Raw genomic sequence first — 72,089 nt, forward strand, 5'->3', positions numbered from 1 at the left:
AAATTGTGAATGCAGTTGTTTTCTTAGTTTCCCTTTCTGATAGTTCATTATTGGTGTATAAAAATGCAACTGATTTCTGGATATTTATTTTGTATCTTGCTCTTTTACTGAATTCGTGTATTAGTTCTAGTAGTTTTTTGGTGGAATCTTTAGAGGGTTCTCTGAATTTTTTAAATTGACAAATTATCAAATTATTTTTAAATGCTATAGACATCACAAAGTATTTTAAAATAGCATATTTTTTATTAATTCTTGAAATACTTTTATAATAATTTTTCCTACATTATCGGCTTCATACTCTTTGATTTTTTTTTATATAACTATGAGTCTGTAATAAAATCCTCTAAAGAGAGAATAGAAAGCTAATTTAGTCTTTCTTCCAGAATAGTGGATCAAATATGACTTTTGCTATTGATGATTTTTAAAAAGTATATTTCAGTGTCATGACTCATTATTAGTAATTTAATGTAAAATTTTAGGATTGTTTTGAAATTTGGGAAAATCTGTATCAAGTTTTTTTGACACATAAATCTTCAAATTTTGAACATTTTATATTTTTTTGTGCAGCAACTAATCTCAAATTTACTTTGATTGTTAACATTCATAAACCATATTACTTGGGCCAATCCCAAGTCCTCAAAAGAGACCTGTGAAAGGAGGGAGTTTCTACCCCTCCTCCCCACCAAGCTTGAGTTTTTTTATCTTCAGGGTAAAGCTGACTCTACAGATTATTTGATTATCTTCTCTTTTCCTTGCCCTGGAGTCAGATCTTTATTTCTCACCAGGCCTTATACTCATTTTGGAAGCAAACTGCATTCTAACCCCAGTCACAGAGCATACATTCCCCTGACTCTGCCCCTTCCCCCAAAATGTTGAAAGCCCCTACCCTTCCCTTCAGTGACTGACTTAAGCTTCAAGAGCTTTCTGACCCCTTGAGCATCTCTAAATAGTAGTGCACATTGTAAACTTACAGGCTTTAAAACACTGGCTCCCCTGCCCACAGAAGAAGACAAAGCCCTAAAGATGAGGACCTTCCACAAACATATATGGCTTTGCTGGAGCTAGGATCCATTCATTTCCCTCACAGTTTTTCTTTGTATAAATACAACATTTCAGATGTTGAATTAAAATAAGTACCCTTAATTTCAAGCCTGAGTCTGTCGTGTGCTATAATTATTCACTGGGCTGTTTGGGATGTTTCTCACAATTACTTTTCCTTACTTCCCCAGTGAAATTGCTGGTAATTTTTAGTTTCTCTTTATTTAACAGGACAAAGCAAAGCATTCTGGGTCTGCCTGAGGCAAGATTAATGGGGCTTTCTTAATAATGGCTACCTCCTGGTGAGGGCTATATCTAAGAGAAGAGGAGGGGTAAAAATCTAGAATTTATCATTTTTAAGTGAGGAATTTGGCGCTATTTAACTGTTTCTTTTTCCTTATAAGGGTAGGTAGACTCAAATATGTGTGACATTATATTACATGAACTGCTAGTGTTGGTGATAGGTTGGGGATATAACTTTCAGATCTTGTTTCTCTCAGTCCTTAAAAATGGCTTTGTTCAGGTCATTGCTCCCTATCCAGTAGAGTCCGACTGTCTCAGTCTGAGATTCAGGCTCCTTCAGTGTTGTCGGAGGTGTATTTCATACAGGTGCTTCACAAACTACAGAACAGGCCAGAAAAAGGCAGAGCAAAGATCTGAGGTACACATTGGCATTAATTGGCACCAGTACCTTATTAAAAAATATTAAAGGTAATTTCTCATTGACATTAGGAATTTTGCCTATTTTATTCACTAATCAGCTGGAGAGCTTGTCTGTGACTTTTAATCCTGAATTGTCTCTGAAACACAGTGAATTAGTTGCCCTAATTAGTTGGTGGATTGTAGGAGACCGTTCTGCATGGCATGGGCCCAGCTCCCACTGGTAGTCCATGTGAATGTCTCTCTCTCATCCACAATGTCTCGGACCCCACGAGCCAGGGTCCGCATTAGTGGATATCTTTTTTACCAATTTGATTTCTAATGTGAAAGTTGTTGATCTTCACATAATTTGTGGCTATCGTGTTCCATCATTTTCGATGGACTCTCAGCAAGCTTCAGATAAGTTATAAGATGTTCAATTGTTTATTTATTTATTTATTTTTTGGTCTCTCTCAGGCAGTTTCAGAGTGCTTTGCTCTGGGCTGTTAAATAAAAGAGAAACCAAAAATTACCAGTAGTTTCACTGGAGAAGTCAGGAAAATTGTGAGAAATATCCTGGGAATAATATTTATTACTGGAGTACCTAGTTGCTGTGAGCATCCTGCTAAATGTTACAGAAACAGATTAATAAAATACAGATACTAACTTCAAGAAGCTCATACTCTAGATGTCAAGACAGACAAGTAAACATTTGATAATTCTATTAGTTGATATAAGCCACAACAAACAACCCACAAACCTCAGTAGCTTACCACCCAAGTTTACTTCTCATTTAGATATAATGTACAGGGATTAGTAGAGAAACTCAGCTGCAAGTGTCAGTTGGGGACCCAGATCTCTGCATCTAACTGGCAGATGAGGGAAGAGAGAGACTGGAAGATTGGGTTTGGAAGACGTGAACCATCTCTTTCACACACATTCTTGTTGCTAGACTCAGTCTTTAGTCCTACCCAACTGTAGGGAAAGCAGAGAAAGGTAGTCTGTGTGCCTGGGAGAAAAAGAAATTGGAGTTGAATGAGCACATAGTATTACTTTTGCCACAGTGATAGTATAGGGACATTTGTACTGTGACAAAAATTGACACAAGCATTGTGAGAAGAAGAATAGGGATTCTTAACAGCCTATGGTATGGGGATGAGAGCAGGTGTCAGAAATGGCTTCCCAGAAGACGTGACACCAACTGGCTTTTTGAGGATATTTAAGAGTTAGCTAAGTATGGGGTTTAAAGTAGAAGGGGAGGACATGAGCAGAAGCAAGAAGGCACATAATAGCAAGGTATGTGCTTAGAGAAGTTATGACTTAAAATACGTCTAGATCTTATGTTTTGATGAGAGAGACATAAGACTTTTGATCATCTCCAGTTCTGAGGTTGGTAACACTTCTGGATCACACTGATAAATAATAATCCAGCTGTTCAGATCAAAAGTGCATTGCCCAATTTTCAAAATCAGAGAAGTTTATTATTAATTAATTAATTAATTTTTGTTGTTCAAGTACAGTTGTCTCCATTTTCCCCCATTACTACCCCAGACCCCAAACATCCCCACCTCCCACACTTGATCCTACCCTACTTTGGCTTTGTCCATGTCTCCTCTATACATGTTCCTTGACAACCCTTTCCCCTTTTCCCCCTATTATCTCCTCCCACCTCCTCTCTGTGAAATAAGCCAGGCAGTGAAAGACAAATACGATATGATCTCACTTATAAGTGGAACCTAATCAACAAAACAAGCAAGCAAAGTATAATCAGAGAAGTATTTTTTTGAAACTAGTTGAAAGTCAAGCAGCCAGCATGACCTAGTTAAGAACTTTACTTTAAAAAAGAAAAACAAAAATAACTTGGAAATGAATTTCCCTGAAAATCATGTCTATCTACTATTTGTTAAGACACAGAAACTACATACTTTAAGGATGTTTGGAGAAGCACAATTTGGTGTGTTTTTCTCCTCCAGTGAAACTGACAGCAAAATTTTCTGTTGAAATACGCAGAGATGTTTTGCTGCCCGCCCACTGAAGAACAGTTTATATAAAAGACAATTTGATTAAAGTGTAATCTTTGTCCTCCTGTCTATATTGTTGAAATTGGGGTAGCAAAGTTTAAGGCTCTGGTGTGCCCTAGAACTCTTGGATTTTATAAATGTCTCTTTGTTGCTTAGGACTAAAATCTATCTGCATAAGAATTTCTCTTAGGAGGAAATAAAGTTCTTGGCTCAGATATGGATTTCAAAACAGGAGTTACTGCACTGAAAGACACATTTCTTGGACCATTTTTAAATATAAGAAAAATGAATAGTACATCTAAATATGGAATCCATATCGATAGAGCTGGAGGTGGGTTGGGCGTCAAAAGTGCTTAGGGGAAAGGCAGGAGGGAAGTAATTTAAAATAGGACCAATAGTGTTTATCTTGCAAATTGGCAGCCAAATCTAGAGTTTCATGGTTGGATGATAACAGAGAAAAGTCAAGGAATGAGAGAGTATTATAAGTTTCTAGACAAGTACACAAACAGTAAAACAATACAGATAAAATTAAATGTGCTGGAACATATGAAGCATTTACCGTATTTTGCTGTGTATGATGCACTCACATGTATAATGCATACCCACGTTTTGTGTGCAATATCCACAGGATTATTATACCCATTATTATACCCAGGTATGTAATCATTATAGCCATGTATAATGTGCATCCTTATTTTTCCTTCAAAAATGTGGGCAAAAAAGTGTACATTATACATGGCACAATACAGTATCACCATGTCTGGCACTTAATGTTTAATAAATATTGGCTATTACTATTATTATTTTGCCTTATTGGAAAAAATTCAAAATACTCTTTTTTTTGCTTAAGCTATTTCTTCTTTTTTTTCTCTTGCAAATTTTATTTATTCTTGATAACAAACATGGAAAACAGTTAAATTGATGCAATACACTTCTCAGAGCTGGCTCTCCTAAGCCCACTCCCCCAAACCCTTCCAGATGAGCCTTATCTTATTTTATTACACATAGCAATACTTTAGGCTTTCCCCTTTTAGCATTTGTTACTTAATACTTGACTGGGAGCTGCTTGAGAACAGCAACGGAATTTTTTTCACCCCTGTTATCCTAGAAACACTACTGTGTGTTGAGTACAGAATAGACACTTAAGTATTTGAATGAATGACCAATAACTTACTATTTACTTAGCCTTTTCACATCTGTTTTATCCTCAGGTGAGCTCAGTCATATAGATGCTATTACAAGCAAGAACACTAAAGCTTAGAAAGGTCTAAGACTTTTGTCCAAGGTGAGAAATGGTATAGCCAGTATTCTAGCCACACTGTCCAGCTCTAGACTTCCTATACTTTTCACCAACACATACCACATTTTCTTTGAATTTATGATGGTGAGACACAATAACAGCTTGACCACCTCAAGAGACTTGGATTCTAACATTGTTGTGCCCCTCTTTTAGGGTATTGATAATTATAAGATTTCTTGTCTTCTTCACCATAAGCTTTTTTGAGGACAAGAACAGCTGTTTTATATATCTACTTATCTCCAATACATAGCAAAGGGTGTGGCACAGAGTAGGTTCCCATTATCCAACTATATGACTCATTGAATGAAAAAGTGAAAAAATGCAATTATTCTTGATAATGACAATAGCAAAATACTTGCATTCTTTATAAATACAAAGCACTGTAGCATCTATTATCTTCTCTTATCCTAAACCCACTATTTTATTATTTTAAATTATGTTTTATTGATTATGCTGTTACAGTTGTCCTGATTTTTCCTTTTCCTTTACTCCCCTCCACCCAGCACTCCTCATTCTCTCAGGCAATCATTGTTCATGTCCATGAGTCATGCATATAAGTTCTTTGGCTACTCCATTTCCTATACTGTACTTTACATCCCATGGCTATTGTGGAACTACCTATTTGTGCTTCTTAATCCCCTCACCTCTTCACCCATTCCCCCTATACCTCCCTCCCAACTGGCAACCATTAAAACACCCTCTGTATCCGTGATTCTGTCTTTGTTCTTTTTGTTGGCTTAGTTTGTTTTTTTAGATTCAATTGTTGATAGAGGTATATGTATTACCATTTTGTTGTTCATAGTTTCAATATTCTTTTTCTTAAATACATCCCTTTAACATTTCATATAGTAATGGTTTGGTGATGATGAACTCCTTTAGTTTTGTTTTGTTTTGTTTTTAATCTGTGAAGCTCTTTATCTGCCCTTTGGTTGTAAATGATATCTTTGCTGCATAGAGCAGTCTGGGCTGTAGGTCCCTGTTTTTCATGATTTTGAATATTTCTTGCCAATCCCTTCTAGCTGCAAAGTTTCTTTTGAGAAATCAGCAGTCTTATGGGACTCCCCTGTAGGTAACTAACTGCTTTTCTCTTGCTGCTTTTAAAATTCTCTCTTTATGTTTAACCTTTTTCATTTTAATTATGATGTGTATTGGAGTGGGCCTCTTTACATCCATCTTGTTTGGGATTCTATGTACTTTCAGGACTTGCATGTCTATTTCCTTCACCAAATGAGGGAAGTTTTCTTTCATTGTTTTTTTCAAATAGATTTCCAGTTTCTTGCACTTTCTCTTCTCCTTCTGGCACCCCTATGATGTAAATGATGGACCTCAAGAAGTTGTCCAGAGACTGCTTATACCATGCTCATTTTCTTTTACTCTTTTTTCTTCTTGTTTTTCTCACAGGTTATTTTGCGCTTCCTTATGTTCCAAATGATTGGTTTGATTCTTGGCTTCATCCACTCTACTGTTGTTTCCCTGTAAATTGTTCTTTATTTCAATTAGTGTATCCTTCATTTCTAACTGGATCTTTTTTGTGCTGCTGAGGTACTCATTAAGTTCTATGAACATCCTTATAACCAATGTTTTGAACTCTGCATCTGATAATTTGCTTGTCTCCATTTTGTGTAGTTCTTTTTTCTGGAGTTTTGATCTATCACTTGGGTCATACTTTTTGTCTCCTCATTTTGGCAGCCTCCCTGTGTTTGTTTCGGTATATTAGGTAGAGCTGCTTTGGTAGTGTCTTGGTATTGTGGCCTAAAGTAGTGGGTGTCTTTTAGGGTCCAGTGGCACAGTCTCTCTATCATCCAAGCTGGGTACCCTTTTGTGAACTGAGTACACACTCCTCTTGTAGTTGAGCCTTGGTTGCTCTTGTTAGATCAATGGGAAGGATTTATCCAGGTCTATCAGCTGCAAAGACTGTCTGTGACCACTTAGTACCAACCTCTGCCCTCTGTGGAGGATCAGCTGTGCAGGAGCAGGGTATTGGTGCTCCATCATGGTCCACTGGGTGTACTGACCCTGGGATTTTCCCAGGTGATGCAGACCAAGGTCAGCCCTCACCTGTGTTTTTCCCAGGGCCACCCTGCCTGAGTTATAAAGCAATCTGAGATGGCTGCTACTTGTGCTGGGCTTGGAGATTCCTAGGTGAAACCAAGCTGTGAATCTAGACTGGCTGCTGCTAGTGCTGGACCTGGAGTTCACTGAGGCCAGCTGTTGCTTGTTGGATATGATTTAGGAGGTTGTAAAGCATGATCCAAGACCAGCCATTCATATGAAAAAGCAGCTTGGGCTTGTAAGTTGGGTGGGGCAGAGTTTCTGGTGATCTCCAAGGCAAGTCAAACAGGGTTAGTCAGGTTGATGAAGTCTCAGATATGGCTCCAGCTTGTCAGCTCTGTTGAGGAGGGTTTAGAACAGGGACAATGGCCTCTACTTGCCTTGATGCCAGACACTTCAGTTTCTCTTTGTATGCCGCTGGTGCCTTTCAAGCTGCTGCCCCTGTGCTGGAGCTCAGAGGGAGTGAGTCTGAATAGGTGAGTCCATGTGTGGGTTCTCTAAGAGGAACTGCTGTGGACTTCCAAAATTTCTTCCACTGACTCCATCCCTGGTGGTTTTTGCAGCCAGTTGTGTGGACTTATCTTCTTGGCACTGGAACTGTGGGTTGGGGGACCCGATGTGGGGTTGGGACTCCTTGCTCCTGAGATGTAACCTCCCGAATTTTTATCCACACATTTGGGTGAGGGACCAGCCCATTCCATGTCTGTGCCCCTCCTACCAGTGTGGATGGATGTGATTTCTTTAATTCTGTAGTTGCCAGATTTCCATTCAACTTGATTTCTGACACTTCTGAATGATGGTTGTTTTATATTTTAGTTGTAATATGGATGTGGTTGTATGAAGAGGCAAGCCATGTCTATGTATGCTGCCATTTTGACCACAAGTCCTAAACCCAATATTTTAGAATTGACAGTCCTGATTTGTTATTATTTTGGAGTGAAGCAAACTTAGTCTCAGAGGTCCCATTAATACACCAAATTCATTTCCTTGATTTAGAGCTGGGATGCCAATCCAGAAATGTCTTGCTCTATATACCATGTCTTTGGCTATGATCAAACTGTTCCAAAGCTGGACAGATTTTTTTTTTAAACAGCCTAAGTGCCCATCAGTAAATGAGTGGATCAAAACACTGTGGTACACTCACACAAAGGAATACTATGCAGCAGAAAGAGAAAAGGAACTCCCATCTTTTGCAATAGCATGGAGAGAACTGGAGAATATTATGCTAAGTGAAATAAGCCAGTCAGTGAAAGACAAATACAACATGATATCATGTATAAGAGGAATCTAATGGAAAAAAATAAACTAATGAACAAAGCCAGAGAAGTTTTTAAGGAAGACTTAAAGAAGAGCAAAGCTCTGATAAATAGAAAAAATACTACTGATAGAATTTCAGGTCATTTGGGCTATCAGAAGTGGAGATCCCTTCGGACATACTTTAATATCTGTACTTATTAAAATTTCATTTATATACAAGTCAGTGGGGATCTTGTAAAATGCAGGTTCTAATTTTCTATGTGTGCCACAGGGCCTGAGAGTCTCCATTTCTAGCAAGTTTTCACGTGATGCTGATGCTGCCAGTCCAAGAGCCACACTTTGAATAGCAAGACGTTAGGTAGTAAGGCTGCATATATCCTATACATAGGCACTATCTCCTTTTAAGCTTGGGTCCTGACCTGTGGTCTAACTCAGTCTTGATATTTTCCACTCCACTCCTTTTATCTTATATCCAATGATAAGATTTATACCAACATTTTTCTGAGGAACCTTTTTTAGTTCACAGGGAATTACTACTTAAACTTATGGTCACATGGACAGGAATTTGAACACTGAGGGAAAAGATTTAATCTATTTATTTTGTTTGCTGAGATAGACTGTACAACATGTTGCTGACCTACAACTGAAACGTATAAGCTCTCAAAGGAACCTTTGGAAATTTACCTTGTTACATAGATATCTTTGGGAAGCATTGGTGAGTCCCAGAAGGGATCAGCTGAGATCCAGGGAGTATCCTTTTCCATTCTAAGAACAAACGAAGTACTAGTGAAGTAAGGAACCAAGAATGAGGGTTGGAATCTCTGCCATTACCTAGCTGAGCCAACTTTGACAAGCACTATAGGTTTTAGCATTTACAGCTGTAAAATAGGAAGTACATTACCTATCTCAGAGAATTGTTGTCAGAATTACAGGTCATACTATATCTCCTCTTTAAGGTCATGGACTTCTTAAAGGTAGAACCTGTGTTACATCTGACTGCTGCCAACCAGAGCTCTGAATACAATGATTTCTGTAGAGTACATCACTTGTTACAGATGGCCCAATAAAGAAAGTATCTGGGAAGACACTGTAATAACATGTAAAAAACATTATGATACTAATATTTTTGTATATTGCTTTAGTATTCAAAGGACTACTTTTCTGATCAATATCAAAGCTGTGCTGGTTTTACCTTCTATTACATCTCAAATTCACAAAGCCATATCATCTCTCACCTGAGCTAGTCTAATAGCTTTCTGTATCTTCCCTTAACCACTATTAATCTGAAATCAATTATCTATGATAAAGTCACAATGATGTATTTATTTGTTTATTTAAATTAAATTTATTGGGGTGACATTGGTTAATAGGATCATTTAGATTTCAAGTGTACACTTCTATGACACAAGATCTGTATATTGCACTCTGTGCCCACCACCTGAAGTCAAACTGTCTTCCCTCACCATATATTAGGCCCCCTCCACCCTCACCCCTTTCCTTCTGGCAACCAAGACATTGCTATCTGTGTCCACAAGTTTCAGTTTTATATCCCACATAGGAGGGAAATCATATGGTTCTTAGCTTTTTCTGACTGACCTATTTCACTTAACATAATATTCTCAAGATCATCCCTGTTGTCACAAATGACAGTAGTTTGTCTTTTCTTATGGCTGAGTAGTAGTCCACTGTGTGTATGTATGGCATCTTCTTTATCCAATCCTCTATCGAAGGACACTGGTTGTCTCCATGTCTTGGCCACTGTGAATAATGCTCCAGTGAACATAGGGATGTGTATATCTTTGTGAATACATGTTTTCAAGTTTTTCAGGTAGACTCAGTAATCCTTCTCCACAATAATGTTTTTAAAATTAAAAAAATCTGATTGCTGTCACTCTGCTGCTTAAAAGACTCAGTGCTTTCTCATGGTATTTACTTTGGACAAAGGTGAAATTCCCTTACAAAGCCTATAACGCCATTAATTACATGTGTCTTTAGACTTAGCTCTTACTTCTCTTTTCTGTGATCTTTGCTCTCCGGTCAGTAACATTTCAGTTCCTTGACTGGGGCATGTACCTTTCAGGCACAGGAAGAATGCAGGTTGTTCTCTTTGCCTGAAATGTACAACCTATTCTGTACTTTAAAATCCTTCCTATTTTTGCTCAACCATCAACTACCCCGAAGGAAATCATCCATGACCCTACTTTATGCCTGAGGGTTTTTTTCTGTTATTTTTTTTCATACTAGCTGGTGCATTTAAGCATATATCGCATTTGTAATTAAATATTCCTTTAAAATTATTCACTCAGTATTCTTACCAAGTAGAACATGAGTTAAATGAGGGTAATGTTCTTTATCTTACTCATAAAATAACCACAGCTCTTGACACAAAGCTTTTGATATAGAAATATTTATCAAATATTTGCAGAATTGATAAAATATTGGATTAATTCATATTATTGCATTATTAGAAGTTCTTTTGTATGATATTAATCTAAATATTTGATAAATTAATTTATATTTATGACATTATTAATTCTTTTGGTATCTTAGAGTCAAATATAGAGTACATTACATTTTTATTAGCACTTTTCTATAAATTCTCTTTCTTAAATATTTTATCAATCCAACTTGTAAAATACTAGTTATTTTTAACTTTTTAAAGAAGAAACTGAGGATGACTGAGGTAAAGTGACAATCAAGTCTGCACAGCGGAGCTGCAGCAGAACGTAGATTAATTGCTAAGTCCAGTGCTTTTCCTACTCCCCAGCTGCCTAACCTCACATGGATGTGAGACTGACATCTGAGGTTATGGCCAAGCATGTTTGGCTTGTCACCAAGCATAATTGTGTGCGCTTTTTGTGGTACTCTGATATTGGGTCACTGTCCTATATTCTAATTTAAAATGTGTATCTTATCATTTAGATTTTAAAATGCAGGAGGAGGAAGGGCATATAGAGAAATATTTAATGTATTTATTTATTCAAAATATGTATTATATAATAAAAATTTATTTTCCATTCTTAGATACTCTTAGTGTTAAATAAGGATTAACCATGAAAGGCTGATGCAAAGGTCTGGGAAGTTTCTGAGAAGAAGGTGTAAATGGCACAGAGTTTTCCAAATTCGCGTGAGCATGAGAATCATCTGGGGCACTTGTTAAACATACAAATTCCTAGGCCCATCCTTGGTAGGTCTGGGGTAAGGCCCAGAAATCTGCATGTTTAGCCAATACCCCAGATCAGAAGGCTTGGTAACAATGAAGTGTGTTTAAGTGTACACACGCTAACGCCCTGATCTGGGAACAGGACTGTGAACTCTGTGACAAAATAGTTTAAACTCTAGAGGAAGTACTGACAGCTCTCTGGAGGTGTGTGCTGAGCCTGACTTAGGCTGAAGAGGATCCTGTTTTAGAGTACCCAGGATTGACTTACAGCACTGTTTCTGCTTTCCTTGGTAAGCAGAGGTAGGAGATTAGTTGCTGAAATTCAAATGAGAGGTTTAATTGGGTGGTTAAGGATTGAAATCCAAGGTTTCTGAAATCTCCAAGGTGGGGACCTGCAGTCATTATTAGAGGATTTGTGACATGTCTTGCTGGAAAATCTAAAGGTGTGGTGTAACATCAGGAATGGGAGCCTGGCTCAGGCATAATTCAGCAAATGTTTTGTAATATCTTCAAGTCCTAAACTGAGTATTGGGATTTGAGGAATCTAAAAGGATACATTAACAAATGTATTCATGCCCCTAATACAGTCAGTCGGTGACGAGGTCACAAACCAATCAGTTTTGCCCTTCCTTATTCCATCTATATCTTTGTTGAACTCTAGGACTTGGAACACGACTTAAATACCACTTTCCTAGAGGGTGAGTAAAAGTTGATAAAGGGGAGCTGGAATTAGGGCATACAAGTTAGAAGAAACACAAGAACAAAGACATTGCCTTAGGAGAATTCTCTCTTTCCTGAGAGAAGTACCAGCATTTCAGTGAATTTTGAATTTTGAGGATAGTGTTTAAGGGCTGGTGGCAAGACATGAGGATAGAGTCTAGATCATGAAAGGTCTTGAATACCATGATAGGGAGCCCAGACCTTTTTTTTCCTTTTTTCTAAAGATGATGCCAGTGGATCATTTTAACCATAAAAGGAACATAGCCACAATGACAGTTTTTGTTTTGTTTTCTTTGTTCATTTTTCATCCAGAGTGTAGCATTGTGGGTGGGGAACATAGTTAGCAGAAAGGTGTTCTCAAGAGAAGGCAATAGACTGTCAGAGGAGCTGCACACTGATAAATGGGAAGGAGGCCAAATCAGAGATCAGACAGAAAGAACTTAGTCAAACTAGATGAGGAATCAGACAGGACAGGAAGTAACCTGGAAAGAAAGAAAGGATTGTGGTAGCTTCAGCTAAAATTTTGCTATACAGTGAGCAGTGTTAAGACTGTCTCTGTGGGTATCCTTGAAGGCACCAGTAGCTCAGACTGTTTCAGATCAATTAGCAGTAGTCTGATGGGTGGCTAAGCCATACACAGGTGTTTGAGCTAGAGTTCTGAGAGTCCAGGGCCAGAGTCCAGCTCCTTGTGAAGGAGACAAAGGAGAGAAATACAAAACCATTATCCTTGTGGTAAAGGAGAACTTTAGGTGAATTCCTGGGATAAAATGTAGAATTGGATTTAGAAAGCCAATTATGAGCATTAGGACATTTATTAGGAGAGAGCTAAGCTTTAACGGTGCACTTTAGGAACTTAGGGATAGTAGTAAGAGCATATTACCAATATCAAGGGGATAGACAGCAAGAATGACTGAGACTTCTGGCATGTTAACTTTTCTGAACTTCAATGACTCTATCTTTAAGATGGGAATTATAATATCTATTTCACAGAGTTGTTGAAAGTATTAACTATGATAATCAATGTGAAAGCTCCTACCACTGTGAGGAGACACAGTAGGTACTCATTAAATGTTGGTTTCCTTTTTGAAGGAAATTGAAGCTTTCTGCTTCAGTTCAGAATTTGTCAAACAGCTGGGGTTAGCTCAGTTCCTTATGTGGAAGGATTTGACTTGGATAAGAAAGGGAAAGAAGGAGGCAATTTTTTAGAAATGTAACTATGGCACTATCCAAAGGGTAGGAGGCTAGAATCTTGCTCAACTAGACTAGGAAGAAGCTAACCCAAGGGAAGTCTTGGAATGGACTTCCTGTGTTGCATTAAATATATACATATGAACATAGGTGGAACACACTAAAGTAGAAAAGTTTACTTTCTAGTGTGGGCCATGTCGTCCAGAGGGTACATTTAGAAAATGAAATGCATAATTCAAAAGTTCAGTTAGAGCTCCTCTTTTAAACTTGGCTTTAAACTCCTGGCTATACTGAATTGCTTTCCCTGTCATGATGGCTTTTGTAGTCCATTACATGTCAAATCAAAAGCTCAACTATGTGAGGACTCATAAAAAGCAATTAATTTTAACCTAAGGTCCATCATTCCAAAGAATTGCAAAGTTACAAGGGGAAGAATGGAACACAAGGTAAGATTTCAAAACCCAATTTGCTTTCTTGTTTCCATTTTTAGGAAGTTCTTAGAAGAGGTCCTACTTCAGTATGTTTTATTTTGTATTTTGTTTTAACTACACTGATATGTTTTAGACTGTGCCATTTTGTGTCTCTATTTTCTTTAAACTGGACTAGTTAACCATCCTCCCTAATCCTCTTTTAATTTCTTGCAGTCTTTGCCAATGAACTCTAGTTGTTCCAGAGTCTCCTTCTCCTTCATATGGACTCACTTTTTGCCTCAGTTGAGTTCTTTTGTTTGTTTTATTTTTATATTTCTTTTTAAGAATACCCTTCTGGCACAGCAAAAAGAGACTTCACAGCAGGCAGGCTCTGTTTATAGAACCAGTTTTTGATTGAGCCTCTGCTCTTCCATACCTTCCTTTCTTCCTCTGATCACTGTTTTTCTGTCTCTTTGGTTTAATGAACTATTTGATTAACCTGTTTAGCTTTAGAAACCACCCTGCTTGTTTTTGTTACAGAATTTCAAGGGCCTTCTTCAGGGAACAGTGTCTCCTTGGATGGTTTCTCTGGTCATAGTTTGTATCACTTGTTTCTCCTTAAGCCTGAAGGGATATAGACCTGAAACTTTGATTTATTTTCATTTATCCACATGTCTGCATCATTCGTGTTCCATGGACTCAGAACACAGAACACAGTGGGTGAAAATAGTAGGTTAGATCACTCAGTCATGGAGCAGTAAGCATCATATCTCTGACCTTTCTAGTTTTTTCAGTTCATCATTGCAACAACTGCACTCACTCTAGTCTATTCATATTTTTCTTGTATTTTTTTGCAACTAAGTGTGAATCAACTAACTTTGATGCCTATATGATAAAAATTATAGTAACTAGCATGCAGAGAGATTATTCTATGCCAGGCCATAAATATATATGTATTGACTAATTTATGTACTATATATGTGTCAATTAATTCAATCCTTTCAATAACTGTATCAGATAAAAAATATTATTAACCTCATTTTTTAAATATAAAAAGATTACCACTCAGAGAGTCTAAATGAGCCCAAGGTCCCAGTTAATAACTAGCAGAACTAGGACTAAGTCCTACTCCAGAGCTGTAGTTTTCCTTTTTTTTGAAATCCTCACCTGAGGATATGTTTATTGATTTTAGAGAGAGAGGGAGGGAGAAAGAGAGAGAGACAGACAGACACTGATGTGAGAGAGAAATATTGATTGGTTGCCTCCTATAGGCACCCTAAACAGGGGATCAAACCTGCAACCTACATATGTGCCCTGACAATGAATCAAACCCACAACCTTTTGATGTCAGGGATGACACTCCAACCAACTGAACCACCCAACCAGGGCCAGAGCTTGCATTCTGAAACATTGTTGTTACATTTCTCTAAAGCTGTTTATGAAGCATGCTCACATATGTTAACAGCAATCCTGTAATTATTCCCACTTTAATGATTATTCCTCATTAAAAAATGAGGAAATAGAGGCTCCAGAATAGGAAAAATATGCTGCAAATCACATAGCTGATAAGAAGTGGAACTGGGATATGAACCAAGGTTGCTGATTTTAAATTTAGAAATTTTCCACCAAACATTTGATGTTCTAAATTCAAGCATCTGGGAATAAATCTGTATCTGATTTAACTTACAGGTATGCACAGACCTGTATGCATATGTGTGTATTCACACATATATATGGATATGTATCTTTTTAATTAACATGGATAAATAACTTATGATTGGATAAATTTTCAACTTTTGATTTGGCTATTATAAAGGAAAACAAATATTTTTCTTTTTAAAAGTTAGTAAATTATTTGTTATGCCTTTAACAAAGACTCTATACATGTGATCAAAATTTACCTTTTTGGAAAGTTTATATTTTTGATATTGCCCCTGGAGTTTAAATTTAAGGATAATGCATTTTAACCAGATGGTATACACCCCAAAGGCAAGGTTGTATAGAATATTGCTCCATGAAACTCCTTGATTTTTACATGTTCTCCAAGTCCTTTATCTGATGAGTGGTGTTTGGATATGATAGATAGATACAGTTTTTAGCATCCTATGATCTGAATTTTAATCTTGATTCTACTTCTGACTTTCAGCAATTACTTTCACTTCTTTCTCTAATTATCACTATTTTAATCTGATAAAAGAAGTAACTTTTCTGACCTTTAGGCTTTCTCTCTCTAATTTTCTCTTTACATAGCTGTCATAGTGATACTTCTAAAACATTGTCCAGATCATGCCATTAACCTCCTTAAAATATATCTCTCACTCTCCCTTGTTTTAAGAATAAAGCTTACATTCTTTAGCCTGAGTCTCAAAGCTCTTTATAACTTGTATGTCTAGTTTTATTCCTCTCAAACTTCCCCCATTCTCCCTACATTTGAGTGGCACTTTAGCACAAGTTCATTTAGTTAGTAAGAGGTACAAGGTTAGAACCTAGAGTCTATAACGTTAAGTACAACACATTTTTTTATTCTGACGTCATCTCTAATTAACTGTCCTCTAGAAGTAACTTATTATTGAAGCTGATTCCAGTTACTAACTCCAGAACATGCCTGTTATCTGATCTCATGTTGAATAACAAAAAGTCAACCAATTCATACTTATTTTTGTACCACTCTGCTATGTGCTGTGAAATTTTACGTAAGATACAGCCTTGTTAAGGAGCTCACAATGTAGCAGGAGTGATGAAGACCAAAAAATGGATTCTAATGAAGATAGCATCTGTCCATCTCCTCTGACATAATTTAATATATCAGAGGAGAACGATAGAGACATGGTCGTTGGACTAGTGCATAAGGAAGGAGCCCAGCATTGGAAATCAGGAGGCCTGGATTCTGATCCCAGTCCTGCTATAAACTTTCCATGTGACCTCACATAAGTCATTATCCTCTCTATGCTCCGGTCTCCCCATCTGAAAAATTATGGGTTTGGAATAGCATTAGATGATGCCTAAGACTTAAGTGAACTTTAATATTATCATCACCATTATAGCTAACATTGATTACTCCTCCAAAATAAAAATAACTACTAAAATTAGCTGAGTGCTTCCTGTGTGCCAGCCACTGTTTAAATAATTTACATATACCTATTCCTCACAGGAACCCTACAAAGTATGTATTATTATTATATTCTCATTATATATATATAATATATTATATATATATATATATATTAGGAAACTGAGATAGGGTCAGATTAAGTGACTGTTGTGTCTGTGATTTGAACCTAGGCTTTTGTGTATGCAAAACTGGTACTTTTCCCCACAGTTCTTTGTAGCTTTGTAAAGATGCTTGGTTTTTAAAGATACAGCAGTGGTACTCAAGTCTTCACCTCCATGAAAGTGAGGTGAAAAATTAAAGAATTTTTCTATAGATTACTTGGACATGTTTCTTTGTCATGAAAGTTTTAACAGTGTAGACATATCTTCAGTGCGTACTCACTGGCAGATATGGTGATTCTTTCCTGGAATCAATGCTCATCATCCTTCACTCCAAATAATGCCACTTCAAAGAGTGTCTAAAAAGCCAGTGTGCATGTTTGCAGATGATGTTTTAATTTTACAATAAGAACATGGCCCCCTTGCTAGCATTTGACAAGCATGATTAACAGTACAGCACAATAGACCTTAAGAAAATAAATAAGGTGAATACTGCAATTTAAATATTTTCATGCATTTCTCATCTATTCACCAACCCATAAAATTGATCATTGAAATGATCTCCTTCCTGCTAATGTGGGTTTAATAATGTGCTACCCTCTGTAGGTTTATATATATGAATGTGTGTCTGCATACTCAATGCTTAAATATATGTATATATACACACATATTTAAATTGATGATTTTAGAAGAGAAAGTATAGAAACTTATGGATTATTTGTTCACCTTTTATCACTCACTCTGCTTTTCAAGGTGCTTCACATACATTATAATTGGATCAGAAGACCTTTTGATTCTTCCAAATAAAGAGATTTTGATTCTGATTTTATTTTTGTTTGAGGAGCTAGAAGTCCTAAACAGTGCTGTGAACTAGGCTGGGTATTAATTATTCTTCTCATTTAGAAATCAAGAATTGACTTGTTTTAGTCCACACATCTAGAAGGGGAATAATGAAGATTTGAAATCAGTTTTCTCGGATTCCAAAGTCAGCATTCCTTTTACTACAACCATAGTGCTTCACCTGTATTGCCATATGACTTTATTCACTCCTTGGAGACATAGGCAAACTAGAATCCTGTGGCTACAGGCAGACCCATAGATCAGCAGGGTTACTAAATCTCAGCTGCATTTGGCAAGATCCAATGAAATACTAGGCAGATTCCCTTGCAGGCCTGGAAGACTTGCACAGGCCCAGGTCAGGACCATGGAGAGCTCTCAGCGAGCTTTTTATTTTATGTTTGATTGTTTATATTATTACAGTTGTCTCAATTTTTCCCTCACGACGCCCCTCCACCCAGTCCATCCCCCTTAGTCAATCCCTACACCATTATCCATGTCCATGGGTCCTTCATATATGTTCTTTGACTAATTCCTTTCAATGAGTCCCAGTGATTATCATCATTGTCTTTGTTGTCATATTCTTCATCATTGTCATTGTCATCATCATACATCATCATCACCATCATCACCATCTGATGTGAGGAAACCTAGCCTTTTAAAAGTGTCAGGGATTTCACAGATTACTTAGTTCAGTTCACATTTTATATATTCTCAAATAGATCAAGGAAGAGGAGGTTTGTTCAGACATATAAAGCTTGTGAGAAAAATTGTAAATCAAGGGAGCTAGACCCTAGCTAAACTGACTTTGCCCACTGTTCCAATAGACTCCTTATAATTTTGAAATTATTTTACCTTCTAAAAAACTGATGGCAGCAATTGACGTAAACAATTGGCCAGCATTAGCTGGGCCAACTCCAGACTCTTGAATTTACTTGATAATATTATTTAACTCATAGAGCTGTTACAAGGAACAAAGTCTGTAATACTTAGCACAAACCTTGGCAGAAAGAAAGTGCTCCCTTCTTACTTCATATTTGATCTGTGTCCCCTCATATATTTAGACTAGAGGGATTCCGGGACTTTATAATTATGCTGGTCAAAGCAGTGGTTGCTTTTTAAAACTTGCAGTAAGGAATATCATGGGAAGAAAGTTAAGAGCATATTGTCTTCAGTAGCAGAAACTCAAAATAGATGGCTACATACGTGTTTCTAGTTGTGCATGGGAATGCAGCCAACTGAATACAACACGGCCCTTTCTGAGACTCTGCCATCTTTGCCCTCCCTACATGTGGGACAGGTACATCTGTGCCCATGGTCCATATTGTGCATCCATAAGAGATTCAAGCAGGTTTGTATTCAATAAGAGCTATAGAGAAGCCTGCATAGGGGTCTAGACACCCCTGAACCAATTTCTTGAATTTTACTACTCAGGAATTCAAACCTCTGTCTGTGGAGAATTTCACGGAGCTGTTTACCTAGTTTCAGGAAGAATGTGCGTATCTTCTTCCTGTCCCTGCCTCTGTCTCTCAGACCCGACCTTTCCCATTTGAGCTTGAATATATTAGACTGGAAGGATCTTCACTTGGAGAATTTGGAATATTTCTGTCCTCCTGTGTAGAAAAGCTGAAATTGTATTAAAGAAAACTAGAGCTGTCATTTATCAAGAGGAACTGAAGTAGCATTCATTGATTTTCTAGCTTGTTTCCTTGCTTAATTTTTATTAACCCTCTGAAAAGAGAGAGAGAAAGGAATGTTTTTAGGATGAAAATTTGGTTTAGGCTCCTGGAATATATAACTAGGGCTGGGATTAAGGTTGTGTTTAGCTTCTGTGAGCCTTAGTTTGTTCTCCTGACTATAAGGAGCCTCATCATTGCCTTATCTTTCTCCCAAGGTTAGTATAAGATCAATGAAGACATGGACATAAAAGTCTTTTACAGATTTTAACATGCTTTGCTATTGCAGATTTTGCTAATAACATTTATTCAGCTTTTTAAAAATAACAGTGCTTACACATGCATTATTTTTTTCTCACTTGCTTGTTTCTCAATATTTTGGACCATGAATTGTTATTCTATTGCCAGAATTTTCTTTACTTGTGTGAGGATCCTTAAGTCACTGGAGTCTAGGGCAGGGGTTGGAGGAAGCAATCTTTGGCTGCTGTGACCCTGAAATCAGGGAAAGGATCACAACCACAAAACTTGGAGAATAAAGTGTAGAGCCAGAGCCTCATAAGCCAAAAATCAGCAGTGTCTAAGCAGAGCATCTGAACTGGAAATATGACCTCAGATATATGAAAGTCTGTAATGAGAGCATAGGATGAGCCAAGTATAGGATGGGGCAGTTTCCGGGTATAGGCTTGGCTATTTGCAACTAGCTATAATTCAGTCACATTTAAATAAGGACCTAGGATATTATGGACACATATTATATGGATGTTTTGATTTTGATGTGTTCCATCTGACTATCAAACTGCTCTTCCAGATGGGTCTCATAAATCACTTTCCAGGTAGTAGGGGCCTGTTGGGCTCTTGGAGCTGAATTCACACAGTGACCAAAGCTATTTGAGCATTCATATTTTTCAAAGTTGTCATCTTTTCTGGTTGCATTGAAAAGCATTACTTTTTGTAAAAAAAGTTATAGAATAATTAACCTTATTTGTTTCCTTTGTGAGGGAGTTGTATTTTACCTTGGAGATAGATCATCTCAGAAGTAATGTTCTCTTTCTAACCACATATGAACATGCGTTTGTGTATTAGTCAGGGTTATCTAGAGGAACAGAACCAATAGAATGTGTAAATATATAGAAAGATTTAATATGAGGAGTTGGCTCATGTGATTACGGAGGTGTTGGCAAGTCCAAAATCTATAGCTTTGGGCTGACAGGCTGGAGACCCAGAAAAGCTAATGTTGCAGATAAAATCTGAAAACTGTCTGCTGGGGAATTCTCCCTTGCTTTGAGAGGCTAGTCTTTTTGTTCTATTAAGGATTTTGATTAGATAGGGCTCACCCACATTATGGAGGGCAATTTGGTTACTCAAAGTTTCCTGAGTAACATTTAAAATATTAATATCATCCAAAAGTAACCTCCAAGTTAACACATAAAATTAACTATTACAGTAATAAAAGATTATGTAATAAGGTCCTAGTATACATATTTTATAGTCGCATTACATTGATTTCGTTTGTGCGTGTAGTTTTATTTGTTTAATTTTGTATATAGAGAGATTTTATTTGTTTTGAAGAAACTTGAAATTGACCAAAATATATTACAGGCATATAAAATTTTGCAATACTAAACCAGTGCACAATGGAACTGATTCATTATTTTTTCTAGTTTTATTGAGACATAATTGACATACAACATTTTGTTAGATTAAGATATACAATGTGTTGATTTGCTACATTTACATATTACAAAATGATTACCACCATAGCATTAGTTAATACCTTTATAATGTCACATAATTATCATTTCTTTGTTAGTGGTGAGAACAGTTAAGACTCTCTTAACTTTCAAGTACATAATGCATTATTGTTAATTGTACTAATTCATTATTTTTAATCAGTTAATTAAAACAAAAATGGGGTAGACTTTGGAAATTTAGATGTAATCAATATATACAGGCTCACTACTATTATGGTTCTTACAGTCTAATGGTGCTTATGCAGAAGGTTATTAACACCTTAGGACAAATGCTAGACAAAGTATAGGGATATAAGAGGTTTGTCCAGAAAAAGTCCAGCCATTGTTAATGTAACAGGAACGGTTTGTGTGACATCAATGCAACCTGGCAGCCAAGGAGAGTGGACTGGAATGCACATGTGTGGACAATGATGACTTCACTGTACTAGTCAGTGGGGGCAGTAGATGCTGTTGAGTGAGCATGTGTACTGTGTGGCCATCACATTCAAAATGATTGAGTGAACAGAGCAATGAATGTTCATTAAATTTTGTGTTAAGTTTGAACATTACTCCTCACAAGCTATTCAGATGATTCAGAAGGCCACAGCAATGGCCAACTGGTGACTGGCTGCTTGATTGCAACAACATGCCTACTCATGCATCACATCTTATGAAGAATTTTTTTGAGAAACATTAAATCATCTAGGTGGCTCAGCCCCCTTACAACCCAGATTTGGTGCCCTGCAACTTCTGGCTTTTCCCAAAACTAAATCACCTTTGAAAGAGAAGAGATTTAGACTATCAATGAGATTCAGGAAAATATGATGGTGCAGCTGATGGTAATTAGGTCCCAAGGTACCCACTTTGAAGGGGACTGAGGTGTCATTGTTTTATGTGCAATGTTTCTTGTATCTTCTTCAGTAAATGTCTCTATTTTTTCATATTACGTGTCTGGATATCTTCTGGACAGACCATGTTGTACCTGTATTCTTGTGCCGCTATAACAAAATGCCACAGACTGGATGGCTTAAACAATATAAATTTTTTTTTTTGTATAACTCTGGAGGCTAGAAATTCTTGAATAAGGTGCCAGAAAATTTAGGGTCTGGTGAGAGCTGTCTTCTGGCTTGCAGACGGCTACTTCCTTGCTATGTCCTCATGTGGCCTTTCTTTAGTGCACACATATAGAGAAAGTGAGCTCTGTCTCTCTGACACTAGTCTTGTTGGATCATGGCCTCAACTTTATGACCTCATTTAACCTTAATTATTTCCATAGAGGCCCATCTCTTAATAGAGCCACACTGGGAGTTAAGACTTTATTATATGAATGGGGGGGCAGGGAGTGGACAAACATTTAGTCCATAACAAGGGGGCTATCAGAGCCCCAACTTACACACAGGGGTGTAAGGCAAGAAATTACTCTTAGGTTTAGACTTGAAGAATGGAAAGAAGTTAGTGAGATAAATGGGAGGAGATGGGAATACCAGGATCTGTGCGGGCAGAGAGAGAGAGAAAGACTGACACTTTGGAAAGAATAAAGTTAGTTTCCTGTAGTTATTACTTAGAGTTGGGGTGGGAGATAGGACATGAGAAGTGGGCAATAAGGGGAAATAGAAAGGTAAAATGGTTAAATCAAGCAGGGCCATAAAGCCTATGTTAAAGAGCCTGGGTTTTCTATATATATATATAAATATATATATATATATAAATAAATAAATATATAAATTAAAAAAATAAATAAATATATATATATATATTTAAGGTTTTATTTATTTATTTCTAGAGAGAGAGAAAGGGAGGGATAAAGAGAGGGAGAGAAACACTGATGTGGCGAGAGACACATTATTCAGTTGCCTTTCATACACACCCCCAATCAGGGACCTGGCTTGCACCCAGCATGTGCTCTGACCAGAAATCAAACCTGCAACCTTTCAATTTGTGGCACTTTGCCCAAACCACTGAGCCACACCAGTCAGGGCCTGGGTTATATTTTCATGGTAATGAGAAGGCATTGAAGAATTTTACTTAAAAGGGTGTCAAGGTTTTTATCAGGTTTTTGTTTGTAGAATAGAACTCTATGTGCAGTGTGGAGAATGGATTAGATGAGAAGTCTGAGGCTAGGAGAACTTTTAGGAGGCTCTTAAAAGTAACCATGGCTATTTAAAAAATGGTGACCTAAAGCAGCGGAGATGGACAGAAATAGACAAATGTATTTCTAGATAGAATATTTCATAATTAGACATGGGTATAATAGAGAGGAAGGTGCCAAAGAGTCTTCAAGATTTCTGGATTTAATTAATGAACAGAGAGTTGTAATGTTCTTGAGAGAAGAGACAAAAGAGGAAGAGAGGCTTTGTATTTGGGAGCATTTTAGATGTGTTTTATTGAAAGTATCCAAGGTAAACATGGGTTGGTGTCCACAATGCAATTGAATATACTTCAGAGGAGGTATCTGCTTTGGAGATTTATATTTATAACTTTGTAGTCTGCTTGTGGCCATTGAAACAGAGGTGTTTATGCCACTGCCCAGTAAGAGAAGAGAGTCAAGGACTAAATTATAAGAAACTGCAGCATTTAAGGAGCATGCAGAATAAAAGGAATCCATAATAGAGACCCAAAATGAGCAGCTATAGGAAGAGGAAGAAAGCCAAGGGAAGAGGAGATAAACATCACTGTTATGTGCTACTGTGAGTTCAAGTAAGACAGCACTTAGAAAAATCCCATGCATTTGCAAAAGGTCCTGAATAATCTTAAGAAAAGCAGTTTAAGAAGAGTGGTTGTTTGGGACTGAATCATAATGTATGAATTGAGGAAACAGTGGGAAGTAAGGATAGAGAACACACTAAGTTGCCTTATACTTTATTTAGAAATAATCTGGAAGTTATTACTGATACTTTTTTTTATAACCTCATTTTATCCATCATTAAGTCCATCTTCAAAACATACTCCATTTCATCTATTTTTCTTTCTTTCTTCAGTATTTCAACCTAATCAAAACCACTGACATTGTTTACCTGGACTATGGCAATATCTTGCATCTCATTCCCCTGCTTCCAGAGTAATGTTTTGAAAATTGAAATCAGATCCTGAGGCTCCCTCCCCATTTAACATCCTTTAATTTTAAACATTCATTTGTAGTTCTAATAAATTCCAAACATCAAACTCTGGCTTACACACCTCTACACCATCAAGCCTCTGCCTTCTCCACCCTCGTCTTTTTCCATCTGTTCATGCCCACTATGTTCTAGACACCTTGATATATTTATTGCTCAAATAATTTGTACTTGTCTCTAGTGCAGCTTTTTTGTACTAAATATTATCAGTGCCTAGGATATGCTTTCCCTGGATCTTTACTTATCTGGTCCCTTCATTCAAATTTTACCCTAAAAATCAGCTTTCCACTGATGAGCTTCCAGATCAATCTAACCACCCAATATTGTCTACTTTTATTTTAGTTCTCTATACAATATCTATAACTCTTTGATATTTTTTATCTGTTTTTGCTTGTATCCCCTTCAATAAAAATTAAGCTCCACAAGAGCAGAAGTCCCTATTCTATTCACTATTTTTTTCCTGTACCTAGCTCATTTTTTGACACACAGTAGGCTTCCACATGAATGTATTAAATGTATGTGTGGATAGATGGATGAATGGAATTTTTAAGGAGGTTGGGAGAGCTAGTGTGTTGGCTAGATAAAGACAAGAAATCAGGGATGGTTAATTTTTTTTTAAATTAGAGAGACATGAATATAATTTAAACGCTGATGGGAGGGAACCGGTATAAAGGGAGTCGTTGAAGTAATATAAAGACACAGGAGGATAATGTGACTGGTATTGTTCATTTCTGACAATTTGTCTTCTTTTTAACCTAAATACTCTTGACCCAATTCTGTATTACCGATTTTACCTGTGTGTGGTTGAAAGGTGAGCATTTGAATTATCATGAGTTATTTTGTAATTAGAGAAGGCTCTAGCACAGTTAAAAAGAGAGATAGTAACTAACATGTTACAGGCATTAAATCAATTACAGTAACATGATTATTAAAAAACAGTTCTCCTTTCTTCAAGGTGATAACTGTACCTGAATGATTGCATTGCAATATAAGTGTCCTGATCGAGGTTGTCGAGGGTGCTACAGCAGCACGCTAAGGGCCACACTTAACCTGTACTCAGAGAATAAGTGCTTAATTAATATTAATGGCCCCTTAATGTGTATGCATTGCAGTGCAAACATATAAAAACAAATACCTTCCCCACCCCCTCCAGGAGATGGATTAAGGTCATACCAAACAGCACCTCTATAATAGCAAATATGTCTCTATTATGCTTTGTCATACAGGGTTAAGTGTGTCTGGAATGTTTTTCTTCTTATGTCACATAGAACAGGGACCCTTATTTGAAAAAAACAGGCAAGATTGATAATTTGTTTTATTTTTTCTTCTAGGATTTAGGAAGCTTCATTCTTTTTGAAGCAAAGCATTGGGCAGAGAGACCAGAATGATAATAAATACCCAATTTTCTGTACTGTGGGTCCAGGATCATCTGAGGATTGAAAAGCAGAGTTTGCAGATATAAATGAATCTGCTCATTGACTCAGCCCATCTTCCCTGCTGAGCTGAATTTATTGCTGAAACAAAATGCTTTACCTAGTGAATTTTAAGCAATGCTGGAACAGAGAGAAGGTTAGCCTGACATATAGTGAATTCCTTGCACCAAATATATCTTTGCCATGGAAATTCTCAACTTACAAAACTTTTAATACGTTTTCAGGGGTTTTTTTCCTTTATCATTTTTTCTTTTCTCCTCCTCCTCCTTCTTTTTGTTGGGGGAGGAGGTCGCACCTGATTTAAGTGTTAAAATATTAACCACTCACAATATGCCTGAAATATTAAGCAACAACGAGGGGTGCGAACAGATGACCCTGTGTTCCTGTGTTTTTTAAAGAGGCTGTCCACTTTTGCCCTGCCTGGTATGGCTCAGTGGATTGAGTGCCGGTCTGTGAACCAAAGGGTTTAGGTTTGATTCCCGGTCAGGGCACATGCCTGGGTTATGGGCCAGGTCTCCAGTGTGCACACAAGAGGAAACCACACATTGATGTTTTTCTCCCTCTCTTTCTCCTTTCCCTCTCTCTAGAAAAAAAAATAGATAAATGAAATCTTTTAAAAAATAAAGAAGCTGACCACTCTTAAAAGCTGGTTTTGGCCCAACGGGTAAAGCAGGATTGTTGAACATGAATTTCAGATCGATCTCTTGCCTCTGACAGTTACTGCATGAGTTCCAATCACATTAGCACCTCTTCAGCTTGAGCCAGAATTTATAGCATAAATTCAACATTTTTCAAATCTTAATCAACCCAGAGGTCATTTTCCTCAAAGTGCAGTTTTGCTGCTGCTGCTGGAAAATCAATGGGGAAGGTTGATACTTTCCTGCTGCCATAGCACCAGACACAAAATGAAGTGCTTCAGAAAGCTCTGCCCCATTTTCAGCTGTAGCTCTTAGAGAATGTTTTTTTTGTTGTTGTTTGTTTATTTGTTTGGTTTTTGTTATAATGCCAGTGGTACTTTTGATCCCTAATGTCTAGGTTTTACTCAGGGGAAATGGTCCAGTCATCAGTAGCATAATCAGATTTAGAGAGGGGTGGGGAGGGAGAGAGAGAGAAGCTTTGATCTTAAGTCTCTTTGTCTTAAAAAGCTACTGTTTCTATTTTCTGTAAAGTCCCAATTCTTTAGTTTGGCAATCAGAGTCCTTAACATATACCATCAAGTCAGCTTACCACATTGCATGGCTCAGAGGAGAGCTCAACAAATAGTGTTTTTGTATAGGTGAATAAAAGAATCTGTCTTTGGTACATCCACATCAAACTTCCCTCTACGTAAATATGCACCCTCTAGACTTCAGGTCTTCATTCACATGCAGCTCTGTGCATTTGGTGCCCCTTTCCCTCCTAATTCCCTATCAAAATATTCCTGTTCCTGCCCCAGACCTGGCTCAGAGGTCACCTCAGTGACCCTTTTCTGTTGCTGCCCCAAGCAAAGCAGAGCTAGTGGTTTCTTTGTCTGTGGTCACATTGCACATTTCCATACCTCTATAATATATGTAGTCCTTGACAGTATGGTGATTTTGTGATATAATGTGAATTCTGTCAGAGGCAAGATCTTGTCTTGCTCATCTAGCACCCATATTCTAAAACATGTTTGTTAAACTCAATGAGCATTCTCTGCAATCTAAATATTTTGAGGTAGGAAGGTACCAGATTGGGAACGAGAAGGAATTTTTCCACCCAACTGTGCAATCTTGATCCAACTCTTCTGGACCTCTCTTCCTTAATCGAATGACAGAATTGGCCTAACTGATCACTGACATTTTATTCTTACTTAAGCATTATTATTATTATTTTCATTATTTTAGTTGTTCCCTTTGTTATTTTACCTTTGATATTACTAATACTAGTAGTATCAGTACTGTTACTACAAATAACTACTTCAATTAATCATTCTAGGACCACCATTTATTGAGTCTCTATCAAGTGTCAGCTCTGACATAAGAACTTAATTTTATTATTGCATTTAATCTTCAAAACAACCACATGAGTTAGAAATTATTAGCTTTATTTCACAGAGATAAGAATTGATGCTCACAGGCTAAGAAACATATCTAAAGTCACACAGCTAGAATGTAACAGAGCTAGAATTTAAACCCAGTATTTTGATTTCTAATTCCTGAAAAAGTGAACTTTAAATTTATTATACCAGTCATTTTGAATCCAAGAAAAAATACATATTTTACTAGAAATATATAATTGTGTATAGTTTAAAAATAATATGTCCTCATGAAAGACATGGTAAATCACTCATTCTACTTCCTAGAGAGAACCCATATTAACATGCTTATGAATTTTCTTGATGTGTTTTATCTATCTATGTATGTATACATAATTGACAACTGCATTATTAGTTGAGATGTAAAATTGACATACTAATGAAGCTAGTGTGTGGAGGTTTCAACTCTTTGGCCGTTTCTGGGCCTGAGCCTCATATACATTAGTTATTCAGCCATTCAGGGATTTCTCCTACCCACCCCTCCCCCCCCAAAAAAAAACATTTGAGGCATTGGAGCTCTGACTCATACTAGCAGTTTGTCTCCTCCAAGTGCCAGAGATAGGTAGCTTTAATTCAACGGAAATATTAGAGTCCTTGAAGGATAAATGAAAATTGTTGGAAGAAGAAATGAATTTCAACAACTTACTAAATATCCTCTATTAAGGGAAAAAAGGTCACTCCTAGAGCTTGCTGAAAGCCCAGTCCTTGAAAAAGATCCAGATTGAGATTAGATTAACTGGATTACTGTTCAGTATCTCTTAATTCTTTACTCAGGAGCCTGAGACACATATCACTTCAGAAACTATGATAGCATCTCAGGAGAAAGCTGAGACTGAGAAAGTTGAAGTCACTTGTTCTAATTCACATGCCTAGGAAATGATGAATTCAGGCTTAAACTTAGTACAGCAAAGGGGTAAGCATTACTGTTAATTCATTCAGCATTATCTTGGCCACATACTGTGTTAGGTCCTTGCCATACATTTTATTGTTTTACATTCTCATTGACTCTGTGGGATGAAGGTGTTATCTTCCTAGAGAGATGAGAAAACTGAGATAAAACAATCTGCTCAAGGTTGTAAACACGTGGCAATGCCAAGATTTGAATCTTTGTGTATTTGACCTGAGTCTGTATTCTTCCAGCAATACCACACTTCTGAGGCTTTCCGACTTTCAGAACAGAGCTCTTGCCAGTCGAGTCCTTTGCTACCATTTCTTGGAATGGCTGCTGTGCCAGTCAGGGTACTGTGATAGAATGTGAGGGGACAGGGATTTCATTAAAGAATTAGACATTACATATTGTGGCAAGATCTGAGAAAGTGATGATCGGGGAGTTGGAGGATCAATCTAGGAAGCAAGGTGTTGGAGTGAGACAGCGCAGTGGATAATTGTGGAGAAATCCATCGAAAGCTGCTTCCTCTGCTTAGCCACTGATTCTGTGGGTCTGCTGCCAATTATCTAGTGGTGGGTCTGAGTTCTCTAATCAGCAGACCAGCAGTAAGGGAAAAGAGCTGAAATTAGAGCAGGAAAGAGGAAGGACAAGCTGGAACCCACAAAGCACCTCTGTGTTTGATGTCTGAAGAAGCAAAGATCTGCAGAATGTAATGATTGCTGCTTCATTTTCACCTTCAAAGTCACATGCAGGTTCCTCTTTTGACCAACTTTAATCCATAACCACACCGAAAAAGTCATTATGAGTTACACAGTTCCCTGCTTAATTGTATATCTTCCCCAGCTGCCATTTGGACAGTTATGGAGGCAATTTGCTCCAGAGAAAAGGATGCCCTACTAGTTATCCCAAATCCAAATATCTTTAAAAGTTCTGTCCAATAGGACTTTTTGCAATTATAGAAATATTCTATTATAATGCATCCCCATGCGTCTTTTTTTTCCATTCTCTATGGGCTCCTAATGGGCAGAGACTATGTTATATTTCCAATGGTCAGGTAAAGGATCTAGCTAGCATATGCCTGTGGAATAAACAAATGGTGAGAGTCACTGTCATAGGCAATAATCTGTGAGGGTAGTTGCTAGTGGAACGAAAGACAGAAGAGAGAAGTATAATAGAAGTATAATAGAAGTATAATAGTATAATAGAATTTTAGGTCAAGAATGGGCAGCTTAGAGGTTATGGTAGAAAGAATATAAGCTTTAGAATTCTAATTCCAACTCTGCTATTTCCTTGGTTATATGACCTGGGAAAATTTTGGGGCCTTTCTAAGCTTCATTTTCCTTATCTGTAAGAAAGGAAAAAGGTTATACTGATTTCAGAGTTGTAGGAAGTAATGAAAGCACTTAGCATGGGGCCTGGCAAATATAATCTTTAATACATGTAATTTCTTTCTTAGAGATTTTTAGTATGTCTCCCTCATTATTAGTGAAGTTTTCCAGCAGAATTTAGCCCACCATTGTGGGATATATCGCAAATAAAATGTCATTCTTAACTATAATTGATCATCCTCTAGTGTCAAAACCACAGAGCCATTTGAAGCCTTCATTACCCCTATAAGCAAAGAGTGAAACTAAGGACAATTAAAGAAGGTTTTATAGATTTAACTACATATTGGAAAGATCCTCTGGGACCGCAGAACCTTTCTGAGAGTTATGAGGTTAAATGGCAATCAAATTATTTTTGCTGCATGAACATAACTGTCCTGCATGGTGACAGTCACTGCTCTATGGCTCTGACCACTTCCATCTGTAGAATCATCATATTGTTTCATTTCACAAACCATTTAAAAGTGAATTGGATTTACCAAAGAGCAGGACTCAAAATATATTTAACTGGATCCATAGAAACAGAATCCAGACATGAATTTTTGTTGGTTATTCAGGGGATGACCATCTTTCTCCTTGCTCAGCCTGCTGCCTGCACTTGGGACTTCTACAATTATCAGACTCCTCAATTGGATTATACTTCTATATAAGTCAAGCTAGTGAAGTATTAAAAAAATACATAATTCATTTTTACCCAGAAATTTAAGCCATGACTTTTATTGTAGTAGCTAATCTGATTTCCTGGTCATATGAAACCTTAAAAGGGTCTTCCAAGGGCACAGAACCACAGAGTTTCTCCTTTTCCTTCACTGTTTGTCAGTTCTATATACCAGAGTTCAGATTTCCTCTCAAGTCAGGATGTCTATGGCGACATTTTTAAGTGAGTCCAAGTAACATTTAACTGAGCCCTCAACAATATTTGTAATACATAGCGTCAGGAAACCAGCTAGATTTAGGCATTAGAAAGGGCTTAAGAGGATAGGTGGTATTAGACTAGAAATCAAGAAACCAGAATTTGAGCCAGAATTCTAGTTCTTCTATTTATCAAGTGAATTACTTGACTTCCTTAGCTTCCTCATGTATAAAATCAGAATAGTTTAATGTAGTTTGCAGGATTGTGTGGGGTCTGGAGTGAGGTAATAGGCAGCTGGATGAACAGAAGAGCAAAGCTTTTGGAGATCAGCAGGGTGGATTTGGGGCCTGTTTCATTTGTCAACTGCTTGTTTGCCCTCAGTAAAAATCACTTCTCCTTTCTGAGCCTCTAACCCCTCACACATAAAAAATAAAAATGATAGCATATAATCTCGACATTTCCTTTGGACTAGCAGGGCTAGCAAGCCTGTGATGATCACTTCTTTCTCCATTTTTAGCTGAGGAAAGGAGCTAACAGCACTACATTTCTCTCCTTCCAAAAGGTTCTTGATGCCTCCAAGTTAGGCCTTCAACCAAGCCAGTTCTAGATTGCCTTGTTTTAACTCCTAACTCCTTCTAAGTCACTCATGGTTTTCCTTCTCTAGACATTATCTTAAAGGACATGATTTAATCTCAAATGATCTTTCCAAAACTGATATATTCATCTTTTGTGTCCAAGAAACCTATATCTCAGCTCTGGAAGGAACCTCAGCCATCATTCTATATAACTTTCCCACTCCCAATCCATGATCCCTTCTGCAGTTTTCCTGATACAAGGCCTTCAACTTCTGTTTGAATGCTTTTAAAAGTGATGAGGCACTCACTACTAGGGCACTGTATCTTTGGATCATTCCTTACAGTCTGTACCACAGTGCTCCACAGAGCTTGAAGTTTGGTGATATCACTTACAGAAATGGAACATTACTACTTCAGATATTAGTCACTAGCAAATGATCCTTGAACCTGTCCATTTGTGGAAATGCTTTGAGCTTCACATACGTGATATTGTAGTATATTTAATCATGAATCAAAGATACACTTTTGTGTGCTGGATCTGTTAGTTATTAGTATAAGAACTTGGACAGATCTATTCATGCCTCTGCTTCTCCACATTTGTAAAATGGATATAAGAATATTCAACCTGCTTTTCTATAAGTTGTTGAGAGGATGAAATAAGGTAACATAATTAATATGCTTTATAAAGTGCTATAGCAGGGGTCAGCAAACTCTGGCCTATGGGCTAGTCATCTGTTTTTGTAAATAAAGTTTTATTTTACCATAGCCATGCCCATTCATTTGTGTGTCCGTCTTTGGCTGCTTTCATGCTGTATCATCTGAGTTGAATAGTTGCAATAGAATCTGTGTGGCCTACAAGCCTAAAAAAGATTGCTGCCTGCAGTGCTATACAAATATGTGTTTATTATTAGAATTACTAGAACTATTTTAGGAAAAGGATGAGATGATGGTCTTGTTGTATATTAATAGAAATCTAGTCAATTCACTAGTGAACATTAGTTGAGCACCTGACCATGTAAAGAACTGTCCTATGTATTTTATGTGAATATTTAAAAACTCTTTACAACAATACCATGTGAGGGCATCCTATTGCATCCATGTTACAAATGAACTGACTCAACATCTTGACCAAGGCTACACTGGCAGAGAGCCAGAACTGAAATTTAGATATTTGACTCCAAAATTTGTGTTCTTTTTATGATGCCACCTAGCTTCTCATAGTTATGACAGTTATGACTTTAAGTGTTCTAATTCTTACCTGTTAGAGCCTTTACAGAAAGCATTAAGGATCTTAAAAGTTGTATATGATCAAGTTAATAATGGGTATAAAAGTCTATCATGCATTATAAATACATTAATATCAGAAAGGAGTTCATCTTACTATATCAGTAAGATCAGTGCTTTGAAAACATATAAAAATAGATAATAGCAAAAACTAACAGACTGATGAAGACTGAATAGTAAGCATTACTGAATCTTTGAATGTTTTGACATCATCACCACATCTTTGTCAGCACACACCAACCTTTTTCAGTTTAGGTATCTATTAGTTCAATACTTAAAATCTCAATGGAATCACACATGATGAAAAGATGGGATGAAAGGAGTCTATAAGCTGACAGGCTGATTGTTCCTCCAGTCTGTGTTTTTTGAAAGTCTTCCAACATTAACTGTAAAATAGTCAAAACTTTAATAAAGTAAGCTGGGGCACTTCATTAAAAGTGAGGCATAAAGAAATAATTAGTGAGAGCTTTTAGAGAGGACATGAGGTTTATCGGCTATAATAAAAAAAGGTAACAGAACATATATCCCTTTCTTCACACAAGATGCTAATATCACACTTGTCATCCATATATAATTTGTAGAATTTAGAGTTAAAAGCAATGTAAAAAATCCTTTTATTTAACCCCCTCAATTTATAGATAAGAAAACTAAGGCTCAGAAAAGTTTAGTTATTTGCCTAAGGTCACACAGCTAATATATATCAGAACTAGAACTCAGAAGCTGACTCTTTTCTCATTCATTTGTGTACTAATCATTCATTTATTTTTTAAAATTTAATTCAGTCATTTATCTAATATTTATTGAGAACTTTCTATATGGTGCCAGTATATTAAATGTAAATACATGTCATTTTGTTTAATTCTCATGAAGTAGGTAATACTACCTTAATTTTATTGCTGAGAAAACTGAGATTAAAAGAGATTAACAACCTTGTCCAAGGTCTCACAACTTTGACATGAATTATTAACTAGCTAGTCAGGCACAACAGAACTGATTAACCCTCTGTTCCAACTCTAAAATAATGATTGTGTTTGTCAGAATTTCACACTGAGCTGGTAGAAAACTTAGTATTTGAAGTCACTGGCCAGAGCCATCTGTCTTCATAGAGATGATCTGAATGATCAAGTGAACAGAGATTTATGTGTTTTATTTTACCTCGGCATTTTTTTACTTTATCTCCTTATGTATATGTATTTCAAATGGCTGCAGTCATAGACATGTAAGATTATATATTGCTTTTTATTAGTAAACATCAGAACTTCCTATAATCATCCAATGTCAGCCCATATTCCATTTCAGGGATAGTCTTTGTGATTGGAATTTTAATAAGCAAAGGCTATTCAGTTACATAATTGTACCATAATTTATCTCATTCTCTTTGTTGTATATTTATTTTCTAAACGCACATAGCTATTGAACATGGTCTAATATTTAGGGTTATTTAATGTTTTTATTTTATGTTTTTTTATTTAAGAAATAAAATGGGAAGTAGTTTAAGATCATTGGGTCAAAGGGTAAGAACATTATTGTTGCTCTTATATATTTCTATATTAAGATAAAGAGAAAGTGTACAAATTTACAGTGCCTACATGTGTAAAAAGGGAATAAGTTTGTAACATTAGGGGCCATTATGTTTTTGAAGGATTTTTGTAAATTTAGTAAATAGTTAGATGCCTTAGATTCCTGGCATGCATGTAGCAAAGGTGATGTTCTATAACCCAAATATAAATATTTGACTCTTATTTTTGCTTAAGTAGACAGTTATTCTCCCTTTGGGTTAGCATATTATCCACAAGGGTTAGGCCACAGAATATCAAAAATTTCAGATACCCTGCTGTGAGTGATGGTGACAAAAAAAAAAGCAATTCAACCCTAAGATTTTTTGCAATATTTATGTCTTCCCTTCTCTTGGTTTGTTTCATATTAAGGCTAAAAATAACTTCACTTAGAAAATGTGCAAAGGATATAAAACCTTTGATTAAAGACTCCTTCAAGTGTTGATGTATCTTTTTAATATATAACCTACTTTAATATTGTAACCAATAATTAAAATAAATCTACATTTAAAAAGTAATAAAGAGCTAGCCATGAAACTTCTCATTAAATACAGTTTTAATGCATTTATTTTATTGCATTTAGGAAACTTTATATGGGCACATATTTTGTAATAAATAATAGAAATCTTCCTTGATGCTCCTTAGAGAATTTGGAACTTCTTTGGTATGAAAAATATTTTATTCATTCAATAAATTTACATTATTCATTGTCTCCTTTATTACTGTGGTAAAAATCACAAGTAAAAGTTACCATCTTAACCATTTTGAAGTATACAGTACAGTACTGTTAATTGTATGAGGAGGGACTCCCCTGAAATAAAACAGGAATTATCTCCTGGAGGATGGGCCCCTGGTAGTACAGTCTTCCCCTTGCTAGGTGAGTAATCTAGGGGCACATCTGTATCAGTGTACCAGCTGGCATTGTTGTGAGAGGCTGTGTTCCACTTTAGTGAATTTTTTTTTGAAGACTCAACACATTTGCCCATTTCATAATGGGTAATTTATGAGCACACTTGCCCACATTGAACTGTGTGTTCAGCAGTTTTTGACCCATAATGGCATGATCCCTGTGCCCCACACTCCCTATTTACCCAATCTAAGATCTCACCCTAAGCAACATTTGTTTTTTGTTTTCCTGGGTGAAAAAAAATCCTCAAAAGGAAACATTTTGTCAATGTGGAAGAGGTGAAATGAAAATGGCAGAAGCATTAAAAGGTATCAAAATTGACAAGTTCAAAAATTGTTTTGAGCAGTGAATAAAAAGTCTTGATAGGTGTATTGTGTCAAATGGAGAGTACTTTGGAGGTGACTGAAATTTAAGCATGTAAGAATAAATGCACAATTTTTAATTACTAAATTCTTTTTTAGGCCCTCTCTGATATGTACATTTTTGTACAGCAGATTTCTAGAACTTCTCATCATGCAAAACTGAAACTCTATAACCATTGAGTAACAGCTTCTCTTTCCGCCTGACCCACAGCCCCTGAGAATTACCATTTCACTTACTTAGGCAAGAGTTTGACTACTTTAGATACATCATATAAGTAGAATTATGTAGTGTTTATTTTTCTATGACTGGCTTATTTTACTTAGCATAATGTCTACAAGGTTCATCTATTTGTAGTATACAACAGGATTTGTTTAATTTTTAAGACTGAATAATATTCCATTGTATGTTTTTATTTATCCATTCATCTGTCAATGGACATTTAAGTTGTTTTCACCTCTTGGCTATTATGAATAATGCTACACTGAACATGGGTGTGCAAATATCTTTTCAAGACCCTGTTTTCAATTCCATTGGATATATACCCAGAACTGAGATTGCTGGATTATATGGTAACTCTTATATTTAACTTTTGAGGAATTTACATACTGTTTTCCATGGAGGCTTCACTGTCTTATCCCAGCAACAGTGTACAAGGATTCTAATTCCTCCACATCTTCACCAACACTTGCTATTTTTAGGTTTTGGAGTTTTTTTTGTGGCCATCCTAATGGGTATAAAGTATTTTTCATTACAGTTTTGGTTTGCATTTCCCTAATGATTATTGAAGTTGGATACCTCTAATATGTGTATTGACCATTTGTATATCTTTTTTTTTTGAGAAATGTTTGTTCAAGTCCTTTGCTCATTTTTAATTGAATTATTTTGTTGTTCAATTGTCGGACTTTGTTATGTATTCTGGTTATGTATGGTTTGCATATATGTTTTTTTCTATTCCTTAGGTTGCCTTTTCACTTTTGTTATTGTTTCCCTTGCTGAGCAAAAGTCTTTAAGTTTGATGTAGCCTCATTTGCTGTATTTTTGCCTATGTTTGTTGCCTATGCTTTCAGTGTCACGTTGAAGAAATTTATTGCTGACTACAATGTCAGGAGATTTTCCTCTATGTTTTTCCTAGGGGTTTTATAGTTTCAGGTCTTACATTTAGTTTTTAATTCACATTGAGTTAATTTTTGTATATAGTATAACATAAAGGTCCAACTTCATTCTTTTGCATGTGAATATCCAGTTTTCCTAACACTGTTTGTTGAAGAGACTATCCTTTCTTGGCACCCTATCAAATATCATTTTACCATGCACAGTTCATATATACACGTTTGGGCTCTCCATTCTGTTCAATGGGTCTATGTGTCTGTATTTTATGTCGGTACCATATTATTCATTCTTGTTACTGTAGCTTTGTAATATGTTTTGCAATTAGGAAGTGTGAAGCTTCCAGTTTTGTTTTTCTTTTTCAAGACTGTTTTGTCTTTTCATATGAATTTTGGGAATACATTGAATTTTAGGATTTTTTTTCAGAGAAAGGCCATTGGGATTTCATAGTAATTGCATTGAATCTGTAGATCATTTTGGGTAGTATGACATTTTAACAATATTTAGCCTTCCAATTCATGCACATGGTATGTCTTCCCATTTATTTGTCTTCTTTAATTTCATCAATAGTATGTTGTTTTTAGTGTACAAATCTTTCAATTTCTTGGTTAAGTTTATTCCTAATATTTTATTCTTTAAATGAAATAGTAAATGAGATTGTTTTCCTAATTTTTGAATACTTTGTTGTTAGTGTATGAGAACTCAATTGGTTTTTGTATGTTCATTTTGTAGTGTGCAACTTCATTGAATTTGTTTATTAGTTCTAACCGATGTGTGTGTTATCTCTTCAGGGTTTTTTATGTATAAAATCATGCAATCTTCAAACAGAATAATTTTATGTCTTCTTAATTTGGATGCCATTTATTTCTTTTTCTTTTGGTAGGACTTCTCATACTATGTTCAATAAAAATGGAGAGAGTTAGATTCTTGCCTTGTTCTTGATCTTAGAGGGAAAGAGTCTAACATTTCACCATTCACTATGATATTAGCTGTGAAAATTTCAAATAGAGCCTTTATTATGGTGAGATAACTTTTCTGTTAATATTTAGTTTATTGAGTGTTTTTATCATGAAAGTATTACATTTTCTAATGCTTTTTCTGTATCAATTGAGACAATCATGTGATTTTTTCTCTTCATTCTGACAATGTGGTATATTACATTGATTGATTTTCATGTATTGAACTGTCCCTGCATTCTGGGATTTATTGCTTAACCTCAAATGTGTACCTGGTAAATAATAAGATACAGGGACTCAAATCTTGACAAAATAAAAACATCTTGTCTTGGTTCTTATTACTTTTACTACTACTCTGTTGCATCAATTAGAATGCCAAGTATAAATAAAAACAAAATCAATCACTTCTCAATGCCTACATCCATACTTTATATCCATACTTGAAGGATTCATGTGGATTAATGTGGAAACTCTCATGGGAAACTATTGAGTGTTTCAGTTACTAGGAGAACTTTAGTTTGTTTTTTAAAGGATACATGCTGGTGTTGAGTGATTCTGCTATATTGCACTAAGGTATACAACTGAAACAAACATGAATTCCCACTCAGTACCAGGCAGCTCTATGCTGCATCAAATATGATGTAGATTCTGCTTTTGAGACAACAGCTCTCCAGTTGTTGACACAAGTATGCAAATACAACAGTTCTATAATAGGATTCCAGAAGCTGGAAAAGTGAATTGCAAATTGGGAAATCATGGAAGATCAGGGAAAACATGCAGGCAGCAGTATATTTGAAATGATCCTTTAACGATGAGAAATCTGATGCTGGAGAAGTACAAGCCAGCAAAAACCCTTGAGTTCAGATTCCCACTACTTCCATACCACTCTAGGGCATCGGAATCTTTGAACTAGTGCAGTCTCTCACACAACATTGCCAGTATCCAGAGGCCTCAGTCCTCTTCCCATTCAACTTGTGTTGTGAAGGGAGAATGACCATGATGATATGCAGTTCATATCTTCCTTCAAGAAAACCTGCTATGGGGAGCATAATTGACAGACAACCTCCAGGTGATGCACCAGACCACATGTCAGGGGAGTCTGTCTGACATTGGACTGCGTAGGGTAGGGGTACAGAACTTCACCATTACTCCCCAGTGTAAAAGACTTCTAAAGGTAACTTTTCTCAGACTTCCCATTAGTTTAGCTGAGACTTTCTCAGGAGTATTCCTCAGCCTCAGGCTCTTGCTACTCAGTTCTTTCTTCTCTCCTTCCACAGGTGCCAGACCTGTACTGTTCTTTGAAAGTTCTTCCCCAACTACTCCTGCCATTCCCCCTCTTACCCTTAATAGGAAATTCTCCCCCAAACTCTCTAGCAAATCTAATTCTATATTGGTTTATTCTTGTCAACTACCCAAACTAACAAAGAAGGGAAGCCCTACAACTCCCTCTCCAGTAGGATGATCTCTCCATTGTTCCCAATTCAAGGCCTTGGCCTATTGCTACTACATCTCATCAGCAGTGTTCATAATAGCTAATCACAGAAGTTCTCTTTAAGCAACTTCTGTATTTAGGCCTACAGGGACCTTGAGGCAAGTAAATACAAAGACCTGATTACTTTCTTTTCATTGGGGAGGATAAATATAGAAATAAAACAAAAGAGCTGTTTTTTTATGCTGTAATATTTATTTATGTAAGAGGGGACTCATTTAGTTAATATCTGAACCATACTCATTCACATACAGTATTTTCTTTGACATTCACAATAGTTCTAAGAGGTAGATTTTAGGTGAAGACATTTAGGATGAAACAGATTAAGTGGTTTTACAAAGTTCACACAGAAAACACATGGCCAGACTGGTAGTTTCTTTCTAGTGTCCTAAATGTCAAATCCTGTGTTCTCTCTAATTCACTATCCTGCTGCATGCCCTCTTAATAAGGTCTTATGGATAGGGTTCAAATTCAACCTCACACTCAGAAGGGCCCTGCACCTGTTTTAATCTTTTCCTAAAATGTTTAAGCTTTGAACAGGGGCCTCATATTTTTGTTTTGCATTGCCCCCTACAAATTATGTAGCCAATTCTTAATCCCAGGTTACTTTATTAGTCCTTTCAGACTGCTATAGTGAAATAGCCCAAACTGGGTAGCTTATAAACATCATCTATTGCCCATAGGTCTGGAGGCTGGATATCCAAGATCAGAGTGTCAGCATGGTGAGGTTCTCTTCTGGGTTGCAAACTTCTTGTATCCCCACATGGTGGAAGGGGACCAGGATGCTCTGTGAGAATATCTTTCATAAAATCACTACCATATTTTTCAGACTATAAGACACACTTTCTTTTCAACTACATTTTTTGCTTCAAATTTTTTTTCTTATTTTCCTCCTCTAAAACCTAGGTGTGTCTTTTGGTGCAGACCCCAGATGCACATAGGTTTAGAGGAGGAAAACAGGACAAAAAATTTTGAAGCAAAAAATGTGGTAAAAAAGTGCATCTTATAGTCTAAAAAAATATGGTAATTCTATTCCTAAGGGCTCCACCCTCATGACCTAATCACCACTCAAAGTGTCTACCTGCCACCTGCTTCCATCACATTTGGGGGTTAGGATTTCCATATATGAATTTGGGTGGTAGACATGGACATTCATACCACAACAATTATGTTATGATTTTTTCAGCTGTCAAAACTAATCTTTCTTTCATAAGGAGTTTGGGTTTTATATTTAGATCAATGGGAAACCAAGTCAACATAGTTTATGGGATGATCCCTGGAATAATGTCAGAGATCTTTAGGTCCCTCACTTGATTCTAAGACTTTTAGCAAACTCTCATCCCTAAATCTTCTAGGCCAGATATCACTCTTCTTCACAGCCTCATCACCAGCCCCTACCATTGACATTTACAGATTTGCATTTTAGGCAGATTTTTTCTGGAAGCTCTGCAGGGGCTTGGATGAGGCCAGGCTGAGATGTAATTAGACTTACAGATGCCTTGAAGTCTAACAGCAGACAGTGTTGTTTATATTGTGATCAGGGAAAGGATCTGGTTGGAATAGGAACACAAACCTTCATCTTTAATTCTGAAATCCAAAAACCATGTAGTTTTTAAAAATTTTTAATTAGTATTAAACTTATTTGATGACAAAATTTGATCCATCTGGATATGGGTGACAGTCTTTATTCATCCCACTTATTGTGAATATTCATACATTTTGCTACAGAAATATTGTGTTTGAATATTGATTATTACCCTGGAATCCACTGAGTATGTTAAAGAATATAGAGTATATGTATTCAAACAATTTTAAATAATTTTTAAAAAATTGAATGCCAAACTTTTTGATTCCCAAGAATATTGGCTAAGGGATTGTATACCTATATTTTTTCTTCACTTTCTGGTGAAGGTATGTATGTAGACCCACAGGGAATTGATGTCAAGTTGGCAATTTTAAGCTCCCCATGTCTTCTAGCGTCAGTGATTTGTGGAACTTCTTTGCTACCTGAAACAACCCCAGCAAGAACTCTTTGAGAGAGAGGGAGTCAAGGAACTCATTAAGGGATGAATTATAATATAAATTAGAAGATTATAAGGGCATGCAGATTGAAGACACACTCATTGCCTAAATTTCTCATAACTTTGTAAAAATTGAAATACTTATATCCATGACCTAAGAAACTTGCAGTTTACTCAAGTTACTTTTGTAATTAATAAATTTTATTTTATTAGTTGGGCACAGGATAGTCAGGATAGTCAGGTTGCCTAGCATAGAATAGGGAATTAATACATGCTTGTCAAATAAATGAATAATTGAAACAGATTTATTCACATTCAGGTTTCCATTTACCTGTATGACACCCATGTGGTTCAAGTATTTTCATTGAAAAGATGGGTCAGTGTTAGTCATTTATCTGACATGAATTACTGAATCTCATTGAGCTGTGTTACTTTTTCCATAAAATGAAGATAAAATAATAGTATTGCCTACCACATCCAGCTGTAACTGCTGTGAGCAAATGTACGAGGACAGTGCTTTTACTTGGTATAAATTTACAGAGAGTTTACTGTGATAATTTCTTGAACAACGGTCCTTTTAATTATATGTTAGATTTCTATTTCCAAATTTTATTTTACCTGCTGGGTATTTCTGCTTAGTTATTTTGTAACCAATTGGACCTTTCTGGTAGAATGACTTCTCTGCTTGTCTCTTGACTGTCTGAATTGTTTCATGATCTCTTCTGGGACCTGCTGTGCCTCCCATACTCCTTGGCTTTTATGAAAGAACAAAAGTGTCTTCTGTTCTAAGTTAAAATAAAAATACCGAATTGATCTAAAGAGTTTTTGTAGGAACACTTTAAGGGGGAAATAAGTTTGGGCCCATATTGAATGGGCTGTTAGTGCCAGACAGCCAGAATCCTCCTACAAGACATTTAGTAGATGATTCTTCTTAACTGACAGCTAACTTCACAGCATTCAAAGTATTAAGAAAATACTTATTGAATGGCTGCTTTGTACTAGGTCTCATCTCAATTCTTTTTGAACAAACAGTGAGGAATTTTTTGTGACACCACAATAGTCATCTGACTGAATTGATGGCCTTAAGACATGGTGAGATCTTTGTCACTAGAAGTATTCACACAGAGGCCAGAAAAGAATTCTGTTAGGAGACCATGCATGTACCGGTATAGCTCCTGTTTTTATATGCCTCACATACAAAAGAAAACTGATTGCCTTTGTTCCAAACTGTCTTTTCTGTGATGTTTGTACAGTGATCATCCCTGGATGATAAAGATACTGTCTCCCCCTGGAGCAACAGACAGGTGTACTTACTGTACAGTATAAAAGATTCAGATTCCCTTAGCTCAGAGACCCTCTCCTGAAACACAACCCACACTGTGTGCATCACTTGGCTCTCTTCACAGTGTTCCAAAGGAGGTGAGGCTCAGGGAGCCTGTACAAATGCCAGCACTTTCACTCCTGCTATTGCTGTGAGTCCTTTGTCTGTGGCCCAGGAGTCTTATATCTTCTGCCAGTATCCATGAAACAATGACAGTTATTTGGTTAGCTTGTAAGTAGGGTGAAATCTCTGATCCTTCACAGTTTTTAACAGTTTGTAGGGGGTAGGGAATGACATCTGAGTATTCTTTTTTAAAAAATTATTTCATTGTTGTTCAAGTACAGTTGTCTGAATTTACCCCCCACCACTCACCCTTCACCCCAGCCATCCCCACTTCCCTCCCCTGATTCTACCCCCCTTTTGTTTTGTCCATGTGTCCTTTATAGTAGTTCCTGAAAACCCTTCCCACATTTCTCCCCATTGTTCCCTCCCACCTCCTCTCTGGTTACTGTCAGATTGTTCTTAATTTCAGTGTCTCTGGTTACATGTTACTTGCTTTGTTTTGTTGATTAGGTCCCACTTAAAGATGAGATTATAACCCTGAAACACCAATCCATAAGAACCTATGCACCCCAGTGTTCATAGCAGCATAATTTAAAATAGCTAAGAGCTGGAAGCAACCTAAGTGCTCAGCATCTGAGGATTCTTTCCTATGTTAAGACAAGAGTGCACTGCCTGAAGTAAGACAGTTGTAGGTACATGTGATTCTTTGCTTTGCCACTTACTAGCTATCTGTTCACAAATAAGTTACTTAACACTTCTGAAAATAATATTCTCATTGGTAATTAGAATATAAAGATAATAATGCCAGCCTTACCAAGCTGTTGGAAGAACTAATAGGGTTAATAATTATTCAGATCCCACTAATGTGGAGCCTAGAACAGAGAAGGTGCTCGGTGGAGAATTTCTGTGCCAATTTTTCTAGTCTTATGGTTCTGTGTCACTCTCATTACTAAATGCTATTCTATTGAGGCCCCAACTTCCCTGAAATGGGAAGAAATAGGTGCTAGTATTAGACTTAACTGGTTTATATTCTCTTATCAACAAAAGTTTTCTTTCTCTTTTTTCTGTACCTAACTCTGAAAACTTCACTTCTTTTTCTATTAACAACATTTTAATTCTATGATATTTATGAAATACCTTCTTTGAGTCAAATGCCGAGGATATAGAGGGAATGTACCCTTCTTATTTCAAGTAAGCATCATATTAAACATTTATTGAATACTTACATTGTGCCAGATACCATTTTAATGTAGAAATAGTATGAACAATACAGACAAAGTCCTTGCTCTCATGGTATTTATATTTTATCATGACAGTTAAAAATCCATTGTGGTATGTATATGATAGCAGGTATGTAGGAATCTGTGGAAACAATGGACTCCGAAGCCCAGCTCTGAGGATTTCTGAAGACACACTGCCACAGTGATCTTGAAGGGTGAGGAAATATTAGCCAGGTTATAAAAGTTTGTTAAGTCAGTCTCAGGAGGAAAGAGAGAGAATATCCAAAAAGGTAATTAAAGAGAATTTTAAAATAGATTATTTATAAAGATGAGTAGAGGTTTAAGAAAATCACCAAGGCTAGAGGAGCATCTAAGGATCAGCTATAGTAAAAGCTGTTCCTACCACAAAAACTGAAGGGATCCGGGGAGGAAGTTATTACTAGAATCTCATAAGAACTATAGCTAACAACTTTCTTATATAGCCATGTGAAAGGAAAGGACAGAATAAACATCTCAACTTCTTTTTCCTCTTGCCCTCCAATCTCCTGCCTTTGGCCTAATCAAATAGGGAGAGAGAGAACAAGGGATTCTACATGATGTAATCTGTACAGGTCAGCCTCCTGGCCCCTCAGGACATAGGCCACAAGAAACATAGAAAATGATCTGGAAGGGGCAAATGGAAAATAACTAGCATAAGAAGGGGACAAGGTATTTCAGGCAGAGAGAGCAGCACCAAGGGACAGGATGAGAAACGGTGGACAGGAACACCTCACAGTGGTGTGCCTACAGCCTACAGCAAGAAGGGGGTGGCAGAGGTAGGTGGGGTCAGGATGTGCAGGACCTTAAATGCCATGCTGAAGAGATTAAACTTTCAAAATATAGGGAGACATGGCTAAAGGGATCCAGAAATAACAAAATTAGATAGTGTTTTAGAAAGTTAGCATTAGGGGAGGGCCTGAGGCGAGATGTTTCTGGTCGTGGATGGTCTGAAGACATAGGCAAGAAGAGAGGCAATGTCATTAGGAGTAAGAAGGGCCAGACTCTGTCTAGGAAAGGCCAGGAAAGCCTTGTGTAAAACAGCTTCATTGTAGAGTATTCTTTCTTACCCTTTCTTGAAATGTAAATGGAATCTTTTGTGAAGCAGGGCAGAACTGGCCTTGAAGCTACTTTCTCCTGATAATCACTTTCCTAGAAGAAATGATGAATTGAGTTTTGTCCATATTCCTTCAAAGATTGCTTCTGTAACCTTTCCTTAAACATACTCCCAAGAGCATCCTCTTTCATTAAGATGAGGCCATTTTCCTTCTTCAGTTTTGTTGGAAACATCCAAAAAGGAAATTCAGTTCCATTTCCTTCCTGTCCTAAGAGTCATTATGTATTAATAGAATATCTACATGTAGATAAGCTCTGGGTTCCTTTGTCCTACAGGAAGGCATCAAAGGGCACCATGACTTTTAAAATAGTCCTTCAAGGTGGGTAAAGGTGGCACATCCCCTGAAAAGTTTTATTCATTCACCCAGTGACAGGCAGCTATACCGTAAGAAAGGATAAATGGTACTTTCTATAACTGAATGTGCAGGACACAATGAAGCACATGCAAGAATCGGGCCAGAGGACACTTGGGACCTTCTCCAAGGGGCTGCTACCACTGACAAGATTCTCAAGGGCAGGTATAATACCATATTCTCAGTGCCCTAGTCAGCAACAATTGCCCAGAAATTGTTTTATGAATGAATGGTACCTTTCTAGGCAGTTAAAATAGCCTTTGCAAAGGTCCGGAACCATAAGAAAGCATGGCTTATGTAAGAAAAGAAAATACAAGTAGTTTGATAAGACTTAAAGAGCTTGTTTGGGGAGGAAGAGAGACTGGTGAGAGATAAAGTGATAGAAGTCCTCAAAAATGGAATTGCCTCTGCCTTAAAATTGCATTCATCAGTTTGAACTTGTTCATATAGTTATTGCAAAGCTATTAAACAGGTTTAACTATGGGCCTGGCATGGCCAGCTATAAGATTTAGAAAGATCATTCTGACTGTAGTGTAAAGAATGAGACACAGGGATGGAATCTAGGGAGGAAATTAGTGAAATAGCTTGTTTTGTGCCAGTGGCCATAAGGATGGAACTAAGTGTCTGGGTATAAACAAGATATCAGACTTTAGTAGAAGAATTATAGTGATGCTTGGAAGTAAATGATGAAGGTAAAGGAAAAAAGAAGGATCAGAGGTGATTCCTACTTGACTAAGTTTCTTGAAAGCAGAGACTATGTTTGATTCATTCTTATGCTTTCACTACAGTTATATCTTCTCCTGTGTGTAGTATAGGAGCCGGGTAGGAGGCTATGGATAGAGGTAGTAGAGGTGAATGATAGGCTAAGGCTGAGTTAGCATAAATTGTGGAGAAAGTGCAAAATGTCCCTGATTCTACCTAACTCTCTTCATCTTAGAGGCTTGAACTATCAGACTCTGGTACTACAGAAGCTGAAAGAGTAGGATTTCTGGCTTCAGATCCAGGAGTAACACCTGAGCTAACCCACAGGGAATGTTTTCTAGAAGGAAAAACTATAAATAAATGAATGAAACCTAAAACTTTAGAGTGATGGGGTATTGACTGACTAGGGAAACTGCCCATCTTACTCAGGCCCATCACTACTCTGGAAAATATTGAAACATATCAAAATTATTTTTAAATGAAATAATATATCTGAAATGACCAGCATAGTGCCTTATTCATAGTAATACTCTATAACTGTAGCAATTGATATAACTTTATTATTTTGATTGAGGAATATATATATATATATATATATATATATATCAGGAAGGGTGCCTTTAGTTTAAAACACAATCTGAACCGAGATGAAGTTTGGAGAAGTTTTGACTGATAACATTCACAGGGCTAGTTGTGATCATGAAGGGCTACATATTTGAACATCTGGGATCAGGCTGCAAAATGTTCTCCTGTCAAAAAGATTCCTGGGGCAACTTTCCTTTTATGGTGCCTCACCCTAGACTTTGGAGTCACATAGAACCAGTTTGAAATCCCAGATCTAATACTCCTAGTTTTGGGACCTTTGACAAATTAATGTTTCCAAGTCTCAATTTCCTTCTCCATAAAATGAAGATAATAACACCTATATTATATGGATGTTAGGAATACATTAGATAATATAAATACAATATTTGGCAGAGTTCATGGAATATTGTAATACTTAACAAATATCAGCTTCCTTCTTGCTTTTGCTTTTTGTTCCATTCAGACTTTCAACTGATTGAATGAGGCACACCCAGATTATGGACAGGAATCTGAAATCTCCTTTACTCCAAATTCACCAATTTAAATGTTAATTTTATCCCAAAACATCCTCCAACCTGACATATAAAAGTAATCATCAGTTGGTAATGTGAACTCCTGCCACCTTTGCATGAAATCCAAGGCTTATTCCCCACCCTTGGGTAGTGTCCACACACACACTGATCTGTACTCAGCCGAAGGTTCAAAATACCCTGTGAACTCTAATAACTTTGGCCTCTTTAATCTCCCAAATTAATTTTCTTAACTGAGGGAGGGCCACAGGATGTAACTTGGTTCACTCATGTGTGCTGTGGCACGAAAACTCTCTTTTGACAGTAAACTGGGTAATCATAGGGTCACCTTGTTTGTTTACTCTCTCAGGCATCACTTTCCACTTCTGGCTGTTTTCCAACATCTGAAAACTGTTGTTTCATGTATTTTGTTCCATTTTATAGTTGTTTAAGGCAAGAGGTTAAATATATTCCCTGCTATATCATTGGGTCAAAAGTAGAGGTTCCATTTCATAAGATTTTCTTTGTAAAAAAGAAGTTATGTTGCTACACATGGTTTTTAAAAGATAACCTCTTGATGATCTCTAAAGATATCTAAGGGTACTACTGGGATATTCATTAAATTTGGTTACCACCTCATAGATCTTTCTAGGACAAAGAGCGGTGGTATTGACTTCAGTAAACTCTTCTGTGCTATTGATTTTGTAAGACTTTGAATAAATTACTTACCACCACTTGACCTCAGTTTTACTATATATAGAATGGCAATTAAGTCTGATACTACCAGTGAAATACTCAGTAAATAGAATACTTAAAAAATCTTAGGATGACTGAAAGGACCCACAGGTTGTTGGCTTGGGATAAGGGCAGAATGTGTTCTAGGGCTTATTATGTCTTTCTGAAGAGCAACCGGAGCACGTGAGCTTGAAAGGAATCCTAACTTTGTGGCCCAAGTCCAGGCTTTCTACCTTTCTAGCCACAGAGGCCTAGGATTTGGCATATTACCGAATCCTTAGTTTCATTTGTGAAAAAAAAAAAAGGAAAACAATTACTTTTCTCATAGAATTAATAGGAGGAGAAAATGTGGTGTGAAAATCTGTATAAAGTGCTTTATATATGGATACTTTTACAAAGAAAGTTAACCTCTTATATTGTTGGTAGGAGTATAAAATGGCACAGACACTGTGGAAAGCATTTTGTTGGTTCCTTAATAAGTTAGAACATAGAATTAACATATGACAATAATTGCACTCCTAGGTATAGACCTAAAAGAATGGAAAAGAGATGTTTAAGCAAAAACATGTACACATGTGTTCATAGCAGCTCTCTTCACAGCAGCCCAAAGGTGAAACAACTCAAACGTCCACCAATGGATGAACAGATAAACAAAATGTAGTGTATATCTACATAGGGGAATATTATTGAGCTATAAAATGAGTGACAGATTAATATATGCTAAAACATGAATGAACCTTGAAAACATTATGCTAAGTGAAGAAAGGCAGACATGAAGTAGCATATATTATATGATTCTATTTATAGAAAATATCCAGAATAGGCAAATCCAAAGAGACAAAAAGCAGGTTAATACTTACCAAGGGATAGGAGTGGGGCAAGGGGAAGTGAGTACTTAATAGATATGAGGTTTACTTTGGGATGATGAAAATAATCTGGAACTTGATACTAATGATGGTTACGTATATTGTGAATATATTAAATGTCATGGAATTGTACAATTTAAAATGGTTAAAATGATAAATTTTATGTCATATGCATTTTACAATAAAATATAAAAGGAAGTTGATAAAAGTATATATTTTCCCTCTATCCTAAGAACTTACACTAAGCCTTTGGCTTGCACATGATGGTAGAGCTTTGGAATACGTGTGCTTCTGCCCATGCTTGGTTCTCTCAGATAGATACTGGACTTTTTTTTGGTCATTAACCATCCTACCCTTTGCTGGACCTGGGTGGCTCCCAGAGGGCACTATGCCAGGTTCAGAAATTGCAAATGATCACTCATGCCAAAGCCCAACATTCTGAAAGGTATAAATGTCTTTATGCCTCACCCAGCTTGTCTCCTACTTGCCATGCCAAGTAGGATATCAGCTTTCTCTCAGAGCTTCTGGCTCCCATATGCTTTTTGTTATAGCTCACTTTACCTGCTCCAGAAAACTTAGCCTCAGCTCTAGCCAATGAAGAGCCTTTCTGTGTCTGGAAAACCTTGGCAAGACTATTACCTAGTAAATTTGAAAAGAAATTGGAAGAGTTCAGGTTGAGCCTAGATAGAAAGATGATGCTCAAATTTTGAGCATCATCTTTTTGCAGGCATGTGCTAGGCACAGTGGAAGATAAGAAGAGGAAAAACAACTAACCATTCATTTACTCACCATTCACTCAACCATTCATCAGGCAACTATTTGCTGAGCATCTACAATTGCCTTTGGCTATAGGGATATAGCTGTGATCAAGATAGACATATTCTCTGTTTTTAAGTAACCCAGAAGAGGAAGGGATTCATATTTTCTGGCAGGATGAAGAAAATTTTCTTAGACACATGATAGTTAGGCACTGAAAGTTGAGTTGAATTATCTACTGATGATGAGAAGGGAGTAGGTATGTAGTAGAGTCTAAGCATGGGAAACTGCTAAAACTTGCTTTTTTCTTGGTAGTTGTGCTCATTTTAATCTCATTTTACAGGAAAGATTCAGAGAGGTTCAGTAACCTGCAGTATTGTGTTCTACTTAGCTAGTAAGACCTAGGATTGAACTCCAGACCTTCCTGAGGCCAAAGTCCAAGCTCTTTTTCCACACCATTCCACTTCCCTAGGAAGCCAGAACAGTTAACCCTTGAACAACCAGGACACAGGACACAGAGGTGCTGACTGAAACAGTTGAAGAGCTGTGTATAACTTTTTTTCTCATGCAGTCATTATATTTGAAATTGTCAGTTTTAAAAATATAATTTTGCATTATTTTGAGTACAAAAGTGCTTTAAGTTAGATTCTTCTCTTACAGTGTGGTAATTGCTGGAGAGAGGGGTTATAAGGGACTAATTGGTCATGGAAAAATACAATAAATATTAAATTAAAAATAATTTATTGCAGTAACATTGGTTAATAAAATTATATAGGTTGCAAGTGTACAATTCTATAATACTGTATTGTGTGTTCACTACCTCTAAAAGTCTCTTTTGCATCTTCTATCACCACTTACTGCCCTTACACCCTCTTCTATCTCCCCCTGCCCTTTCCCTTTGGTACTCACCATACTGTTGTAGCTCTTTATGAATGCTCTCTATTAGAGAGTAACCAACCTAAACTGAGAATGATCAGAAAAATCTTAACTAGAAAGATCATATTTGAAATGTGGAAAATAGGTAGTAAATGTGTGTGTTGGGTGTGGAGATGGGACCAAAGTTTTCCAGCAGAACGTTTAACATATATAGAAAGACCTCGAGGTATGAAGGAACCAATTGCTATCTGGCACTGTTAGGGTTTTCCCAAGTTTTGCCCTTTGCCATGGTGTAAAAGCGATCTATAAATTATTTCTTAAGAGTGTGGTATCTCTTCATTTTTATTAAATAGAAGAGACATTGTTTTACGCATCCACTCCCACCCCTCACCTCCTATGAGTGGGATATGGGCAGACGGGAAGAAATCAGATTACTTTTCGACAGGATCCTGGCCTGCACAGAACTCATCTGGCAGATTAGTGCTTTGGTCTGTCTGTGCTCACCACACCACCACCTCGCTCACTTGATGGAATGAATATTGGAGGGGGCAGGAGAAATGTCCCAGAAAAAGAAGCTGTGACAATGTCTAAGTAAATGTAATAAATCAGGAGGGTTCTTCGAAGGAAATAAAAAGTGTCATTTATGATGGTTATAACTTCTACACCCACTAAGATTCTTGTACTAGTGCCATTTAAATTCTCCTATAGTGGATAAAATTACTTCATCTGTCAAAATGGAGGGATGATTTCTTTATCCTCCTTCATGCAGACATCTTGTTTAAGTAGCCAGTCTATTGTTTCCTGCCCTCTTTCTGTGCTGGTGAAAAAAGATAAAACCAAGACAATCAGTGTTTAAAAGGTTGCATCAAGGAATTAAAATAGAGTTAGTGGTACAAGCCACTAAAAATCGTAATTGTCACCCACAGGAATTTCTAGGAAAAATTAACATGTATTTGTATCTGAAGAGTTATTACTTCTGTTTCACAGGAGGCCTAAGCTATAATGAAAATGATAATGATTATTATAACAATAATAAATAAATGACTATCATTGCTTGAACAGCTACCCTGTGCCAGGTATTATAATAGGTTCTTTTTAGGTGTTATCTTAGTGATTCCTACAAGTGGTGCTATGCTGTGTATATTATTATTGTTAAGCTAATTATTATTATTATTTCCATGTTAGGGATGAGGCCCAAAGTTTTGAATTGATGTGCACAAATTCACATACTACTAAATGGCAGAGGTCAATTTCAAACTCAGTATTTTCTCACTTTAAAACTCATGCTGTTTCTTTTTATTTTGAGCTCTTTTTTTTTATTGGTGTTCAATGACAGTTGTCCCCATTTTCCCCTCTCCCTCTCCCCCGCCCTACCCCTGCCAACCTCCCATACTCAATCCTACACTCCCGTTGCCTTTCTCCATGGGTCCTTTATACATATTCCTTGACTTGACCCTTCCCCTTCTTTCCCATTATTCCCATCCCTCTCCCCTTTAGTTACTGTCAGTTTGTTCTTTATTTCCATGTCTCTGTTTATATTTTACTTGCTTGTTTGTTTTGTTGATTAGGTTCCGCTTATAGGTGAGATAATATGGTATTTGTCTTTTACCACCTGGTTTATTTCACTTAGCAAAATGCTCTCCAGTTCCCTCCATGTTGTCATGAAGGGTAAGAGTTCCTGTTTTCTTTCTGCCACATTGTGTTCCATTGTGTAAATGTACCACAGTTTTTAGATCCACTTGTTTACTGATGGGCACTTAAGTTGTTTCCAGCACTTGGCTACTGTAGATTGCACTGCGATGAATATTGGGATGCACAGGTTCTTTTGAATTGATGTTTCAGGGTTCTTAGGGTGCAATCCCAGCAGTGGAATTGCCAGGTTAAAAGTCAGTTCCATTTTTAGTTTTTTGGAAATTCCATACTGTTTTCCACAGTGGTTGTACTAGTCTGTATTCCCACCGATAGTGTACTAGGGTTCCCTTTTCTCCACATCCTCTCTAACAGTTATTGTGTGTTGATTTGTTTATGATGGTTATTCTGACTGGAGTTAATTGGTATCTCATTGTGGTTTTAATTTGCATCTCTCTGATGGCTAGTGATGCTGATCCCATTTGCCATGGTGTTTCTTCAATGTCTCTGAATCATGGCCTGATATCTCAGAGATACTGTTAGAAAAATAATCTTCTGTGTTTGTTTAATAGATGAATTTTATAAGTGATTCAAGTCTACTCTGTCATTTGACCTACATAATTACTAGCACTAATTCTTATAAGTTACATGAAAGTAATTGATGTGGACCCCGGATTGTGGCGTCCGTGACATTGTGGATGGGGGAGAGACATTCACATGGACTACTGAGTCCTGTGGAGGAAAAGGGCGAGCAGCTTTGCTCTCAAGAGGAGCCAAAAGTCGAGGTCTCCACCATAACAGGCCTTTTTTCCTTTTTCTCCACACATTACATGATGGTCCTCATTTACTATGTACAGGCTGGATTTAGGTGGTTATCTTTTACAGAAAACAGAGGAGCTGATGCCACTAATCACATCACAGAAGAAAGATATTTGCAAATGAAAAGGGAAAAGTGGTTGAACCTGTTACACTCATCCTTGGAAGGTTTAGCATGGATTTTAAGAAGTTACTTTGCAGTAAATGTCCTCAATTCAGGGTGAGGGAGTTTTAGCAAAAACAAGACTCAAAGCAGCCTAGGCACATTGCAGGCCTGATTCGCCACAGGAGAACCTGTCCGTGGGCATGGGTCCTGGGCATGAGTGGGAGCTGGGCCCATGCCACGCAGAATGGTCTCCTACAAGTAATCAGGATTAAATAGGTGCCATTTATACTTATTCATAGAGTACTTACTAAGTGCCAGGTGTTGTGGTAACCACTACTTTGCATGCGTGAGTTTACAGCCATCCGATATGTATATATAGTTCGTTCAGTGTTATGGTTAAGAACGTGTGAACTGGTGTGATGCTTTGGAATCCTGGTTCTACTGTGTACCACCTCTTTGACTTTAGGCAATTATTTAATGTCTCCGTCTCAGCCCTTCAGTGTAAAATAGGCCAAGAATAGTGCTTACATGGTGCTTTTGAAGATTGTGTTAGATAATCCTGAAGTGCATAACACATAGTCAGAACTATATAAATGATAATTGTTTTTGTCCTATTGATGAGAACATTAAGATTAGAGAAATTATGGGGATTAGAGAGACTGCCCCAAATCTCAAAATTAGTTGAGGGGTGGAGCTGGAATCAAAATGCAGGTCAGCCAAGTTCACAATTTCTTCTCTTAAATACAATACTCTACTATGAACAAACATAAAGTACACTCATTAAATGCATTTTTAAATATGAATGCTTTTTAGTTTGAATGGTTTCCCATTAATCAGTTTGTTATACATTGTTAGAGCACTCAATTTCCCATACAGCCTCATGGACTCACACCTCTGCCTCACACAAATGCCTGCAGTAGTTTCTCCCTACTTGCCCAACCCATTTGTCATTGAGAATTCAATACAAGGCATCATAACATCCAGAGAGAACCCCAGGTAGAATAGGGAATGTGCACAGCCCTACCCATCCTACTCCATGTTTGCTCCAAGTATTGTGTTACAGTTAATTGTACTTTATGTACAGTCTTGAGTAATTTTGAACTTTATGAGCTTTTTTATGTATAGTTATGAGGTTTTTTAGGGCAATGATCATCAGGTCTTACTCATCTCTTTATCTCCTATATGTAATGGAATCCTCGACACATAATGAATATTTAATATATTTATTTATTGAATGAATACATGAATGGATGAGTAACAATAATTGTTCAGGAGGGTTCTAGCCAAGATTTATAGACTATGTGATGAGATGTTTCTTCTTTATGTGAGACTAGTGAGCCAGTAAGTATTTTAAAGACCTGCTGAACATTAAGACCAAAGGTAAAGAGAACTTTAAATATATCCACCCACATATGCTGATAATTCCCCTCCTCCCCTCACTCCCATTGGCAATCTTCTAAATATAGATTATAGTAATTTAGTTTCAAACAACTAATTTTCAGCATTTGACATGTTCATTAACCCCAGGTAGGGAAATTATTGTGGTGCATTAATTTTTCACCAGCAAAGACATTTGTCATCTGTGCAAGTATCATTAGTGCTTGCTACAAAGATGGAAATGACACACTGTCTCTGCTGATTGAAGAACACAGTGGAATTTAAAATAGTATCAGTGAGGCTCTCTAAACCAGCCAACTCTATATACTTTTTGGGTTCATTAGACAAGGTTCATGTGACATCAGTAAGAACCTGCTTTCTGAAGAGAACGGAGTTTCGTACATCTCTTGGGAAATGAGGATATGAGTGCCATATCTTGTTGTTATTTTTTCTTATCTGTCAGTTCTTTGTCACCTTTGTGGGCTCTAATATGACCTTGATATTTGGTGTTTTCCAGGCTTGTCTTCAGTCCTTACTCTTCTCACTTTGTACTTTTTTCTACTCTCATGGGTCACATATCATCTATATGCTAATGGCTTTCAACTTCATCTCCAGCTAGACTCTCTCTCCTGAGCTCTAGACTCATAGGCAACTGCAAACTGTCTAGACAGATATACTGGAAACTGTCCCAGACACTCCAATTCAGTGTGTCTAATTTTTTGTTCAATATCTTCCTCTATCTTCAGACCTGATAATCCTACAATGAATGTTGGAAGAACATTTTCTCTTGTCTCAGTATTTCATCTAAGGTGAGTCTATATGTATAATAGATATACCCACATTTTAAAGAAGGTATGCTAGATACATCCCTTTAGGATCTGCAAGTGGTACTTGAATTGGTTCTGAGAACTTCACCTTATCTATTTCCAGACAATATAAAGAGAAGATTATATAAAGAGAATATTAGAAATTCAGAGCAGGGTAATTGAAGTAATCAGGCATTGGCAGGAAAGGATCCCAGACAGGTCGGGTGGGCCCTAGAAGACCTCTGAGAGGGAGAGTGGGACTGCCTGTGCAAAGGGAATACCATCTACTTGTTCCCTGGCCTGAGGCTTGCTGAGCTGCAGAGACTTTTCTGCCCTTCTGAAGCTGTCATCAGAGTGTAGTTGGAATTCTTAGAAGAATTTTACATGTGAACCAGGGTTTAGAGACATATTGGAGTCTAGATGCTGGTGTTTACTTCTTGTTCAGAATTACGAATTTGGGAAGCTGGCTAGAATAAGTTGTGAAGGTTAGGTGAGTAGAGACTGTGGGGTATCCCTGACTTCCACTAGTTTTGTGGGTCCTAGAAATCATGATTTCTCTTGGGCCAAATGTATAAGCAATGGTGAAAGGTAGTCTAGCTTGAGGTTTCTTAAGGGTACTGATCCCAAGAGGGGAACTTGCTGAGTGAGGACATTCTTGGAGTAAAGGAGCTGTGCGGTGTTGCCACTGGGGGTCAGACTATGAGAGACATTGTGCATGTTCAGCAACGCTTTCCATTACTGATATCAAGTAACTATGCAGTACTGTGTTCTCTGTAGGATCTTCCATATGAAACTCATACCTGGGCCACCCAAGTGGGCCAGCATATTTGTGCTTGCCACACAGGGATCACTGAAGGCCAGACTACATCAGCACCTTTCATGTGAAATAATTAGAACTTAGGGTAGGTTCGATGTGGGAGATGTCGAAAGGGAAGAAATCAAGAGTGACTGTTGTTTTTGTTTGTTTTGAGCATCTGGGTATAAGGTAGTACCACTTGTAACATGGGGAAATGGAGAAGGAGAGGGAGACTAAGGTTGGAGATAACTTTAAAAGTCATCAGCATAAATATGGTATTTAAAACTATGAGAGTTAGTTTAGGCCAAGATGGAGGTGTAGGTAGAAACCCTTAACTTCCTCACACAACCAAAAAGAGGATAACAACCAATCTAAAATCAATAAACAATCAGAAGTGCCAGAAAAGCAAACTGCATGGAACTCCAACAACCAAGGAGTTAAAGAAGAAATCAACCAGAATAGCCAGACTGGTAAGAACATGTGTGGCAAGGCAGTGGACCATGCAGGCAGGGCTGGCTGAAGGTGAAACTGAGCCTCAGAGCTGACTGTGGACTATCTTGGGGGTTGCCGTGGTGGGAGAAACTCCCTGTTTCATATGAGAGTTGTTGGGAAGTGGGCTAGAGATGAGCAGGCAAGCTGCATTGTTCTCTCTCTGGCCCCTCCCCCCCAGGCAGCTCCACAGTGCAGCAACAAGGGTTGCCCTGCCTGTGTGAATACCTAAGGCTCTGCCCCCTTACAGCTTAACAGGTGCCCTGAGACAAAGAAACATGGCCCAAATAAAAGAACAGAGCAAAACTTCAGAAAGAGAGCTAAGCAACGAGGAGATAGCCAACCTATCTGATGGAGAATTTAAAGCCCTGGTAATCAAAATTCTCACAAAACTGATTAAGCTTGTTTGAAAAATGAAAAAACAAATGAAAGATACCCAAAATGAAATAAAGCAAAATATTCAGGGAACCAACAGTGACAGGAAGGAAACCAGGACTCAAATCAATGATTTGGAACAAAAGAGAAAAATAAACATCCAACTGGAACAGAATGAAGAAACAAGAATTAAAAAAAGTGAATGGAGACTTGCGAACCTCTGGGACAACCTAAAACATTCCAATATCCAAACTATAGGAGTGCCAGAAGGAGAAAAACAACAGCAAGAAATTCAAAACTTATTTGAACAAATAATGAAGGAAAACTTCCCTAATCTGATGAAGGAAATAGACTTCCAGGAAGCCTAGAGAGTCCCAGAGAAATTGGACCCAAAGAGGAATATACCAAGGCACATCATCAAGTTACCCAAGATTAAAGATAAAGAGAGAATCTTAAAAGCAGCAAGAGGAAAGGAGACAGTTACCTACAAAGGAGTACCCATAAGACTATCAGCTGATTTCTCAAAAGAAACCTTGCAGCAAAAAGGGGCTGGAAAGAAGTATTTGAAGTCATGCAAGACAAGGACCTACATCTAAGATTACTCTATCCAGCAAAGCTTTCATTTAGAATGGAAGGGTAGATAAAGTGCTTCCCAGGTCAAGTTAAAGGAGTTCATCATCACCAAGACCTTATTATATGAAATGATAAAGGGACTTATCTAAGAAAAAGATAAAAAATATGAACAATAAAATGACAACAAACTCACAACTATCAACAAATGAACCAAAAAAAGAAAACAAAAACAAAAACTAAGCAAACAACCAGCAGGAACAGAATCAGAGAAATGGACATTACATGAAGGGATTTCAGTGGGGAAGGGGAAGGGAGGAATGGGGGGGGAAGGTACAGGGAAGAAGCATAATTGGTAGGCATAAAATAGACAGGGAGAGGTCAAAAATGGTATAGGAAACAGAGAACTCAAAGAACATATATGTATGTATACATACATATATATGTATGTATGTATGTGTGTGTGTGTGTGTATATATATATATATATATATATATATATATATACACACACAACCCACAGACATGAACTAAGGAGATGGGGAATGCTGAAGGGTGGCGGGGACAGAGTGGAGGGGTGATAAAGGGAGGTAAAATTGGGAAAACTGTAATAGCATAATCAATAAAAAGTACTTAAAAATAAAACTATGAGAGTGGAGGAAACAACTAAGGAAATACAGAAGACAAGTGGTGAGGGGGGATGTGCGTATGTGTGTGATGTATGGTGTGTGTGCAGGGGGACTTAAGGAATAGTTTCCTTTCCCAAAATGGTGACTAAGTATATCATTTTTAGAGGGTTATTTTGAGTTTAAATGATTTATTGAATTTGAAAGTGCCTTATCTTCTAAAAAGCATTTTTTTAAAGTGCTTCTTAATTCTAAGTTTGGCTCTGAGATGGAGGACAGTTAGATAAGGATACAGAGTTAGAGTTCAGGTAGGAATGGTGATGGCTCTCAAAGGGACTTGAAATATGAAAGCTTTTAAAAAATTATTATAGTAAATTAACATGTTCATTTCAGAATATATGAGAAAATTCACCAAGAAGGAGAAAAAAACCCACCATCTAAATAAAACCACAATAACATGTCAATTCATTTGCTCCCAGTTTTTTCTATATTTTCTTTATTTTTTTAAGATTTTGTTTATTTTTAGAGAGGGGAAGGGAGGGAGTGAGAGGGAGAGAAACATCGATGTGTGGTTGCCTCTTGCACGACCCCCGCCAGCGACCTGACCCACAACCCAGCATGTGCCCTGACTGGGAATCAAACCAGCAATCTTTTGGTTCATAGGCCAGCACTCAATCCACTGAGCTGCACCAGCCAGGGCTCTATACTATCTTTATTTTTTTTAATAACTGTGTTCATATTGTATAGAGCTATATTAATTGTTGGATTATAATAGATAGTTTTTGCTCTGAATTGGAAGGTAATCTACTGTGTGTATTCAGAACTTGGTTGGTAGTTGGCCTCTCTTTCATTTGTGTGCCTACATTCACCTACATGCGACCTTTTAAAAACTTATTGCAATAAAACTATAACAGTGTGCTTTTCTCAGAAATATCATGTTTAGAATATCTAATTACATTCACCAACTTTCTTTCTATATAATCATCACCATCATTTTCATCATCAATAATTATAACAAATACAGAAAATTGTGAACTTCAAGAGAAAACCAATTATTATATATGCAGAATTAATTTGAATTCTGCTGTTGTACTATGTGTTTTATGAGGTCTATTTAGAAGGCATCCTGCCATGTAATATGGAAAATAGAGATGTTTATTGAAGAAGCTACATTGTACATAGGACAATGATGCCTCAGTCTCCTTCCAAGTTGGCACCTTGGGACCTCACACAGTTCTCCCAATTGCCATCAGCTGCCTGTTGTGTTTTCCTGAATCTCATCAATGGTCTGAAATCTCTTCCCTTTCAAAGGTGATTTTAGGTTTGGGAAAAGCCAGAAGTCACTGGATGCCAAATCTGGGCTGTAGGGGTCTGCGTCACCTGACTGATTTGATGTTTCAGCAAAACCTCTGTATGAGATGTGATGTATGAGCAGGTGCATTGCCATGATGAAGCTGCCAATCACCAGTTGCCCATAGCTGTGGCCATTTTTGTCATGTTGCATTTCTCAACCAACAAAGAACATTGAGGTAGTGCTCCTTATTAACTGTTTGGTCTGGAGGGATGTACTTATGATGGACAATATCTTCCCAATCAAAAAAGCACAGTTAATATGGTCTTGATCTTGCTGTGACTTTGCCGGACCTTCTTCAGGCATGGAGAACCAGGCAACTTCCATTGGGACAACTGTGCCTTCCTTTCCAGATCATATGTGTAGCCATAGACCCACGATTCACCTCCAGTTATGACCTCCTTGAGGAAATCTTGTTCATTGGTAGCTGTTTAAATTAAGTCATTAACAACTGAAACATGATGTTCCTTCTGCCCTAGTAGCAGAAGCTGCAAAACAATTTTTCTATGACATGTTTCATGCTGAGATCCTGCATCAAAATCTTGGACACAGTAGTTTTTGGAATCTGTGGATCAAACTTCTAGCTCTCACACTGTCAGTTGCTGATCTTTGCTGATTGCAGCCTGAACACGTTCAACATTCCCAGGTGTTCTGCTTGTTGTAGGCCTTCCAGAATGTGGATCCCTTTCAACAGATTCTCAAGCATCTTTGAAGCATTTATGCTACACTTTTATTTGTTCTACACTCATTGCATTGTCCCTGAAAGCCTACTGAATAATCCAAATAGTTTCCAGGGAGGAATATCCATGCTTAACACAAAATTTAATGCAGATTCGTTGCTCTACTCACTCAGTCATTTTGAATCTGACAGTCACACAATATACATGCTCACCCAATGGCCTTTACCACCCCCATTGGGTAGCATAGTGAAATTGTCATTGTTCATGAAGGCATATTCCATTCCACTCTCCTTAGCTGCCAGGTTACATTGATGTCATGCAAACTCTTCTCATTATATCAACAATGGCTAGACTTTTTCTGAACAGACTTCCTCATATATCTGTTAGCTCATTTAATTCTCATGGCATATCTTTGAGTTTATTTTAAAGATAAGAAAACTGAGGCTTGAACTAGTTATGCCTTTTCTAAAGTCATGAGCTAAGTTACTAATGGAAACTGTATTCTAAAACAGGGCTTTCTGACTCCTGAGCCTATGTGCTAGGATCTTTATAGAGCAATTTGAAAAGTTATGATTATTCCAGACCTAAGGCACTAGGACAGGGGTGTCAAACTCATTTTCACAAGGGGCCACATCAGCCTTGTGGTTGCTTTCAAAGGGTCGAATGTAATTTTAGGACTGTATAAATGTAACTACTTCTCAACAGTTAAGCGAGAGCTCGGTGCTGTCGTCGGGTAGAAACAAGGTGCCAGGCCAGATAAAATAAGGCGAAGGGTCCATTCTGCCTGTGGGCCTTGTGTTTGCCACCTGTGCACTAGGAGGAAAAGAAAAACTAGTCTTAGAAGAAAAAAAATACTTTGATGGAAAGAAAATCCATACCTTAGTCTAAGTGACTAATGTTAGCCGATTCTGTAGGCATGCTCTACTGCCATGAGCCCCACAAAGCCATGGTACATGCCAGCATTTATCAGGCTTTCTTAGGGAACAATGAACACACCTAGAGTGACCAACCCTCTTCACCGCCTGGGATTGCTCTGATTTTTGTTCTGAAAGTCCCATGTTTCAAGAAACCTGTCAGTGCTTGGCCAACTGGGGTAGTTAGCCACTCTAAGCACACCAGAAATACATGACAGTGACTGAAGTGGGAACATAGGAGCCACAGACTATCAGTACAGGGCCCTGTCCCAGAGTGAGGAAGGAGAATAACTGTCTTTAATTTACTTTACCAGCTGATCTAGGTTAATGCCAGCACCCAGTCAATCCTCTGATTACATGGAGAGAAAGTGTCAACCCTGCCTCCCACTTTTGTGCCCAGTGTCCTCAGTGTATCCAATGGATGCAAATCAATCACTGGAAGAACAACAGGCCAATTTTTGATTGGTTAGAAAGATGGTTTAATTTCTGTGTTCCTAGCATCAAGCCTAGTTTCTGGCACAGACTAAACCTTCAGTTTCAGTGTTTCTATTGCTCATTTTATTTGATTTGCCTTTTCAGTTATTGTCCTTTTGGAAACCATTTATTAAACTCGTGATACATGCCAAGGATTGTGTGAATAACTTTTACATACTATAGCATATGTAATAATCACCTTAGATCTGTGAGGTAAATAGTATTATTTTCATTTTGTAAATGAAACAACTAAGGCTTGCCAGTAATCTCATAGCTAATAAGTGGCAGAGCTGCTATTCATGTGTTGATCTAGGGATTCCAGTCCAATTACCTTTGTCTTCTACTAACAAGCTATCCAGTAGCCAAACAGAAAGCTGTTTAATCTAGTCCAACCCATTCCAGTGTAATTCAGTGTAATTTAACTTGTATTTCTCAAAGCTGGTTTGTACCTAGCACTGTAGTTGACACTGATGGAGCAAAGTGTCCAATGCATGCATGAGCCTACAGCCCATAACATTTTCACCCAAAGATGGTGCTCACTGAAGGCCTGTTGAAATGAATACAGACTCAATAAGACAAGGCCTTTCCCTCAAAGAACATCTCCTTTTTTGATGTAAAGAGACATATCCACAACTATAATATGGGAAATATTCTCAGAAATGCTAGAACTATGTAGACTTACAAGGCTTTGTAACCTGCTTTTCCCCCCTTATCAATAGATCAATGAATATCTTTCTATTCTAATGTGTTAACCTAATCAGTGATTTTCAACCACTGTGCTGTAAGAATTTTTAAAATATGCAATACCTGACTATTTAGTTAGGGCCACTGACCTCTTTTCCCTTTGATTGGCAAATAAAAAATGACAACATCCAACACAACAATAGCCATCTGGTGTGAGTGAGTCAAAATTATACCTATTTTTTTTATGTCAGATTGGCAAAAAATATATACGTTTTGGTGAGCCACAGAATTTTAGTAGTTTATACATGCCATGAGATGAAAATTTTGAAAATCACTGATCTATAATCATTATTTTTAAGAGCTCTATCATTTTCCATTGTAAAGATATTTTATAATTTATATAACAAACTTTCTAATAGTCAGAACTTTAAGTCCAATTACTGTATAATCAGTGAACATCTTGTAACTAAATCTTTGTGCCAGTTCTTAATTGTGTATAAGTAATAATTTAAAAATATATAAAGTGCTAACCAAAGATCAAATGAACTGTTTCATGGGAAAATGTCTCCCTGTCAGTGAAGATATTGAAGCAGAGGCTAGTCATCAGTTTTGGAAGAGTGAGAGTACTGATCATGGTGGAGTACTCTAATAAGGTGTGGGAAAGATTGTGGAGAGAGATGAGTCTAGAGAAATGGACATGGACCTAGAGGATATGTAGAATTTCAAAAAGGAATGAGGTGGAGCAACTGTCCCAGTCTGATAGAGGCCAAGTGATTCTAGTTCTGTACAGTTGAAATGAAGGAAGTAGCAAGATGGGTTTGTACAGGTAAGCAGGACTTCCTCTGTGTGCCAAATACTATTTCTCATTAGTCACTACAACATTCTGAAGAATGTATTATCTCCTGTTTATCAAGGAGGAGACTGAGACTTGCAGTGGCTCGCCATCTGTTGGCTCCATGACCATGGGGTATATCCCTTACCTTTTATAAGCCTCAGTTGCTCCATCACCCCAATGAGTATATAATGCTTGCCTTATTAGGTACTTGGAAGGATAAATTCACCGAGCCTGACATATAAGAAACATTTGATAGAAGTTGAATATTCTGAGTCCAATACCAGTATTTTCTTGATATATATGGTATTTCTCACATAATTAGATTAGACTGAAAACAGAGCCCATTCCAAGCCCCTCTGCAGGCCCACTCTTAGGATATGGCTTGTGATGTTTACTATTTGGTCTAGTTCTTTCAGGTACAGAGCTTTGGTTGGGGTTTAAGTTGCAGGTAGTTCATCCTTAATGTGGGAATTAAGAAGATAGGGTCCTGAGAAGCTATCATCAATAGCTTACTATCAAGGAACAGTCCCAGTGTGAAGCTGTTGACTATCAGCTAAGAGCAAGATGAGCACACAGGATGAGCATCTGTGGGAGAGCAGAGGCCCAGGGAGAGAAACACCCTGATAGGTAATAAAGGACACCCAGTCTCTAGGCAAGCCACTTTTGCCTGGGCCTAATGTTAACTCTTTTCATCCTGAGTGACTTTGTGTGCCACCTTTGCTCATTAGGAAGGACAAAAGTGACACCCCTTACATTTTGTAATTTGATTCTTGTGCTGTCATCTCAACAGGGACACATTCTCTGGTCAGCAGTCTCTACAGCATTTCTTGCTGAACTTATTATTCATCATTCCATGCCCTAGTCACTGATTATTTGGTATAAGTTTAAAGTCAACTGGGCATATGGCATTAGGGTCAACCAGATGAAGTTCATTGTCAAGGTTTGAGTTTGAAGGACTTGTTAGGAAGTAGTTTTTCTTTTTAGGTAGCTGCTGGGTATCAATAAAGTTCCCTTTGTTTATACGAAAATTACTTTTCCTAGGAAGGTATTTCCCATTTGGCCTGAATTCAGAACCACATCTCAAAAAATGTTCAGGATCAACATACTTCTTTCCTGTCTGTCAGAATGAAATACTAATAGTAGGGCCCATCAATCCTGATTCCACCTTCTTATTTTTATAACCAAGGTCACTTTGCTAGAAATTTACATTTGCCATGCAAATTGAAATAGCACCATAAAAGAAATTTTTGGCATTTGTTGCTGTAGATAGTGTCTAATTTTTCAACATTTTGAGCTAGTGAGGAGGGAGTACTTGAAAAATGTAAGGTGATAGAAGAGCCATTTGCTTGTCTGAAAATGATGCTTATCTGTTTTAGGAAACACATCTACAAATCAGCCTAGCTAATCAGTCTGTTGTTTTGTAGGCATCTAGTTTATTGGATTAATGATCTCTTGGAATATTTGGAGGCATGCAGAGAAGTCTGCCCATGATGCAGAACATCCATACAAGGCAGTAGTTATGAAGCAGGTTTTTCTTTTTTAAGAAAGGATGCTCTGTAGCCATGCAGAAGCTATTTATTTTGATGAGATACCATTTGTTTATTGTTTCCTTTATGTCCCTTGCTCTAGGGGACATATCAGTGAAAATATTGCTGCGTGGAATATCTGAGATATTCCTGCCTATGTTCTCCTGAAAGACTTTCATGGTTTCACAACTTATATTTAAGACTTTTATCCACCTTGAATTTATTTTTGTGTATGGTGTAAGTTGATGATCAAGTTTCATTTTTTTTGCATGTAGCTGTCCAGCTCTCCCAACACCATTTGTTAAAGAGGCTATTTTTGCTCCATTTTTATGCTGCTACCCTCTTTGTCAAATATTAATTGACCATAGGGACTTTGGTTTATTTCTGGGCTCTCTATTCTGTTCCATTGGTCCATGTATCTGTTCTTATGTCAGTACCAGGCTGTTTTGATTACAGTGGCCTTGTAATACAGTTTGTTATCAGGTATTGTGATCCCTCTTACTTTGTTCTTCTTTCTCAAAATTGCTGCAGCTATTCAAGGTTGTTTATGGTTCCATATAAATTTTTGAAGTGTTTGTTCTATGTCTGTGAAATATGCCATTGGTACTTTAATCGGTATTTCATTGAATCTATAAATTGCTTTGAGGTGGTGGGGAGGGGTGGGGGGAAGGCAGAAAATTGTACTTGAACAATAATAAAATTTAAAAGTATTTAATAAAAAATAAAATAAATAAAAAATAAAAATAAAGTGAAGGGGATTGAGAAGTGAGGGGTTTAGAGAAAAAGTAGACAATGCAACCTGGATGATCAAAGGACTTTTAAGAAAAGGAAAAATTAATATTCTACTTTATGTTGTATTGATGTTAAATCCTTCCAACTCCCCTGGTATTCATTAAAGTTGCTGTATAAACAGAAAAAATAAATCATATATTTAACTTTTAGTGAAGAAAAATTTTGGGAAAAACATTCTAGTTGGACTGAGACCTTTAAGCTGAAACATACTTGGGTCCTCTTATTTTACAGATGAGAAAACTGAGGCTTAAAGAAATAAAATGTTTTATATAGCTGGTTACTAAAAAAAAAGAAAGGATGCTCTGATGAGTGGGGAAGAAATTTGAATGAAGCAATAGAAAAGCATTAGTGACATAAGATGGATTTCCTGCATCCCCCTCCATCCTAATATTTGGGGGAGTACTTTGGAAGGATCTTTGTGGTTGACTCATAATGTTTAGTTACATACTGATACTTGCTTTATTTGAAAATGACATGCTATACACTCATTAGTCTTTTGCACTCTAAGGAGGTGAACTTTTTGTAGAGAACTGAATTAAAATGAGGAGGACAACCTGAAAAATCTATGGAATGTGTGTTCCAAGCAAAAGGAAAAGAAACTATAAAAGCTCTAAGGCAGAAACAAACCTGATATGTTTGAAAAATAACAAGAAGGCTATTATGCTGAAGTGAATTGATTGATTCAGAGAACAGAATGTGGAATCAGAGCAATACCTAGAGGTCAGATCATGTAGAGCCTTGTAGGCCATTCTAAAGAGTTTAAATTTTTGTGACTGATGGGAATCCAATGAGCACAAGGATGACGTGATCTGACGTACATTTAAAATTGATAGTGGGGCAGCACATATGGAATCAGGGAGAGCAGTTATGCTCCTGTAGTAGTCCAGATGAGAGATGATGATGTCTTGGACCAGATATGTGCTGGTGGAGATGGAAAGATGTTAGACAGAGTCAGGAGAATTTGCTAATGGAGTCAATGAAATGGGTGAGGGAAAGGACAGTCAAGGGTGATGCCTCCATTTTGGCCTTGGTTAGCATCTTGGTAAATGGTGGTTCAATTACTAACACTTAAAACCCTGAAGAATAAAGGCGGGAGTTGGAGATCATGAGTTCAATTTTAAATGTACATGATAAACTTGGGATACCTATTAGACTCCCAAGGCAAAATGTCACATAAGTAGTTGGAGTAAATATCTGGAGTGCAGAGGGAAAGTTGGAGTTTAAAATGTGTATTAGAATAGAGATGATATTTAAATTAAATAGAATTGATAAGATTACCTAGAGGAGCAACAGGGGAGTGGATAATAAGGAAGAGAGAGGGATGAGAGAAGCAGCCTAGGAGTTTTTCAGCATTAGCAGTGTGGAAGATTAGGGACTGCCATGGCAAAGTAACCAGAGACAAATGTACATGAATAACAATTGAAGGAGGTGGGGGAGGGGAGGGGAGGGGGCAGGAAGAGAAGGAGAAAAGGAGGAACCAACAGGTATAACTGAGAAACAGTGATCAGTGAGCTAGGAGGAAAGCTGGGAAGTAAATGATGTGAAGCCAAGAGGGGGGGAAAAAAAGATATTCAGGAGTGATCAACTGTGTCAAATGCTTTTTAAGGATTAAGATGAGAACTGATCATTGATCACTGGCTCTCTTTCCCATCCACCCTCTCCCAGGGTATAGTCCCCCTTATACTGTGGACTACCTATGGCACAGAGTGAGTAATACTTGTGTGTTTATTAATTATAGTCTGTTTAATTACCTATTTATTGCCTTCTGCCCTCCCTTTGTGGAAGCTACTCCCAATTTAGGAATGAACCATTTTATCAAGTTTATAGAAACAAGGTCACATTTAATGAGTATAGTCTCATGCAGGAACCTACAAAAGCCTGGTTGATTAATTGTCCTAATATTCCAGAAGTAGAAGGGCTCTTAGAGATAACATAGCCTTATGCCCTCATTTTATTGATGAATAAACTGAGACTGTGACAGGTAAAGTGAATTGCTGAAGGGTACACAGCAATTTAATTTTAGAGCTGGGACTAGAATTCAGACCTCATGAGTCACAGACGGTTTTCTTTGTGTTACACTCCTGTGTCAATCTTCTATCATATAAGATTAATTCCCTTGTGTCTTGAATGCCTTTCTATCTTTAATAGACCATGATTAAAGGGAAAACGTTCTATAAGTGGATGATACTTAAAGTAGTTTGAGTATAAATGCTCTAGAATTAGAATGTAAACATCTAGACAAAGGATGGAAAATAAAGTTGGAAAAGGAGAACCATAAGGTCCTGAAGACAGAGGCGGCATTGTAGGGAAAAGACCAGCCTGACCTGGGTTTGAATCCTAACTCTATCTTCTACTACCGCGTGACCTCTAGTTAAGTTTCTTAATCTTCCTGAGCCTCATCTGTAAAATAGAAACTATATGTAGGTCCTACTGCTAAGTTATGAGTATTAGGAGTAACACATCTAAAGTGCTTGGCTTTTATTTGAGGTGTCATAGGCATCTAGTACATAATAAGTCTTTATTATTATGTTACCTTTCTTCATTTTTCTTCTGCTCCTGGTGCTAAGGGTGCCACTGCCAGCAGCCCTAGATTAAGCCACTGTCTCCAGAAGACGGCTGCTCCTGCCTCTGGCCACTACTGCCACACCTGTGGCTTCCAGCCCTCTGTTTGCTGTGCCTCCTGGCAGACTGGAAAGAAGGCCTTGAAAACTGCCTGTGGTGGACATTCTTTGCTTCAGGGCCCCTGTGCAGGACAAGCAGTCACCATCAGGGCAGCCTGAAATTTCATAGTAACTGAGAGAATGAAGATACATAACCAAGGAATCATGCCAGACTTTTGCCAGTAATAGTGCCCTTTGCTTTATTGGATAGATGACTGATTTTCAAGGTTGTTTTGCTAAAGAACTCATTGTATCATAGGAATTGTATACAGAATTCCAGCATGTAAAAGAATTTAAAAGGAGTTTTGAAGTATAGTAAACGTTAACAAGATTCTTGGAATTTTCCAAGGCTCTCTGGGATCCAGTGTGAACACCTTAAACCAAATGATCTTGGTGGACTTCTTTTAGCTCTGTCTCACAAATTTCATCTCTTGATTTCCTGATATTCCTAATGTGAGGCAGAAGGTTAAAACGATGACTATATCTCAGAACTGGATGCTTGTCATCAAAGATTTCTGCCTCAGAGCCCATAAATAAGCTTTGGATTTACAGCTAAAATCCTGGCGCTGCATGTGCTGAGCCTTAAGAACATTTTCCCCACGACCCACCATCCATGCAAAAAGTTATCTAATTGTACAAGGCACTCTCTGGAAACTTTCCCAGAGGAATAATAGATAAAGTAACCAAGAACTTTTTAATTTTGCAAAGTGCACTCTTCCTTATAATTTACTTAATATAGAAATTTAATGTTCTGCAGTTTACTGAACAAATAACATTGAAAGTATTTTAGAGTTAGCTTGGGAGCTTGCCTTTGGTTGCCAGTTTGACTTTATTATTTGATTATCCAGATAAAGGCCAGCAGTAACAATATGCTCTGCCTTAAGTGGTTCAAAGGGGTTATCTCTTGGCCATTACCAATTCTAAATACAAGATTTAAATTCAAGGAGAAAATCATACAAGAGAAATTTGCTGAATTTGCTCAAGTAGTCCCTTGAGTAAGATGCATGATTCCCTGGACCTGGATTATGATGATTATACTTTTCTAGAAAGTTCCTAACCTTAGGGGCTAACAATTTCTATGGCACTCTATTTATTTAGAAAATACATACTGAGGACCAATTATATGCCAGACACTGTGACTGTGCCAGAGAGCCCTGATGCCTGCCCTGTGGTCCCATGGTTTGCATCTCAATAAGGGCTCCTCCACCAGCTTCAGGGCACTTCTCCCTAACACACACTTTTGAGCAGGTTCTGATCACCAGAGGACACACCTCCCTTTGTATCTGAGTCTTGACATTTTTGTTCTTTCCTTGATTCCCGATGCCACCTTGTTCTGATTTTAGGCAATTGTTCTTTAATCAAGGCTCACACTAAGGACCATCTTCACTACACTTTTGCCTGGGCAGGCTCTGCAGAACCCAGCTGTGGACAGGATGTGGAAGAAAGATGTAGGAATGACTGCAAGTGTCTCTACTCTTTAAATGTAAGATATGAAAGGTATTTAAGAGGTAGAATTGACAGGACTTGGAGAATAAATCAATTGTTGAAGATGAAGAAAAGAGATATCTAAAAGGGTATCAAGGTCACTCTAGTTTATGTGGTAGAATTGGCATTTCAACTTGATCTTAATTGATAAATTTTTAACATGAAGAGGTGGGGGAAGAAAGTGTGTTCCAGGTAGAAGGAACATCATGAGCAAAGGTTTAGAATTTGTATATTCTAGATTCCTTTAAGGAATGTCTGATTATTTCCTGTCTTAGGCATCTTTGACTTCCTTCTTAATAACCACAACAGTTTGTTTTCTTCTTTCTGTATCTCCCCTACTCCTTTTAGCTTTTTAAAGACAATAAGATAGATGTCTTAGTTTCCATTGCAGAACTTTGGTTACTATTTTACTTGAGTAGCTAAACTTCAATAATTCGGGCAATTTAACTGATTCACATTGAACGCCACACTGATAATTAACTTGTTCCTCTTCCTTCCCATCACCCACAGGAGCCTGATGGATCATTAATGACACCATTAGTGAGAGAGTGATCCAAGTGCATTATTGGTGCTCAATAAATGTTAAATAATTGTTGAAATAGGACCCAGTGGAGACTGTCACTTTGCAGTGGAAACAGAAGCTCACAAAGTGTGCCTTTGCTGATAATCAGATTTTGGAATTCAGAAAAGGCACAGACTTTGCACCATTTCTCATCATTGAAATCCACATGCATTTGTAGGAAAAAGCCCAATTAATAATCCAGTTCTCCTAGCTAAATAGAAGCCTAGGCAGTAGGGAAAATGTTAAACATCATAGATGCCTTCCCTGCTGTTTGAGAAGCTGTAGCCACCTGGATGAACAGCTGCAGGCCACCTAAATGAGCAGGTGCAGGAAATAAAGCCATGATGACCAGTGGATTACTGGGCACACAAGTGTTTTATGCAGAGTATCTCTGAGTGCTGCCCCAAAGTGCTCCAAGAGCCAGATCTCCATCTGTTAATTGAAAATCCTATCTGCCAATATGATTGCTGGCTTTGCCAAGAATGGATTGTGTGGTGTTAATGGCTTTGGGCAAAGTCTTATGCTGCTTGCTGGCAGGGAGAATCCTGTTTGATTCTGAAGAGTCCAAAATTTATATTTTAAAACATATTTTATTTGACAGCCAGAATCTAATGAACCTGACTTCATCTGTCTGTCTGGAAATCTCTACAAATCTCTGCATATGAAACCTATAGTAAAATAGCTCCTCACCATTTATAAAATACTTTTCCTATCAACAGTTCCATCTATGACAACTAAAGGCAGAAGGGAACCTGATATGTGTAGGTGCTTATTTATACACCGTCTCATTTGATCTCTGAAGTCTTGCAAGGTAGGATTTTTAAATCCTCTTTTGCCAGATGAAGATCTGAGGCACCAAAAAGCAAAGCAAGTGTTCAATGTCTGCTTGAGCTGACTAAGAAAACCTGCAGGGACGGATATTAATCTTGAGTCCGAGTGTATCATCATCTCATGATTGAGGACTGTATTTTCTGAGCACCCATTTTATAACAAGTATTTATTTCTACATGTTATTGAATCTCTAAAACCACCTTGTGAGGCAGATATTACTATCCCTATTTTATAGATTTGGTCATCTAGTAAATAGTTATTGAGCACCTGATATGTGTTATGTACTGTTTTAGGTGTTGGATATACACCTTCAAATAAGATGAGCATTGTTTCTCCTCTCATGAACCTAATATTCTAATGGGAGGAGACAGACAAATATAAATGCTTAAGGCCTATAAAGTACAGGGAAACTTTGGCTCCACTCTAGATTGGGTGATTATGGAAGGGCTAATTAAGGATGAAACATTTACATTAAGGCCCAACAGCCAAGGAAGACCCAGTCTTAGAAAGAGCTGAGGGATAATTACTGCAAAGGGAAGAGCAAGCAAAACACTAAGGGACAAAATAAGCTTCATGCATTTCAGAGAAAAGAACATGAAAGAAGCATTGAGATAGTAGTGAATGATAGAAAGAGAGATCTGAAATGAGGTTGGAAACTTAGGAAAAGACCAGTTCTCATAGGCCTTTGTAGCCCAAGGTAAAACATTCTCATTTTATTCTACATGTCATAGGAAGCCATCAGAGGATTTAAAGCAGGAGAATAATACAATTTACTTATGTTTACAAAAAAGTCATTTTGGCTAGTGTGTGGAGAATGGATTGTATACAGAAAAAATTCAAACACTAGTTAGAGAATATTACAGTGGTCCAGATGAGAAATGGCCTGACTTAGACAAACTTGCTAATAATAAAGATAGAAATAAACAGATTTTAGATATATTTTGAGATTGTATTAAAATGACTTACTTAGGTGTAGTTTGAGAGAGAGGAATTCAAGAGTCCTAGGCTTTTGACTTGAGCGACCGAGTAAATGGAAGTGTCTTTTACTAAAATGAGGAAGGCTGACAGCAGAGTCGATTTGGGGAGTGAAATATCAAAGGTTCTGTTTTAGCCACACTAAGTTCGAGATGCCTATTAGAAAATAAAGTGTATGTGTCAAGCAGACAGTTGAATATATGTCTGAAAATCAGAGGGTATAGGTATTCAGAGATCAAATGGCTTGCCAAATAGTACACAGAAAAAATTGGTGGAGTTGGTTTATTTGACAAAAGCTGAAAGCCTTCCCTAGTCCCAAACTGGAATTGACTGTCAGTTGGATGGACATAAAACTTAGCTCAGCAACA

This window comes from Phyllostomus hastatus, unplaced genomic scaffold (assembly GCF_019186645.2).
Source record: "Phyllostomus hastatus isolate PE091 unplaced genomic scaffold, TTU_PhHast_1.1 phas_contig_147, whole genome shotgun sequence".
NCBI classification, from domain to species: Eukaryota; Metazoa; Chordata; class Mammalia; order Chiroptera; family Phyllostomidae; genus Phyllostomus; species Phyllostomus hastatus.